This window comes from Carlito syrichta, unplaced genomic scaffold (genome assembly GCF_000164805.1).
Source record: "Carlito syrichta isolate Samal-C Ts95f unplaced genomic scaffold, Tarsius_syrichta-2.0.1 Scaffold316456, whole genome shotgun sequence".
NCBI lineage: Eukaryota > Metazoa > Chordata > Mammalia > Primates > Tarsiidae > Carlito > Carlito syrichta.
The window spans coordinates 280,292-338,198 of NW_007260552.1; the positions used below are offsets into that span (position 1 = coordinate 280,292).

The window sequence follows — 57,907 nt, forward strand, 5'->3', positions numbered from 1 at the left end:
GTAATGAGAAGTTGCAGCTGAAAATCATGAAAATAAAAATTTATTCCCTGTACTAGACTCAGGTGTATCCTTTAAAAATCAAACATAGGCTGGGCTCAGTGATTCAGCCTGTGATCCCAGCACTTCGGGAAGCCAAGGCAAGTGGATTGCCTGAGTACACAGGTTTGAGACCCACCCAGGCACCTTGACGAGACCTTGTCTCTAGAATAAATCAAAAACATTAACCGGGTGTGGTAGCATGCACCTGTAGTTTTGGCTACTTGAAAGGCTGAGGAGGAAGAATCACTGGAGCCCAGCAGGTTGAGACTGTGGTGGCCGGGTGCATGTCACTGCTCTCCAGTCTGGGTGACAGAGTGAGACTCCAACTCAAAACAAACAAACAAACAAAAAAACAATATAATAGAATGCTATGAATGTAAGCACAATGGCAAGTAAAAAAAAAATCACAGGTTTCCCCTCCTTCATACACATATGTACTTAAAAAATACTAGTCATAATACCTTTGTGAGAACTCAAAAAAGAGAAAGACGTTTCAGAATTCCCAGTGAGCACAGTGTTAAAAAGAGTTTCATGGAAGAGGAAGTGTGGTAATTTTGCACCATAATCTCTATTTCTTCACAATACAGCCTGATACAATCAGATGAACACTTTTAACTCTTGATTACTTCCTTAGGGAATAAGCAGAAGAGTGGAACAGGTGTCTACACTTCTACCCTTTGGGTGTTTGCCCAAAGACTGGTTTCTCTCTCAATTTACAGAGTGCTGAACAAGATGGTGGTATACTTTGGATAGCAGGTTGCATTTGTTGAGACTAAAGGAAAATTATACTTATAGCCCCAGACAGACTGCAGTATCATAGACCACATATATAGCAAGTAACAATGAGCTCTTCAGAAAAAATATGGTCAAATTTTTAACTGGAAGAGTACATGCATAATGCCAGAGAAGGCTGAGAACAGGTATGAGTACTCCCAGAATCTCTAAAACTCCTAAGAGAATTATCAACTTAATGATAATTTAATCTTTCTTCCCAATCATGTACTTTCATTACTTTTCATTTATTCTGGTCTTCAGGTTTCAAAAACATTTCATGCTACTTCCTCAATAATTTGATTTTTAAATGTTAAACTTTTTGTAAAAGTGTAACAATATCTTTCTAATCTATTAAAATTTATTGCATTTTAAAAAGCATTTAATACACACAAGCAATGTTTTGTGTTTATTCACTTTGTTGGAATGTCAAAAAGTACAAAAATAAAATGAAAATAAAAACAAGCCCTAGACTTACAAACTCTTACAAGTTTCCACCGAACAAATTGTTCATTATACAAAGTTAAAACAACATCACTGAAATTATTCAATGATATTCTTTAGTTGTGAAGAAAAATAAAATATACTTTAAAAAGTAACTAAGTACACACATTTTCATACTGCTTTCAAACACCATTCAACTACATTTTTAAAAATTCGTGAAATTTCTAAGTAGGCTAAATAGTGATCACCTTATGAACATAGCTTTGACAAGGCAAGTCAAAAAGAGGATGTCCAAAGGAAGATTCTGTACTGGAAGCCATTAGATATTAGTGGATGAAATTGAATGTGAAGCAGATAAAACTGATTTACTTTCAGATTTTAAATTATTTCTTTTGTTCCAACAATGTCTATTCCAACTTAAGCATACATTCACACACAAAAACTCAATTAACTCTTCTTTAGGTCTCATATTCATAGCAGTAGAGTGATAATTTTGTATATTTCATTCAGTGTAAATAATATATACCGGTATTCATGTGCACGGTAAGCTAAGAAAAGTACAATGTGTACATAACAGTATATAAGTTTTTACAATGGTCACAGTTCAGAAAGGTATGTCAAAATTATACTCCTGTATAATCTTCATTATAGTAATCATAATGAAGTATACCTAAATATATATATCTCTCCTATAAAAAAGGGATCAAGACAGACATTTTGCAAATTACTCAATAGTGTATGGTCATCATTTGCCTTCATTCGTAAGAGAATAGATTAAGACTAATGGCAGTATAACATTTTTATTGTGTGGAAAACAATTGTTAATGGTTTATGAAGAATTATATTTATTTAAACAAATTAAGTTTACATAGCCTGATAAACTTTCCAAAGGTTGCTGTATACTTGCTGGCAAAACAATTACAAACATTCAAGCATTTCTGTTCTTCTGAGAGTGTGATGCATGTGCAAACAGCTTTCTTTGTTCCCAAAACAAAATATAACATTTTACTAAACATAAACTTACAATATATGCATTTTAAGAGAGTAATTATCTTTGCTCTGATGTCTATGAAAATATTTATTTCTATTACATCAAATTACACTTATGGCTTGTAAGTACAGATACTATGAAGATGCATCAAGATATTATGGTCTGGCCTCATTTTCTCATTGTTATGTAAGTAGTAAGACAAATGATTTCTAAAACTCAATGATTGTCATTATTTCCATGGTATAATATGTCATCCTGAGCACTCACTTTATGCAGAACTTACAATAATGCTCAAGGTGAGCCACAAAAAACCTCTTCACTTTGGTCTTTTATTCTTTTTGAGTTGGAGTCTCACTCCATAGCCCAGAGTGGAGTGCAGTGGCATGCTCCTGGCCACCACAGTCTCGTCCTACTGGGCTCCAGTGATCCTTCCACCTCAGTCTTCCAAGTAGCCATAACTACAGGCATATACTACCACACCCAGCTAATTTTTTATTTATTGTAGAGATGAAGTCTCCCAAAGTTGCCTGGGCAGTTCTTGATCCCACGGGCTCAGGCATTCCACTCACCTCAGCCTCCCAAAGCACTGGGATTACAGGCTGAACCACTGAACCTGGCCCACTTCGATCTTTTAAAGGAGATTACATATCAGTGTTCTGCATCCTCCATGAAAAACCTCAGATGAGTGCTGGTGATCTACTACACAAGGAAATTTCATAGCTGTAATGTACCAACAACTGATCCCATGCTTTTACATAAACACTACGAATGAAGGCATAGCATCATGTGAGCTGAGTTAAATCAATAGGGTTTGCTTTTCAAAATATCCTCAAATTCTCTCACTGCACAACCAAAGCTATACAGGGAATACACTTATGCTTTCCTAAAAACATAAACAAAAAAAAAAAACCATCTTCTATTACCATTCAATGTCTTGTATTTATTTCAACTTGACTTTTCAGTAAATAACTTTCATAGAAATTGCATCTGTAACATTTTCAGTCTGCGTACTCTAGAGTTTCCAATGACATATGGTTTACACAAAGGTCATTCCACATTCTTAAAATTAGTAGATTCTCTACAATGAACAGTCTAATGTCAAATGAAGTTTTTGCTGGTTAATGTCCTTAGACATTTTTTACATTTATACATTCAAACAATCTGTGGTTTAAGTAAAGATAATGATACTCTTTACATCTGTAAATTTCTCACCCTATCTCTATGGTTTATAACTTGATATATAATTTTCCAGTCATTACACATGTGAAAATTTAGAGTATAAATTCTCTGATGTTGAGAAGGCTTGGAATAACAGTGAAAATGTTTACCCCATTCTGCCCATCTATAAGAAATTCCTAAATATAGATGCTCATACATCAACCAAGTATTGAATGAGAGCTAAACCCTTTATCACATTCCTCTCATTTATATAGTTTCATTTCAGTTTGGATTCTCACAAGTCATGCAAATTGTATATGAGAACCAAAAACTTACCATATTTTTCACATTTGTAGCGTTTCTCTCCAGTATAGATGATCATGTGTCCAGCAAATCCATTGTGAGAGTGAAGGGCTTTGCCACTTTCTTCGCATTTGTATGGTTTCTCTCCAGTATGGATGATCTTATGTTTAGTAAATACTTTATGGAGCAAAAGGCTTTGCCACATTCTTCACATTTGTAGTTTCTCTCCAGTATGGCTCCTCATATGTATAGCAAATTGTTTGAAAGCAAAAGGTTTTGCCACATTCATCACATTTGTAGGGTTTTTCTCTAGTATGGATCTTGACATGTCAAACAAGTAGTGAAAGAGAGTGAAAGTTTTCCACATATTTCACATTTGTAGGGTTTCTCTTCAGTATGAGTGGTCATGTGCCAAGCAAATCCACGGTGAAAGCAAAAGAATTTGCCGCATTCTTTTTTTTTTTTTTTTTGAGTTGGAGTCTCACTCTGTCGCCCAGACTGGAGTGCAGTGGCCGCTCCCGGCCACCACAATCTCGCCTGCTGGGCTCCGGCGATCCTTCCGCCTCAGCCTTCCAAGTAGCTGGAATTACAGGCATGCGCTACCACGCCCAGCTGATTTTTTGATTTATTGTAGAGATGAGGTCTCGCTGCCCAGGCGGGTCTCGAACCCGCGGGCTCAGGCAATCCACTCACCTCAGCCTCCCAAAGGCGCGGGATTACAGGCTGAGCCACCGAGCCCGGCTTGCATTCTTAACACTTCTAGAGTTTCTCCCTAGTATGAATGCTCTTATGTCCAGGAAATCCTTTATGAGAGTGAAAGGTTTTGTCACATTCTTCACATTTGCCACATTCACCACATTTCTTCACATTCTTCACATTCATATGTGAATTCTCATATGTGTAGCAAATCCTTTATGAGAGCAAAAAGCATTGCCACAGTTTTCACATTTGTAGGGTTTCTCAACAATTATGGATCTTGACATGTCAAGTAAGTAGTGAATAAAAGTGAAAGGCTTATTCAAATATTTCAAATTTGTAGAGTTTCTGTCCAGTATGGATACTCTGATGTACAATAAACTTTGAGTACCGAGTAAAACCTTAGCCACATTCTACACATTTGTAGGATTTCTCTTCAGGATGGATGGTCTTATGTCCAGCAAATCCTCCTTGAGAGAGAAAGGCTTTGCCACATTCTTCACATTTGTAGATCAAAAGATATGTTGAGTAAGGTGTGAATGAGTGTGAAATGCTTTGCCACATTCTTCACATTTGTAGGGTTTCACTCTAATATGATCAAAGTAAGTCAAGTAAGTTGTGAACAAGTGTGAAATGCTTTGCCACATTCTTCACACTTGTAGGGTTTCTCTCCATATGGATCATCATATGTTGAGCAATTTTTGAATGAACATAAAAGGCTTTGCCACATTCTTTATATTTGTAGGATTTCACTCCAGTATGGATCATTGTATGTTGAACAAGATGTGAATAAATGCGAAAGGCTTTGCCACATTCTTCACATTTGTAGGGTTTCTTTCTGGTATGAACCACCATATGTTGAGTAAGTTGTGAACAAAAGCAAAGGGCTTTGCCACATTCTGCACATTTGTAGGGTTTCTCTCCAGTATGAATGGTCTTATGTCCAATAAGTTCTCCTGGAGAGCAAAAAGGCTTTGTCACATTTTTCACTTTTGAAGGTTTTCTCTCCCCTATGGATTCTTTTACATTTATTTAGATAAGATCATTTCCTAAATGTTTTCCCATATATATTGTTTACATTTCCTCCACTATTATTTTTTTTTTTAAGTTGACTACATTTTGAGGACTGGTTAAATGTTTTGCCATATTCATGATTGAAAGTTATTTCAGAAATATGCATACTTTGGTGGATAACAAATTTGGAGTGTTGATGAAAGATTTTCACACACTTGTTACATATGTAATGGTTATTTTCAGCTGAGTACCCTATCTGCAGTTCACCCTCATGCATACTTTCACAAGTTTTTTTTAAGTGTAAGTTCTTAAGGTCAAATTTTCCATATTTTTCCATTGGCATATTTGTAAGTGAGTCTTCTATGCTCTTCTCTGGGAAAAGACCCTCAGTGTAATGAGAAGTCACAGCTGAAAATCATGAAAATGAAAATGTATTCAATCTAATAGACTCAGGTGAATATCATTTAAAAATCAAACATAATATTATACCATGCTAAGGACATAAATACCATAGTGAGTACAAATTCCAGATTTCCACTCTTTCATAAATATATGTATTTAAGAAAATACCACGTTGCCTATGTGAGAACTCAAAAAAACAACTAAGACTTTGCAGAATCCTCAGTGAGCATATTGTTAAAACGAGTTACATGGAAGAGGAAGTTTAAACTATAATCTCTCTTCCTTCACAATAAAGCATGATGCAATCAGGTGAACATTCTAACTCATTATTTCTTCCTCGGGGAATAAACAGAAGAGTGGAGCATGAGTTCACATCTGCCCTTTGGGTGTTTACCCAAAGGCTGGTTTCTGTCCCAACTTACAGAAAAGACACATCCTAAGAACAGGAATGAGAGGATCCTAGAATCTCTAACTTAGTGATTAGTGTCACATTAACCTAGACAAAGCAACTTTATAAACATTATGAGGTGTATATCTTTGAATTTCAAATACCCCAATTCAAAGAAAGTATGCCAAAGCATAGAAAGAATCAGGATAAATGACTCAATTAAAGGCACAACAATAATTTGTGGAGGTGCAAATTACAAAAAAGTCTGAGAAATTTTCAAATGAAATGAAGAAAAATAGAAAAACCAACTACTTTATTGAACTCAAACTAGGATAAACACAAACATACAGTGAGACAAGCTATTATCAAAGTTTTGTGCTAACTGTAATCCCAGTATTGAGGAGACTGAAGGGGAGTGATCACCTAAGACAAGAAGCTTAAGGCTGTAGTGAGTATTATATCAGCTGCCACACTTCTGCCTGGGTGACAGAGAACATGGCTAATAAAGCAAAAGCATAAAAGAATTTGGGAAACATCCTTGATATTGATATTGGTCTCAGTAATAATTTTTTTATGACTACAGGAATAAAATTAAATATAAAGAAGTTGGAGGCCAGGCTCGGTGGCACAGCCTGTAATCCCAGCACTTTGGGAGGTCGAGGTGAGTGGATTGCCTGGGCCCACAGGTTCAATACCTGCCTGGGCAACTTGGCGAGATCTCATCTATACAATAACTCAAAAATTAGCCAGTCATGGTACTGTGTGCCTGTAGTTCCAGTTACTTGGAAGGCTGAGATGGCAGGATCGCCAGAGCACAGCATGTCGAGGCTGTGGTGGCCGGGAGCATGCCACCGCATTCCAGTCGGGGTGACAGAGTGAGACTCCAACTCAAAATTTAAAAAAAAGAAGTTAGAGACATCAAACTGAAAAGCATCTGCATTGTAAAGGGAAATGGAAGAAGGTGAATAGGACAAGAGAAAACATCTGCAAACCATATACTAACTAGATGAAATGTTAATATCCAAAATATACAAGAAAATTATCCAAATCAGGAATACACAAGAAAAGGATAATCACTTGAATAAAATAAGCAGAACAACGAACAGTTATTTATCCAATGAGGACATACAAATTGCTAGCAGTTACCTGAAAAAGCGCTGGCCATCACCAAGAGAGCCAATTTCAAATAAACACAATGATGGTATATTATCTCACACCTGTTAGTATGGCTAATATCAACCAGAAGAGAACATTTGATAAGGATATAAAGAAAAAGAAATCCTGTATACTTTTGGTGAGTTTAAGATTGGTAGAGTCATATAAAAATTATTATCAACATTCTTTTAAAAATGAAACTAGGCCAGACTCAGTGGCTCAGTATGTAATCCCAGCACTTTGGAAGGCCAAGGTGTGTGGATTGTCTGAGCCCGCAGGTTCGAGACCCACCTGGGCAACTTTGCGAGACATCATCTCTACAATAAATCAAAAACTAGCCAGGCATGGTAGTGCATGCCTGTAGTTCTGGTTACTTGGAAGGTGGAGACAGAAGAATTGCCAGAGCCCAGCAAGTTGAGGCTGTGGTGGCCAGGAGCATGCCAAGGTTGACAACAAAAAATAACATATATATATATAAACATATATATATAAATAACATATATATATGAACATATATATATATATATATATATATATATATATATATATATGTATCATGCCAAAAAAAAAAAATTTAAAGAATTTCTGCTATTTTAATCTTATGGATGAAATTGTAAGACATTATGCTAACTGAAGTGAGCCAGGCACACACACACAAATACTGTGTGAGGATGGGTACAGTGGCTCAATTCTGCAATCCCAGAACATTGGAAGGCTGAGTTGCCTGAGCTCAGGGGTTCAAGAGCAGTCTGGGCACCTTCGTGAGACCTCGTATCTATGATAAATAAAAAAAATAAGCTTGACATGGCAGCTGGTGCCTGTAGTACCAGCTACTTGAAAGGCTAATATGGAAGAATTGCCTGAGCCCAGCAGTGAGGCTGTGGTGGTCATTAGCATGCCACTTCACTCGAGCCTGCATGACAGAGTGAGACTTCAACATGGGAAAAAAATCTAAGGTATAACTTAGTGACTTATAGTTAATAATGATGTCTTGCATACTTAGAAAGTTTGCTAAAATAGAAGACATCATGTGTTTTCCTTACAAAACATATAAATCTCAACTATATTAGATGATTGAAATGTTCATTAATATAATTTTAATCATTTCATAATGCATGGACACATCAAATTATTACATTACTCACAACATATGGCTATATATTTTAATTTATGTATGAATAAGCAGATGTTAATTACACATACATAAACACTCATATGTGCATGTTTGTATATATACATATAGGTAAGCTACTCCTAAGCTTCATACTACAGAAAAGAAAATTAGAAAATAAAGACTTGTTAAGACACAAGGTAGCGTGGGAGTTTAATACATGTTTACCAATCCTCTATGCAACATAGTATACTTAAACATTAGGATATATGGATAAATTACCAGTTTTAGATCATACTATAAAAGTAATATTGAAGTAAAGTAACAAGATTTCTTTTTTAAGAGAGAGAGCTTGAGTTCTGGTAGAAGTGTGGAGTATGAATTTAAATAAAATCATTGGAAATTTCCTAGTATAGAAAATCATAGAGTAGAAAATATGTAACATGTGTCTAGAGAGTTCTCAAAATTCCTCAGATAACAAAAACACTATTCTCACATACATTCAAACATGATGCAAAAAGAAAACATAAAAAATAGTTTCACATGGATTTCCAAATAAAAAAGCAGGTAGTTGCACATCTCCAAAGCATCAGAAAGATAGTAAGATCATACTGTCCCTAACAAACCATTAAGTGGACTTTGATTTCCTCTGTAAACTTGAAAGATAATTGAAGAAGCAAAGTTTTTGGAGAATTTCAGAACATGGAATAACAGATGTTCCTTTGAGATGCAAGAGAAAAAAATCCCAGGTTTCTCAGAAACCATTTCCACTGGAGCAGACCACCTTCCCAAACCACATTTCAAGCTCTGATTCCTCGACCTGTGTCATCTGCTTCATTCACTCCCACCTACCTGGAATTTGGGCTAACATGCTGTGTCTCTTCACATCCCGGGGCTCTTTCCTTTGCTCCAGACACATGATGAGGTCTGGCTTAGAGACAGCAAGTCCTGTTAAATTAGAAAAAGTAGCATGACTCTTGTTGGGGTTCTTCAATTATAAACCTAGTATTGTGATCAGTAGAGAACACATTATACAAGATTTTAGAAAATTAATCCCAAAATACAGTTTCCCAATAAAACCTTTAGAATATTAGGTAGAATTTTAAATTTGTGGGTTTCTTTTTTTATTTTGAGTTGGAGTCTCACACTGTTTCCCAGGCTGGAGTGCAGTGGAAAGTTCACGGCTACCCCAGCATTCACCTTTTGGGTTCAGGTGATTATTCTTCCTCAGTCTACCAAGTAGCCAGATCTACAGGTGTTCATTACCACTCCAGGCTAATTTTTTGATTTATTGTAGAGATGGGGTCTTGCCAAGTTGGCAAGTTCTTGAACCCATGGGCTCAGGCAATCCTCTCACCTCAGCCTCCCAAAGTGCTGGCATTACAGGGTTGAGCTACTGTGCCTGGCCATAAATTTGTGAGTTCTTAGTTCAGTACTAGTGAGTACTGAACTTATGGTAGCAACTGGAATGAGATGTGGGCAATGATACCTACGCCACTTAATTTCTGAACTTACCAACAATATAGCTAGAAGGACAATGGTCAATTCAAAATAGAGAAGGCTTCATGTCAAAATGAAACATTTTTATTTTTTTCTGTTAACAAAGCACCAACTTTTCTTTGATAGCAGGAATCTCAAACTCATTTGTGCAAAGCATAAATTCCCAGAAAACATTTTCCAAAGGACATAAAATCCTTAGTATGAAATAGGGATTGTGTGGAGTTTCCTCACCCAGTAAAACCAGATTTCTGTGGTTCTCTAACATCAAAGTCCTGTACAATATTCGCTCATGGGATCCAGGCATTCCCACTCCTGTGGAGAGAATTCTATGGCCACATCTTTGAATGTCAACAGACCCTGAATACAACAACACATATTTACCCAGTCACCATGGCCTCTGGGTAAAGCAACAGTGAAGAGAACAGGGTTCAGTTGACATGAAAACTATTATTATGCAATAAGAAAATTCATAACACAGAAATATCCTTTAATTCATTAAATGTAAGAAAAAAAGAAATAAAATACACTTGACCAGTGTAGACACTCTATTTTTGTGAGTGATATAGCATAAATTTGGACACCAACACAGGCATGTAAATTTTTATTGCTATGTTTACATCACACAGGATATGTTACATATACTGCTCAGATGGAAAACTCCTAGTAAGTTGGAAGGTATTCATCAAGTTTTAATTTGTACAGTAATGAATTGAATATCTTGTTAAAATGCAAATTCTGATTCAGAAGACATGGATTTAGTCTGAGGTTCTGCACTTTCTTTTTCAGTTGGTGTGTCGCATTCTTATCCATAGTAGGGTGCATTGGCATAACCACAGTTTATTTGAGCCTTGAACCCCTGGGCTGAAAGAATGTGTCCTCCATACCTGGGACAAATTGATATCAGATGCCAAGGCACACAGATGCAGCACAACATTCTTGCTGAGATCTTTTGGCCAAAATTTATAGTATTTTATTATTATTTTTTGAGTTGAAGTCTCACTCTTGTCACCCAGGCTGGAGTGCAGTGGCATGCTCACAGGCACTAGCAGCCTTGACCCACTGGGCTTAAGCAATCCTTCTGCTTCTGTCTTCCCAGTAGCTAGAGCTACAAGTGAATGCAAACCAAGCCTGGCTAGTTTTTCTAATTTACTGTAGAGTCAGGTCTCACCAAGTTGTCCAAACTGTTCTCAAAATGCAGGCTCAGGCTATTCTGTCTCCTCACTCTTCCAAAGTGCGGGGATTGCAGGTTTAGCCATCTCAACCAGCCAATATAGTAATATATACTCTAAATTTAATAACAAGGAGATGTGTTCGGCAGAAATCAACCTATAGGTATCTTCCATGGCATGTAATCTCTAAAAGTATATTTATATTGTTGTTTTTAGAATCCTAGTGAGCAAGTCTCTTCTAATTGTTCTTTATTCAGACTTTCCTGAGTTATTCTGGGCAATAACTACTATTCTGTTTATTTATTTATTTATTTATTTTTTGAGTTGGAGTCTCACTCTGTCACCCAGACTGGAGTGCAGTGGCCGCTCCCGACAACCGCAGCCTCGACCTGCTGGGCTCCGGGAATCCCTCCACTTCAGCCTTCCAAGTAACCGGAATTATAGGCATGCGCTACCACACCTGGCTGATTTTTTGATTTGTTGTAGAGATGAGGTCTCGCTGCCCAGGTGGGTCTCGAACCCGCGGGCTCAAGCAATCCACTCACCTCAGCCTCCCAAAGGCATGGGATTACAGGCTGAGCCGCCGAGCCCAGCTACTATTCTGTTTAAATGTACATTTTATTAACCCTGTTCTGCGTGGAGTTGATGGAGCATCTAGAAAGAACCTTAACAGAACATGCTCTGGCTAGGGGCAGAGGCTCAGTTTGGGAGGCTGAGATGAGAGAATTTCCTGAACCCACAGATGCAAGACTAGCCTGGGCACCTTGGCAAGACCTCAAATCTACAATAAATCAAAAAATTAACTGGGCTGTGGTGGCTGTGTGTGTGACACTGCACTTCAGCCTGGTCAACAGAGGGAGACTTTAACTCCAAAAAAAATTGTTTCTATCCTTCATTAGGATCTGAGGGTCTACCCAGTCTCCACTGGGATTCTTGGTTACTGTACATTTCCATAATCCCCAATCACAAGGGAACATTTTATTTTTATTTTTATTTATTTATTTATTTTTTGAGTTGGAGTCTCACTCGGTTGCCCAGACTGGAGTGCAGTAGCCACTCCCGGCCACCGCAGCCTCCACCTGCTGGACTTCAGCAATCCTTCCACCTCAGCCTTCTGAGTAGCCAAAATTACAGGCGTGCGCTACCACGCCCGGCTGATTTTTTTTTTATTTATTGTAGAGATGTGGTCTTGCTGCACAGGTGGGTCTCGAACCCACGGGCTCAGGCAATCCACTCACCTCAGCCTTCCAAAGGCGTGGGGTTACAGGCTGAGCCACTGAGCCCAGCTTACAAGGGAACATTTTTAATACTGTAGATAATACATTAGTGGTGAGAACAGTTCATGGCAACTAAGCAGTATGGATGAAGAGAACAGAAGAGGCTACGTAGGGAGCATTGTCCGACAGACCCATTGAATATTGCAGGAAGAACAAAAATATTTGAAACAAACTCATTAGGCAGGACCATCACAAGGACAACAGGATGGTTTGCATGTTTTACAGACATAACATTCCTTCTCACCCGGGACACATATACCTGAGTAGCAACCATTTTTTCCCTCTTCCTCCTACTTCTCTGGGATTTCTTCTCAGGTGAGATTATCTAATCAAGTCACAACTGGATGTTGAAAACATGCATTTATTTATTTCAAAATTAAACTTAATGTATTTATGCTTTTTTAGAGTCTTACCACACTCTTGGGAGTCCCTTGCTTGCTGTACTGTTTGCCTGAAGTTCTCTTTGATTTGTGGATTCTTCTACCATATCCCTGATTTGGGTCTACCTTGTCTTTCCAAGAAGTGTTGCTTCTTTACAAATGGAAAATAATCCACAGGACAGACATCATTTCTGCCTTTTCATCTCAAGAACAGTGATGTGTCTAAAAGTGCACAGAAATCAGTAGCCGAACTAAAGTAGATTTTTAAAAGTTACTATTTTAATACTATAAAACAGACACAGCCGGGCTTGGTGGCTCAACCTGTAATCCCACGCCTTTGGGAGGATGAGGAGAGTGGATTGCCTGAGCCTGTTAGTTCGAGACACACCTGGGGAACTTGGCGAGACCTCATCTCTACAAAAAATCAAAAAATGAGCCAGGCATGGTAGCGTGCACCTGTAGTTCCAGCTACTTGGAAGGCTGAGGCAGAAGAATCTCCGAAGCCTAGCATGTCGAGGCTGTGGTGGCCGGGAGTGGCCACTGCACTGAAGTCTGGGCGACTGAGACTCCAACTCAAAAAAAAAAGTTTGACCTAACTTCATTTTAAATGGGGGTGGGTGTGAAGGGGGGGCTCTGGCCTCTTTGTGTGTATGTATGTAGCTAAAATAATTGTGAAATGCTGACAAGAATAGGTTGGCACCAGTATGCACCTGTCCAGACTTACTCTGGGAAAGTGAAAATATGTGCACTCACTCTGTTTTGTTCAATAAAGGAACAAGGAGACTGTAATCCAAGGACAAAGAGAATTCACCACTTTCCAGGACTCCTTTCATCGCCCAGATATCTGCAAGTCAAAACCACCTCTTGATCTTAGCCCCTTTCCCACAGCCTGGATAAAAATTTTATTTTATTTTATTTTTTGAATGGGAGTTTCACTCCTTGATCCAGACTGGAGTGCAGTGGAACGCTCCCGGCTACCGCAGCTTCAACCTTCTGGGCTCTAGCAATCCTTCTGCCTCAGCCTTCCATGTAGCTGGAATTACAAGCATGCACTACCATGTCTGGCTAATTTTTTCCAGGAAAGGTCTTTAGGCCCCTCAATTCCTTGGTTTTAATGTCCCTATTAAATAAAGTAACAACCCTTACTCCACCTCCTTATGTTGACAAAACCGGGTTTGGACCAGGTGACTCAAACGGCCATGACCCTGATGAGAAGCCCTGGAGATTTCCACCTAAGCAATTCAGATAAGACCACTGCAGGGATGCCACCCAACAGCACCTGGCCATGTCTATCCTCCCCTTGCCTCTTCTCAAAGCCTTTCCTCCCAGGCCCTCCGGGATCCCCACTCCATGAGTCCTGACTGGAGTTTCTGGACTCACCACCCGCTGTTGGCCCAAAAGTCTTCCTTAACGCCGTGATGGAACCGCCGTTTAACTCTGGAGAGGAGAGAGGACCGGGGCAGGACTACAGTCTCCCCATCCCTTCACAGGTCCCCCTCCTTACAGGTCGTATTCTCCCCACGAACCTCCTGTGTCCTACACTTTTCAAGATGGGGAGCTGTATGGAGAGTTCTCAGCAGGGGACTTCGTTGCGGGATCAAGATCCTGGGGTCGCAGCTCAGCCCTACCTACACCGAGGGGAATGGGCCAAGTCGCCAATAGGGACGGGTCCAGGCTTGGACTTAACGGGGAGGACAGTCCCTACAGAGCCAGGTCATCCAGGTGCATCCACACTTCCAACCTCCCGCCTTGTGAGTATCTCAGTGTCCCTACAAATCTCCCAGGACCTGCAGGTAACATGAAACAGGCTGAAGCGAAGATAGGCGAGGCTGATGGAGAAGAAGACAGAGCAGTGGGCATGACCCAGCTTTGTGGGCTGGGGAGAGAATTCTGGTCAATAGCTGTGATTGAAGACACCCCATCCTTTGTGTTCTGCAAGAGCAGCTTGCTGCAAAGAAACCTCCCTCCCATTATGATTTCGGTGATGTTGCTCATTATCCCTATCTCAAAGCCAGTCACAGACACCACAATTTCCCATTTTCTGCCTCACAAAAAGTTGTATGAATACTTTTGTCTCCAGTGGTGGTAACAAAACACCTGTGAAACAAACATTTCTTTCCCCTGACCCCTCAATCCTGATCCACTGACAGCTTAAGCCAACACACACTTCTCTTTATGATCCTCCTAAAAGCACGCTCCCTTTGGGGTAAAACAAATTAGAAAAGCCATCTGCTGTTGCCACCTCCATTCTATCCTCCCCCACTCATCCCCTTTATGGTCTTCTTTGTTTCTCCACATGGAAGGAAGTACATTTCTGCCTAAATGTTGAGATGCTTGCAGGTCCTATACCTGGTGCTTTCACCATATTGTAATACATTATCATAATTTTTTTTGGCCCAAACACAAATTAATTTTTTTTGACAATATCTAGAAACAGTGTGAGGAAAATAAAAATTAAGCCTGCTGAAAAAATATTACATCCTTCATTTCCATCTGAAACCTGCCCATAAATCATTGTGGACCCATGACTTTCCATGACTCTGCAAGCTTTTCTCACCATCATGGGCTCCTTCCATGACTGCTGTAAACAGACAGGTGCTGCTTCTGGGGAGGCTGTCCTAAAAGAACTACTTGGATCTTTTTCAGGATAAACACTGACCACTGCTTGGAATCTCTGGCCCATGAATTTGCTTCCTGATTAAGGTTTGAAAGGACATAAGATGAGTCGATATAGCCAAAAAGCAGCCATTTTGACACTGCCTAGTTATGTCATGTTTTCTGATCAAAATTACCTTGACAGTCCTCTTATCATTAGGCAAAAACAACACCAGTAGCTAAGAGGTAGCTCTGGCTAATTGTCTTACAACCAACCCCTCACTAGCTTGTTTTGTGAATATTTGCCTCCCGTCATAATAAGTGAACTTAACTGGCACTTTATGAGCTTCCTGAAAGACTCTATCACCATGGCACCTCACTTGACCTGCCCTATGAAAGGAAAAGGCTTGAAAATTGCATGAAATGTTGACCTGATGCAGCCATTTGCTATTGCTTTTGTTAAGCTCTCACCAGACCATGTGTTCATTGAGCTATGGTGCCCATTGCTTTGCTAAGTTCTGATCTGGCTATGTGACTTATGTTTTCCTCATAAAATTTAGCAATAAACTGATATCCAGATTACACAATACAGAAGTTATCCACTGTCACAAATTATCCACTTTGCAAAGAGGAACTAGTGTTTTCATAAATCTACGTAATTCACCAATCTACTACACTTCTTGTGAAAATGTACTGATGCTCTACAGCTATAATGAGAGAAAAATGTCCCCTATTTTTATTGTGTGGTACTATTTGCAAAGAAATACCCTGGAATTCTGTTTGAAAGTACACTAAAATAGAACTGTCCTCAGAATCTTACAACATCCATTCTGTAAAATAAAAAAGGTAGATAATATTTTGTAAACAAATGAAATATCTAACAAAAAATTTTTTTTTTTTTAGTTGGAGTCTCACTGCATTGCCCAGGCTGGGGTACAGTGGCATGCTAATGGACACAGCAGCCTCAACCTGCTGGACTCAGGCAATCCTTCCACCTCAGCCTTTCAAGTAGCTGAAACTACTGGCATGCACCACCATGACTAGCTAATTTTTTTGATGTAGAATGGAGGTCTTCCCAAGTTGCCCGGGCCTGTCTTGAGCCCATGGGCTTCATCAATCTTCTCACCTCAGACTCCCTAAGTGCTGGGATTATAGGCATGAGCCACTGCACCCAGCCTTAGATATTTAATTTTTCCAAACATCTATCTATATCTTGCCTAAATTATTTTTTTTTTAATTTTCAACTGGGCTCAGTAGCTCAGCCTGTAATTCCAGCATTTTGGGAGGCCGAGGTGAGTGGATTGCCTGAGCCCGTAGGTTCAAGAACCACCTGGGCAACTTGGCGAGACCTCATCTCTACAATAAATCAAAAAATTAGTCGGGCGTGGTAACGCATGCCTGTAGTTCCAGCTACTTGGAAGGCTGAGGCAGAAGGATCACTGGAGCCCAGCAAGTCAAGGCTGCGGTGACTGGGAGTGGCCACTGCACTCCAGTCTGGGTGACAGAGTGAGACTCCAACTCAAAACCAACAAACAACAACAAAAAACTTTCAACTCATATTGATAAAATACATTTTACGGTGAACAACTGGAGCTGAAATAAGTGGATGCAGTTTTTGTTAAAGGGTATAAACCCAGGTAGGAGAGGCACTGACACACAAACAAGCCTGAATCAAGTGTCAAGTCACTCCATCCTATGACTTGAGATGTTCCCTTTTGAAGTCCTGCTAACTGAAGTTCCTGGTGATTACACTCTCAGGAGACACTGAACTTGCTCTCCCGTGTGCCTGACACGCTTCATGTGGGTTCTTACACCTTCTCACTGGGTAATATATTTTCTTTTTTTTTTTCTTTTTTGAGTTGGAGTCTCACTCTGTTGCCCAGACTGGAGTGCAGTGGCCACTCCCGGCCACTGCAGCCTCAAACTACTGGGCTCTGGTGATTCTTCCTCCTCAGCCTTCTGAGTAGCCAGAATTACAGGCATGCGTTACCATGCCCGGCTGATTTTTTTTATTATTATTATTGTATAGATGAGGTCTCACCAAGTTGCCCAGGTGGGTCTCGAACCCGCAGGCTCAGGCAATCCACTCTCCTCAGCTTCCCAAGGCACGGGGTTACAGGCTGAGCCTCCGAGCCCTGCTGAGATATTTTCTAATTTTGGATTTTTTTATTCCTTTCACAAGTGCACTTAATCCCGAATGAAAGTAGGGACTCCGAGAAACTTAGAATAAACTTAGTTCACATTTTGCCTCAGCATAACCATTTTTCTTTAGACTGACACACTTTGAATCAAGCACAGGTTAGACATAGTTAATTTCCAATAGACTGCTTTTAGGAGGCATTCAGACATTTTAAGATTACATTTTTCTACAGGCCAAGTGGTAGCCTACCTCATTCCAGTCAAGAAATCTCCATCAGATGCAAAACCAGGGCAACCCAACAACCCAACCTTTCAACTCAAAGTTTACATAGTAATCTCTAGGAAAGTTTCAGGTTCCTTGTCAAGGGGGAACCAAAGGTCACCTCTTGGCTGACTGAAAACATAGAAATTGTAATAAGACCACTTTTTGGTCAAGGAGTTTGTGGATTGCAACCATCTGACAAGTGTCTTGCAGGAAAACCTCTTCCCCTTGACTCCGCCCATCTAGCCCATCACCTGAGGGCATAAGAAGCTATTGTCTGGCAACCAACAAAATATAAAACTCATGTGGCTATAATCTACATCAAAGACCCATGGCCCTGGACAGTCCTGTGGGCTTAAACCCTCTTTCCGCAAAGGCCTTTAAAAACCCCAATTCTTGGCCCTTCCACGCCTCACTTGCCTATCTCTCATTCCTTTCCAATCTGTGAAAGGTGGTCAATAAACTTTACTTCTTTCTACTTTCTCCTTTGCTGCAATCTTGCACTATTCCCATAGCAACAGTCCACCTTGCCTCAGTTTACACTTTCACAGAGAACAGGAATCACTTCTGCCTTTTCCCTTCAAGACCAGCAATGTGTGTGAAAAATGCAAAGAAACCTCTCACTTAATCAACTTAAATGTATTTCCTATAAATTACTATCTTAGAAGAAGACAAAACTTCAACTAAAACAACAGCAAATGTAACAGTGAAATGTCAAAATAAGGCAGGGTAGCTAGCAAAGGTAAGACATCGATAGATAAGTTTCCTATAGGGTGGTTTTAGGAAGCATTCAGACATTTTAAAATTACATTTTGGCCAGGTTCAATGTCTCAGCCTGTAATCCCAGCACTTTGGGAGGCCAATGTGAGTGGATTGCCTGAGCTCCAGAACCACCCAGGCAATGTGGACAGACTTCGTCTCTACAGTAAATCAAAAAATTAGCTGGGCATGGTAGTGCATGCCTGTAGTTCCATCTACTTGGAAGACTGAGGCAGAAGGATCACCAGAGCCCAACAGATGGAGGTTGCGGTGGCCAGGAGTGTGGACTGCACTCCAGTCTGGGCAACAAAGTGAGACTATTGTAAAAAAAAATTACATTTTATTGCAGACCAAGTTGGCAGCCTTTCCCACCTTTTGACAAATCAAAAGAAAACCCCATAAGATGTAAAAATAGAACAACCCATAATAATAATCACTAAGAAACTTTCTGACTAGGTGCGGTGACACACACCCATGATCCCAGCATTTTGGGAGGTGGAGATGACAGGATTTCCTAAGCATACAGTTTCCAAACCATCTGAACCAACTTGGTGAGGAAGGATTGCCAGCAGGTTGAGGTGGTGGTTGCCACAATTGTGCCATTGCGCTACAGCCAGGGGAAAGAGTGAGACTCCTACTAGAAAAACTAAAAGCTGGTCTCGGTAACTCAAGCTGTAACACCAGTACTTTGTGAGGCCAAGTGGAGAGAATTGCCTGAGCCTGCAGGTTTAAGACCAGCCTAAGCAACTTGGCGAGACCTCGTTTCTACAATAAATCAAAAATTAGTTGCGTGTGGTAGCACATGTCTGTAGTTCACATAATGTAGGAGGTGGCCACAAAATTATTGATTAATACACTATGTGACAGAGTGAGATTCCGACTAAAAAACATATACATACTCAAGAGTTTTATCACATAAAGATCTCAGTACTACATGTATTCACTCATAAGCAGACCCTGAACAATAATCAGAATACTATAAGTGATTGGCAATAGTGGAACCCTGTCATGGTGTGTAGTATAACATAAATAAGAGTACCCAAATTTGGCCGGGTTCAGTAGCTCAGCCTGCAATCCCAGCGCTTTGGGAGGCCAAGGTGAGTGGATTGCCTGAGTCCGCGGGTTCAAGACCCGCCTGGGAAACTTGGCGAGACCTCATCTCTATAATAAATCAAAAGTTAGCTGGGAAGGGTAGCGCGCACCTGTAGCTCCAGCTACTTGGAAGGCTGAGGCAGAAGGATCGCTGGAGCCAGCAGGTCAAGGCTGCAGTGGCCGGGAGCTCCCTTTATGTCAGGGATGCTTAAGAGGTTCAGCATTTGGGAATCCATTAATATAATTAGTCACATTATTAAAATCAATGAGAAAGTCATATAATTTTGTTAATAGATTAAGGATATTCTGAAATTTACAAAAACTTTTACATTTAAAGATCAAACTATAAAGAAGAGTAAAATATTTCTGAAATACATGAAAAACAGTAGAAATAAACAATAATTAAAATATATGTTTGGGAAGAAAGATTAAATGGTATAATTCAGTCAGTAATCCTCTAATCAATTTATCAATTGAGATTGATACTGATATACATACTAACTGTTTGTGTTCTGAAGAAAAAAAATATTTGCAAACAATATTTAAATTGGAAATGCATAAAAAATTTGAAAAACGCTATCATATATAATAAGGACTTGAAAAGTAAAGCAGTGTGATAGTGACTATAAAAAGAAACTGAGAGTGGAATACTGTTGGGGGAGTATGGGGGATAACTCATCTCATCAACAAATAAGGGACATTTATATACATAGCCCTGAATTGTATCCCACATCTCAAAAATTAATAAAGATTGAAAAATGAAGGGAATACACAGTTTTAAAGTAGAATAAGACATATATGGAGGCTGGGCCTGGGGGTTCACGCCTATAATTCCAGCAATTTGGGAGGTCAAGGTGAGAGGATTGCCTAGATTCCAGACCAGCTTGGACAATTTGACAAGACTTCATATTTACAATAAACCAAAAAATTAGCCAAGCATGGTTTTGTGTGCTTGCAGTTCCAGCTACTTGAAAGGTTGAGGTGGAAGTATCACCTGAGCCTAGCAAGACTCCAACTTAAAAAAAAAAAACAACAGACAAGTAGCAGTTGAGGTTTGCACACTCTAAAATCATGACATTCCAGTAGAAAAAGAGACACATCCCTGATTTGGAGCACATTTACCTGAGAACCAGGTATTTTTGCATCATTCTCCTCCAGCATTTCTTTTCAGGTGATATTATCTAGACAAGTCACATCTACATGTTTAAGGTATGCCTATATTTTGAAAAAATTAAGTTAAATGTATTTTGAGTCTGAGTTTCACTCTGTAACCCGGGCAGGCGTGAAGTGTCTCCACACAGCTTATCACAATCTTGACCTCCTAAGCACAACAGATTCTTTCATATCAGGCTCCCAAGAATCTGAAACTACCGACTTGTGCGACCATTCTTGTCTAAGTTGTTTCAGCTTTATAGCTACATGGATGTGCTATGTTGTCCAGGTTAGCCTCAAATTTCTGGGCTCAAGCAATCCTCTCCCCTCTCTCCCACCACTGACCTGGATAAAACCAAAAAATACACACAGCCCAAGAAGGGTCTTTAGGATGCAGGTCCCTCATCTTTAGGTTTTAATGGTCCTCTAAGTAACGTCACAGTCCCTGTTCCAACTCCTGTCTTGATTTTGGCTGTCCCACCAGGTAGAACCAGGTTTGGACCTGATGACAAACTGCCAATGACCCTTATGCCTTGCCCTAGGGAATTCCACCTGGATATTCCAGATCACTCAACTGCAGGGCTGTCACCCACCAACATCTGCATGTGACCGGGTTCCCCTGCCCCTTCTCCAAGTCTTTACCCTTAGGCCCTCCGGGGACCCCACGCCATGATCCCTGGCTGGAGCTTCGAAATTCATGACCTGCTGTTGGCACAAGGGAACTCCTTAACACAGTGCTGGAGCATCCGTTTACTTTCTAGGAAGGGAGAGGGACAGCACCAGGACCCCAGACCCTTCCCCAAGGGACCCCCACCTGAGTCAGACCCCCCCATGAAACTCCTGGGCCCCGCACATCTGGATCACGGGATTGCCTGGACAGGCCTACAGTGGGGTGAGGTCGCCACGGGGACAGGACCCTGGTGAACGGACCATATCCACCCTATGTAGAGAGGACAGGGGCCAAGCCATCGGAGGCGAAAAGTCCAGGATCAGAACTGAGGGGGAGGCCAGTCTGCCACACCTGGGTCATCTGTGTCCATCCTGCCTCTCGTTCTCGCACCAACCCCCATACTCACCATCTCCCGGCTTCTGGGTGTCCCAGTGTCCTCCCTACGTCCTCCCCAGGCCTGCATTTCACAAGGCAAAAAGGGAGGTAGCAAAGATATGGGGCTTTCTCCAAGATGATCCAGCACTTCCGTAGGCCCAGAAAACAAAAAGGCCAGTCAGAGCCCAGAAGCCACCCCCTTACCCTGAGTTCCTTTCTGATTGGGCAATTTCTGAACTAGCATCCGTTGACTGGATAAGGCGACAGGCCACCACCCTTCTGATCTTTTTTTTTTTTGAGTTGGAGTCTCACTCTGTTGCCCAGACTGGAGTGCCGTGGCCACTTCTGGCCACCGCAGCCTCAACCTGCTGGGCTCCAGCGATCCTTCCGCCTCAGTTTTCCAAGTAGAATGACAACAGATGCGATCCAACGGGGCTGGAGGAGGCAATTGAGTTGCCTCCTTGCACCGGAATTTGGGGGGGAGGAGCAGCATGTGGTGCGCGTCACAGAGCATGCTGGGAACTGTAGCACAGGAATGACACCTGGTGGCTTGGTCGCTGGGCTTCAGGACCCCATCCCAGTCTGCGGAGGTTGCAAAACACTCCAACATACCCTATGAGTAATTTCAGGTTGAGTCCACATTTTTTTACCTTGCTGGGGAAATCTGCATCCACCAATGACATGTTGGACAAACTAGTCATCGCCACACCCAAGTACCAAAGAAATAAGTCCCCCTAAAGAAGAATAAAAAGTAAAAAGGAATAAATACATGAATAAAAAATAAATTAAAAAAATAGAAATGAATCCCCCACATGCTTCTGGATAAAAGAAGAGTGTAGGGCGAACTCTTTGGGTATTCTCCCACTGTGGGAGCTTTTCTATCTTCTCAACAAATCCTACTTTTATAAAAAGGGTGAGAGAGTGTAAGAGAAAAGAGAAATATACATAGATGGGAGGAGTCCAGGAATCCAGATGATCTCTTTATTAGAATATTAAATACTCTATGCCAGGCTTGGTGGCTCAGCCTGTAATCCCAGCACTTTGGGAGACTGAGGCGAGTGGATTGCCTGAGCCCGGGGGTTCAAAATCAGCCAGGGCAAATTGGCGAGACCTCATCTCTACAATAAAAAAAATTAATGGGGCGTGGTAGCGCATGCCTGTAGTTCCAGCTACTTGGAAGGTTGAGGCAGAAGGATTGCCTGAGCACAGAAGATCAAGGCTGCAGTGGCCAGGAGCGTGCCACTGTACTCCACACTGGGTGACACAGACTCCATACACAAACACACACACACAATTAAAGACTCATGTTATGTACTCAATGACCGTGGAGCAGATAAGCTTCTAAAACTGGCTCCCAATGAAATATTCTCTAGAACTCCCAAGGGACAATGTTGGTGATCTGGATGATACCATTACTGAGCCAAATCTATGAAATCATCTCCATCCATTAGGAGCAATCTGGACATTCACTATTGTAATAAATCATCTCAATAAGTTTGGAGAGGACTGAACACTCAATATTGTACAAATACAACACTGTGCTTGTCCGCAGAGCAGGCTGCAGAAGGGGCTGCTGAGTATTCATTTGATAGGATGATTTTCTTTTTCTTTTTCCTCCTGAAAGCAAAATGAGATAAGAAAAAGGAACTGGATGATTTTCAGTACCTGCAGACTCAACAAAAACTGGAGAATCCCACCAGAGCCCATAGGCGGGAGACCAGCCCAAGCAACTTGGAGAGACCTCATCTACACAAGAAAAAAATAAAAAATTAGCCAGGCCTCATAGCGTGCACCTGCAGTTCTGGCTACTTGGAAGGCTAAGGTGGAAGGATTGCTGGAGGCCAGCAGGTTGAAGCTGCGGTGGCTATGAGGGTGCCAATGCACTCCAGCCTGGATGATGAAATGAGACTCCAACACAAAAACAACAACAACAACAACAACAGCAGGGAGAATCCCCAGCAGCCAGATTAAAAGGGGAATATGGCCAGGCTCGGTGCCTCATCCTGTAATCCCAGCACTTTGGGAGGCCGAGGCAAGTGAATTGCCTGAGCCCACAGGTTCGAGCTCAGACTGGGCCACTTGGTGATACCTCGTCTCTACAAAAAAAAAAAAAAAAAGAAAAAATTAGCCAGACATGGTAGCATGTGCCAGTAGTTCCAGCTACTTAGAAGGCTGAATTGGAAGGATCAGTCCAGCAGATCGAGGCTGTGGTGGCTGTGAGTTTGCCACTGCACTCCAGGCTAGGCAACAGAATGAGACTCCAACTCAAAAAAAACAAAACAAAACCCTAAAGGAACAGACTACAGACTGGGATCCATCTATGGCCTATTGCTGCATAGCCAGGAACTCTTTTCCCTTATGCAGCTCTCCCCACCTTGGAGCATCCTTCCACAAAGTGAGGCCACATTTCCTATTTCAGACTATGATAGGAACCCACCAAGGATGGCAGACTTAGGGACCTGGCCTCTTGGGCCCTCACTTGTCCAATTTTCATCATTCCTATATTCTGGAGCAAGTATTGTACCCTGACATCGTGGTCCCAGTGCCATCTGCTTGACCTTAGACTTCTGCCTCATTGGTGGTCAGGCAATGGCCACTCAGTGCATGGCACTCAGTACAGCCATCATTGGCTCCTTGAGTGAATAAGGTTGATGACTGGTCTGTGGGTTTCTGTCCACCCTAGTCGAGGTGGCTGGTTGCTTTTCAAGTCTGGTGACATCTCTGGTTTGAACCGACTGGGCATGAGTGGGTCCCAGGTACCCACATACTATGCCAATGGTTCTCATCCTGTGAGAACACTTGGACCAAATTCTAGTTTTGGTCAGGGCCACATGTTTGCTGTTTGATCATCCTAGGTATCCCTCAGGCCCATCCTCTCCCAGAGGTCAGGTTGAGACCTCTCGAGTGTAAGACTTGTGCCATTTAATGGAGGCACTGTCACACAGATCAGATAGCATGAGGACAAAAACATACTGCTGACTGGATAAACCTTTGAGGATGCCTTACTCACCCTCTGGTTCAGAGGCCTTCAATTGTCCAACTTCCTTGCTGACATTGATTTCACAGGGCTGAGGAGTTATGGAATTTGGGGGCACTATGCTGGGTGCTACCTTGATTTTTCTGGGCCATGTGGGTCACTTTTTCTTAAGAAAGTTAATCTGCAGTTGTCACCATAAGGGAAAGGGGTATGTCAGCATTTACAGTGGACTAGGCAGGCCCTGGTGTTGGAGGCCCAGTGGGACAGCAGGGTGAGGCTGTCCTGTTGTCCTAATGTAACAGGGAACATATGGAACAAGACTGTCCCATGAAACAAGACTGGGTTCCTGTCTTTTCAATATTTCCTTTGAAGCAGTTTAAAATTTTGACCCGTGATTGTGGATGCTCAAATGGCTATGCCTCCAAGACTGGCTCCCAACACGTGACGTCTTTTTTCTGAACAAAAATGTGTAAAGTTTGCTGCACACCAGTCTCTAACACCAATTGTTTGTCCAACAATTCAATTCTGTCACCACCCAGAGTTAGCCCAAACATGCAAGTTCAGGCCTCAGTCCCAGAACATTGCAAACACTGTTGATGCCAGTTAGAAAACCCAGGGGGTCACCTTTACCCCTGAGCAACTCCCTATAAATCAGGTGCTGCCCAAGCCCCTCCTCCAGTCCAATAACTTGATGGAATACTCACAGAACTCGGTAAATAATTTCACTTATATTGTTCAGTTATTATAAAGGATACAACTCAGAAACAGCTAAGTGAAAGAAAGGTATACAGCTAGGGCCAGTGGCAGGAGATGTGGGTGGAGAGGGAATTCTGATAAAAAGCTGTGATTGAAGATGCCCCATCACTCATATTTTGCAAGAGCAGCTTGCGGCAAAGAATACCCCTTCTCATGAGGACTTATGTTATGTTTCTCTATCTCAAAATCACTTAGAGAGACACTGCAATTTCCCATTTTCTGCCTCATAAGCAATTAGATAAACACTTTTGTCTTCAGTGATCTGAACACAACTCATGCAAACCAAATTTTGCTTATGTTTCCCTCCTCCCAGACCCCCGAACTCTAACCCACCCTAAGCCTGAACCAACACACCCCTCTTCATGTCCTTCCTAAGACCAGGCTAACTTCAGAGTGAGACATTCTGTGACCTGGAATCTGCTGCTGCCACCCTCCATCCTGCCCTCCCCCATACCTCCTCCCCCCTCTTTCTGAGCTTTTTGACTCCCCAGGAAAGAAAACCCATTTGTACCTAAATTTTGAGACACCTGAAGATCTATCACGAGTGTTTCCACCCTACTGCAATACTCGCTTGTCTGAAGTTATTTTAATCCAAACTCAAATTTATTGTATGTGACAACCTATAGCAAAAGGCCCAGGACAGTGAGTGTGCAACTCCACTCCAACCTGGGTGAAGGATTGAGACTCTGACTCAAAACAAAAAAAAAGTAATCTTATGAACTTCAACAATTAATCTACCACATTTTCTGGTGGAAATGTATTTGATTTTCACAACCATAACAAGAGAAAAATTGTCCTTTAACGTATCAGAGCCTCTGTGTCACCTTGGCGAGGAGAGAGGGGTGGGAAAACTACAGTATAAATATATAATTATATATAATTATATTAGTATATAGTTGTACATTAATTATAATTAGTATATAATATATTAATATATCATATGATTCTATATACCCCTCACCCTAATTATAGATTAATTATAATTGCTATATAATATATTAATATATTTTATGATTCTATATCATCCTAACCCTAATTATAGATTAATTATAATTAACCACTAAACAATATATTAATATATGATTCTATATAACACTAACACTAATTATATATTAATAATAATTAATCACTTTATAATATATTAATATATGATTCTAAATAATCCTAATGCTAAATATATATTAATTATAATTAATCACTATATAATATATTAATATATTATATAATTCTATTTAACCCTAACCCTAATTATATATTAATTATAATTAATTACTATATAATATATTAATATATTATATGATTCTATATAGCCCTAACACTATTTATAACCTTAATTAATAATAAATATTAATATATTATATGATTACTATATCACATATGATTCATTTATAGCAATTATATTAAATATAATTATATGTAATAATTATATTACATATAATTAATATGCAATAATTATTAATATTCCATGGTATAGTATATATTGGTATAATAAATAGGATATATTATATATACATGGTATATAAGGGGAATATAGTAGTATAATATATAATCATATATAATCATATTAATATATAATTATATATTAATTATAATTGATCACTATATAATATATTAATATATTATATGATTACATATAACCCTAACGCTAATTATATTTTTATTCTAATTAATGACTATATAACGTATTAATATACAATTATATATTACCCTAACCCTAATTATATATTAATTGAAATTAATTAATAGATAATATATTAATATATCACAAGGTTATCATATATCATATATAATTATTATATAATGTATGATTAATATACAAAAATTATCAATATATTATATAGTATGATATATAATAGTATAATATATAGAATATACTATATATATAAATTATATAATATATACAATATATATAATCCCCAGTATGCTCACGATCTCCCGGCTTCCGGGTGTCCCGGTGTCCTCCCCATGGACTCCCGAGATTTGCAGGTCACAAGGCGGCAGAGGCTGGAGCGAAGACCCACGGGGCACGTGGATTCCGGAGGGCAGGACAAAGCTGAGAGGACGACCCAGCTCCGTGCGCAAGCGCAGGAGACGAAGGCCCGGTCAGCGGTTTAAATCCGCCCATTCTCTTCCGGCTTTCGTCTGATTGGCCACTTCAGATATCAGCTTCCGTTGATTGGACAAGACTCTTGACTGACAGGAGATGCAAAACGAAAGGAACTCCACAGGCAAAGACGCGTTTAGATTTCTCCTAGCCCCGGAGTCAGGGCTGAAGGTGGGGCCAGGAGGGTTGTGGGCCCGTAGCGGAGCATGATGGGAGTGTTCGTCGCTCTTGGTTGGTGGGTCGCTGGACTGTAGGTCTATTCCGCCTCTCCCGGGACACTCTGGAATAGTAGTCCTGCAGCTCCGCGACGCCCAACCAGGAGCCATGTAGACGCCAGTGTTCCCAGCAGGCCCTGCAGGGGGCCCACAATCCTACCCCTCCCCAAAACAGTTCCGGCGCTGGGAGGAATCTCCACGTTTTCTCGCCTCCTGCAGCCCGCATCTCCTGTCACTGAAGACCAGATGGACTGGAGTTTTATCTAATCCACGATCAATGGGGTCCGAACTGGCCAATCAGACAAGAGCCGGAGGTGAGGGGGCCGTTTCCGGTCCCTGACTGGGCTTTTTGTATTCTGCGACTGTGAGAGTGGTGGATCATCTCCTGGAGTATTGCCCATCTTCGCATCTTCCTCTGTCGTCCTGTGTCCTGCTTGTCCTGGGAATCCGTGGGGAGGACGTCGGGACGCCCGGAAGCCGGGAGATGGTGAGTGTAGGGCGGGTGTCTCGAGAGAGGGAAGGGATGGACACAGATGACCCAGCTGCGGCAGGACCGGCCTCCCCATCAGCTCCCAGACTGGGCCCGCCCCCGCCGGCGACTCGGCCCGGTCTCCTCTTAGTAGGTGGGGTTGGGCCTGGTCCCCGCGTGCTGTCCTGTCCCGCCTCCAAACCCACTTCCCACAGACCCCCGCTCCGGATGTGCGGGACTCCGGAGGTTCGTGAGGAAGATCCGACCCGCGTGGGTACCCGTTTGTGGGGAGGGGGCTATGGTTCTGGCCCCGTCCCACCCTCCTCCCTGTGGTTAAATGGAGACTCCGTCACAGCGTTAAGGAGTTTACTTGGGCCAACAGCGGATCTGCGTCTCGAACCCCGGTCAGGGGTCTTGGTGAGGGGTCCCCGGAGGGCCTGGAGGGAAAGGCTTGCAGAAGGGGCAGGGGGAGCGCTGTCTCTCTGGGCTGGGCTTCCTTGGCATCTCCCCTTTCCCTGTACACTTCTCTCCCCACCTCCCCCTCCCTCTCTCTCCTCCCCGTGTCCCCCTCGCTCCTCCCCGTGTCCCCCTCGCTCCTCCTCCCATCCCCATCTTCTCTCCCCTCCCCACCCCCTCTCCCTTCCTGGCTACATACCCCCTTCCATGCCACCTCCTCCCCATTTTCCCTTCCCTTCCCACTCCCCTCCGCCTCCTTCCCCTCTCCCCCTCCCCTTCTCACCTCCCCACCCTACTCTTCCCTACTCCTCCACCCTTCCCTACCCCACTCTCCCCTCCTCCTTCCCTTCTCATCTCCCTCTCCTGTCCCACTTCTTTCCTCCCCATCCCCTCTCTCCTCTCCCTGTCTCTTCCCCTTCCCCCTCTTTCTCTTCTCTCCCAACCCATCTACCCTCCCCATCATCCCTGTCCCCTCCTTGTCTTCCTTTCTTCCCACCCTACTCTCCTGCCCCTCCTTCCCTTCCCGTCCCCTGTTCCCATTCCTCTCCTCCTCCAATTCCCCCTCCCCATCCTCCCTCCCTTCCTTCCCCTCTCCCCCTCCCCTACTCCCTTACCCACCCACTTACCCCTCCTCCTTCCCTTCCCATTCCCCTTCATCCATTCCCCTCTCCTCTTCCCTCCCTACCCCATATGTCCTCCCCGTCACTCCTCTCCCCTCCCCTCCCCCTTCTCCCATTTCCCTCTACTCTCCCCACCCCCTCCATATCCCCTTTCTGCCCTCCTCTCCTCTTTCCATCCCTCTCTTCCCTCTCCCTTTAGCTGAGTGTGGCTTCTTAGCCCCCTGAGTCCCAGCATAAATCCTCATAGCCAGACAGCCAGTAAGTCGAGAGATGAAGTTGGAACAAAAACAGGTTGTGACTTGATTTAGGAGAGACATTACAATGAGGGTCCGGTGTCCTAAAGACCCATGTTAGGTTGAGTTTGCTGTCTTGGGCTTTTATCATGGCTAGAGGAACAGAGGGGACTGAGATCAAGACGTGGCAATGGGAGAAAAGTTTGAGAAGGGGCAGGTGAAAATCAGCCATGGGCAGGTGCTGGTGGGTGACAGCCCCACAGTCACCTGATCTGGAATATCCAGTTAGAAAATCCCAGGACAAGTCATCAGGGTCATTGGCACTTTGTGTCACCAGGTCCAAAATGTCAGGGTATGTCAAGTGAGCGTGGATGGGTAGATATGGTTGGGTGCACACCAGCAACAGGTCCAAGTAATGCAAATATTTGCAACACACAAAGAGTGAAAGAAGAAAAGATTTATTTAAGAAAGAGATCAATTCTCACAGCCCCTTAGTCCCCTGAGCCCCAGCTTAAATCCTCATAGTCAGACAACCAGTAAGTCTACAGATGAAGTTGGAACAAAGGCTATGACTTTATTTAGGAGGGACATTACAATGAGGGACTGGCATTCTAAACACCTAGCAGGTTGACCTTGGGGTGGCTGTGAGTATGTCACTGCTATCCAGCCTGGATGGAGTGAGACTCTGCCTTGAAAAACAATAATAATAAATAAATAAATAAATATACTTTGAGAGATTACGTGCTGTGGTAGATACCTGTAGACTGATTGCTGCCTAAAACGCTTTTCTTTGTCATTAAATTGACATTTTAAATTACTATATTGGCTGGACGCAGTGGCACTTTGGGAGGCTGAGACGAGAGGATGAGAGTTTTCCATCTGAGCAGTATATACAACTTATTCTGTGTGAAGTAAATATCTCACTGAAAAATGTACATGCCTAAGTTGTCCAAGTTTATGTTGCATCATTCACAAAAACAGAGTGTCTACACTGTGTGAGTGAATTTTGTTTCATCCTTTTATCTCAGACTTAATGCATTAGAGAAATTTTCTGTTACAAATTACCTTATTGCATAATTCTGGTTGTCATATCAGCTGGACCCCGTTCTCTTCACTCTTTACCTAGACACATGTTCACTTGGTAAATATGTGTTATTTTTGTTGTTTTCAGGGGCTGTTGACTTTCAAGGATGTGGCTGTAGAATTCTCTCCAGAGGAGTGGGAATTCCTGGACCCAACTCATCTGATATTATACCATAACGTTATGTTAGATAACCACAGAAACTTGGTTCTTCTAGGTGAGCACTGTCTTAACACACAATCCCTATTTTATACAAAGGATTTTATATCCTTCCTTTGTAGAATGTTTTCTGGGAATTTCTGCTTTGTGCAAATGAGTTCACATTCTGCTATCAAAGAAAAGTTTTTGATTTATTAACCAAAAAAAAATTAAAGATGTTTCATTTTGAAATGAGGCATGATCTATTTTGAATAGATATGTGTCCTTTTATCTATATTAGTAAGTCCAGAAATTTAGTCGAATAGAATATCATTACCCACACTTCAATCCAAATGCTACCATAAGTTTTTCATTCACTTCTACTGAGCTAATAACCAACAAATTTAAGGCTGTGCACAGTGGCTCCAGTCTGTAATCTCAGCACGTTGGGAGGTCAAGGTGAGAGAATTGCCTGAGCTCATGGGCTTGAGAAAAGCCTAGGCCACTTGGCAAGTCCTCATCTCTATAATAAATCAATAAATTAGGTGGGTGTGGTAGCATGCACTTATAGTTCTGGCTACTTGAAAGGCTGAGGGAGAATTGCCTGAGCCCAGCATTTCAACACTAGGGTGGCCATGAGAGTGCCACTGCACTCTAACCTGTTTGACAGAGTGAGATTCCAACTCAAAAAAAAAAAAGTAAGTAACCCACAAATTTAAAATTCTATCTAAATGTTCTATTGTTTCTATTGGGAAACAGTATTTTGGGATTAATTTTCTAGAATTTTATATAATGTGTTCTCTACTTAACACAACACTAGGTTTGCAATTGAGGAACCCCAGCAAGAGTCAAGTTGCTTTGTTCTAATTAAACAGGACTCGCTGTCTCTAAGCCAGACCTGATCAAGTGTCTGGAGCAAAGGAAAGAGCACTGGGATATGAAGAGAAACAGCATGCTAGTCAAACCTCCAGGTTGGGGTGAGTGAATGAAGTTGATGACAGAGGTCAAGATGTCCACAAAGGGACATCTGTTATTCCATGTTCTGAAATTCTCCAAAAGCTCTGCTGCTTCTTCAGTGATCTCCTTTCAAGGTTACAGAGAAAATCAGTCCACTTAATGGTTTGTTAGGAAGTGCATGATCTGACTACCTTTCTGATGCTTTTGGAGACGTGCAAATATCTGCTTATTTATTTAGAAAATCTATGTCAAAGTATTTTTTAAGTTTTCTTTTCACATCATGTTGGAAATAAGTGAGAGAAGTGGTTTTGATATTTGAGAAATTTTAAGAACTAAAGACAGATGTCATATGCTTTCAACTTAATGAGATTCTATCCTAGGGAAGTTTCCAATGTGATTTTGTATAACTTCATACTCCATAATTCTACCAGAACACCATTAATCTCTCTTGATAGAAGATATATTGTTAATTTATTTTTCTTTTTTCTGTTTTTAATGTACTGAGATAGGTAATTTATTTCTATATATTCAAATTATTTGGTATATCGTGTTGAGTATTGGTAAACATATTAAACTCCTAAATGTTACCTTACTGCTTAATAACTCTTATTTTATAATTTTGTTGTCTTTAATGTGATGGAATAGTTTATATATGTACCCCCATGTACATGTGCTTAAGTATGGGTCTTTAACATCTGATTTTATATACATAGATAAGAAATGTATAACTATATATTGGGTATAATGTGAAAATTTGATATGACTATACATTGTGAAACAATGATTCCAAATATGCTAATGAATATACCAATAACATTTCATAGTTGCCATTTCTATCTTGTGTAAGGAGAACACATAATGTTGTAAGTCACTATGTTATATGTTAGTTCCCTAAAACTCAGTGATAATTGAAATTTTGTCACCATTAGAAAACATCTGCCATTTTGTCAACTTGCAGTTGCTGGTGACCACCACTGTATTTTCTTCCTTTATGAGTGCAATCTTTTGATTCCACACATGAGTGAGGTCATGCAGCAATTCCCCCCCCCAGTTGAAGTCTCACTCCATTACCCAGGCTGGAGTGCAGTGGCATGCTAATGGCCACTACTGCCACAATCTGTTGTGCTCAGGAGATCCTTCTGCCTCAACCTTTCAAGTAGCTGGAAATACAGGCAGGAGCTACCACACCCAGCTAATTTTTTTGATTTATTGTAGAGATGAGATCTCGCCAAGTTGCCCAGGTGGGTCTCAAACCCATGGGCTCAGTAAATCCACTCACCTCAGCCTGCCCAATCATGGGATTACAGGCTGAGCCACCAGTCTGGCTTTTTTTTTTTTTTTAGTTGGAGTCTCATTCTGTTGCCTAGACTGTAGTGTGGTGGCACACTCCTGGCAACTGTAGCCTTGAAATGTTGGGCTCCAATGATCCTTCTGCCTCAGCCTTCCAAGTATTCAGAGCCACATGTGCTTGCTACTACACTGAGCTAATTTTTTATTAATTGTAGAGATGAGGTCTTGCCAAGTTGCCTGGGTTGGTCTCAAAACCAGGGGCTCAGGCAATCCACCTGCCTGGGGCTCCCAAAGAGCTGGGATTACAGGCTGAGCCACTAAGCCCGGCCTTGGGCTATATTGTAATTCAAGTCATTATCATTTTCTCATTTTTGCCTTTGATTTGTATATTTTGGATATTAACATCTCTCCAGCTATAATGTTTGCAGATATTTTCTTTTGTCCTGTAAACCTTCTTCCTGTTCCCCTTATTGCCCAGAAGCATTTTAGTTTGATGTTTTCAACTAATTGATATTTACATTTATTGCATAGTAATAAAGACATTATTACTAAGACCAATATCAATATCAAGGGTGTTTTCCAAATTCTTGCTAAGGTTTTGTTTTATGAGTCATGGTCCCTGTCACTCAGACAGGAGTATCATGTCTCAAGTAAGGCTCACTACAGCATTGAGCTCCTTAGCTTAGGTGATCAGTCCATCTCAACATCCTGAGTACTGGGATGAGTTAGCCAAAAATATTGATAATAGCTTATATGACTGTATGTTTGTGCTTATGCTAGTTTGAGTTCAGTATACTTGTTGATTTTCCGATTTTTCTTCATTGAATTTGAAAATTTCTCAGAATTTTTTGCAATTTTTGTCTCCCCAAATTCTGATTTGTAATAGTTTTTTAATTGCTTTGTTGGTTTCCTGGTTTAGTTCGATTATCTGTATTCTTTATAGCTCATTACATCACATGAAGTTGGTTATTTTGAATTTTTTGTCAAGGCATGTATATGACTCCAATTATTTGGAGTTGAATTCTGGATTTTTGTTGTTCTATCCTTAGTCGATTCATTTATCCTGATTCTTTTTTTGCTTTGGGATACGTTGCTGGAACTTGGGTATTTGAATAAAAGATACCTGTCATAATGTTTATGAAGTTGCTTTGTCGAGAGAAGTGTAACATCAGTCAAAAGTTAGATCATCTGGGAGTTTGTAATACCTGTTCTTAGGATGTGTCTTCTCTGGAATTATGCATGTACTCTTTCTGTTAAATAGTTAGACCACATTTCTTCTGCAGGACTCATTGTTATTTGCTACATCTGTGATCAATCTCTGGTACTGAAGTCTGTCTGGTCCTGTAAGAAAAATGTTCCTTTAGTCTCAACAGCTGCAACCTGTTATCCAAAGTATACCACCATCTTCTTCATCACTCTGTAAGTTGGGACAGAAACCAGCCTTGGGTAAACCCCCAAAGGGCAGAAATGTGGACTCATGCTCCACTTTTCTGTTTATTCTCTGAGGAAGAAATCAAGAGTTTCATGTGATTGCATCTTGCTGTATTGTAAAGGGACATTGTGGTGACAAAATTCCTAAACATCATCCATGTAAATCTTTTTAACATTGTGCTTACTGGGGATTGTGCAAAGCTTTAGCTGTTTTTTGAGTTCTCACAAAGGCAATGTGGCAAGTATTTTCTTTCTTTTTTTTATATTGTGGGGTACAGTTAAGGGTTAGGTATAAGTATTTTCTTAAGTACATATATTTATGAAGGAATGGAAATGTGATTTTTACTTCCCATCATGCTAATGCCTTTAACATGGGGTAATATTATGTTTGATTTTTAAAGGTTATTCACTTGAGTCTAATATGAGGAATAAATTTTATTTTCACTATTTTTACCTCTGATTTCTCACTACACTGAATGTCTTTTGTCAGAGAAGAACATAGAAGTGTCACTTGCAAAGGCACCAGTGGGAAGATATGGAAGATTTGGTCTTATGAACTTACAGTTAAAAAAATCTTGGGAAAGTATCTTGAGGGTGACGGGCAGATAGGATGTTCTATTGCATATAACCATTACAAATGTAACAAATGTGAGAAAGTCTTTCATCAACACTCCCAATTTATTATCCACCAGAATATCCATATTTCTGAAATGGCTTCCAAACATGAATATGGGAAAACATATAACCAGTTCTCAAAATGTAGCCAACATCAAAAGAATATTAGAGGAATTGCACACAGTGTAGATGGGAAAGTGTTTAGGAAATCATCTTGTCTAAATAGACATGAAAAAATCCATATTGCAGAGAGAGCCTTTAAAAGTGAAGAATGTGGCAAAACCTTTCGCTCTCATTCAGAACTTACTCGACATAAAATGATCCATACTAGAGAGAAACCCTACAAATGTGAAGAATGTGACAAAGCCTTTCACATTCGTTCATGCCTTATTCAGCATTCACTGATACATGCTGCAGAGAAACGCTACAAATGTGAAGAATGTGGCAAAGCCTTTCATACTCGTTCATACCTTACTCAACATATGGTGATCCATAGTGGAGAGAAACCCTACAAATGTTAAGAATGTGGCAAAACCTTTTATCCATACTCAAGACTTATAGAACATCAGAGAATTTATACTGGTGAAAAACCCTACCAATGTGAATAATGTGGCAAGGCCTTTCACTCTCGTGGAGGATTTACTGGACATAAGGCCATTCATGGTGAAGAGAAATGCTACAAATGTGAAGAATGTGGCAGAACCTTTAATTGGTACTTGGGCCTTATAGAAGATCAGAGAACCTATACTGGAGAAAAACCCTACAAATCTGAAGAATGTGGCAAGTCTTTTCACTCTCAGAAAGGATTTGCTGAACAAAAGAACATCCATACTGGAGAGAAACACACAAATGTGAAGAATGTGGCATAGCCTTTTGCTCCCAGAGTAGATTTGCTGTTCATATGACCATTCATACTGGAGAGAAATGCTACAAATGTGAGGAATGTGGCAAAGCCATTCATGCATACTTTAAGCTTTTAGAACATCAGAGAATCAATCCAGGAGAAAAACCCTACAAGTAGGAAGAATGTGGCAAGGCCTTTTGCTGTCAGAATGGATTTGCTGGACATAAGACCATATTTGAGAAAAATACTACAAATGTGAAGAATGTGGCAAAGTTCTTCTCTCTCATTCACACCTTACTCGACATATGGTGATCCATACTGGGGAGAAGCCTTACAAATGTGCAGAATGTGGCAAACCCTTTTCCTGTAAAAAAGCAGTTGGTAGACATATGAAGATCTATACAAGAGAGAAACCTTACAAATGTGAAGAATGTGGCAAGGCCTTTTGCTTTCCTAGACAATTATCAGGACATAAGACCATCCATACGAGAGAGAAAGGCTACAAATGTGAACCATGTGGCAAAACCTTTTGCTCTAAGACTGAATTTGCTGGTCATGTGATCATTCATACTGGAGAGAAATGCCACAAATGTGAAGAATGTGGCAAGCTCTTTTATTCCCATTTAAACTTGCTCGACATATCAAGGTGCATACTGGGGAGAAGTCCTGCAAATGTGAAGAATGTGGTAAAACCTTTTGCTCTCATTTTAGACTTGCTGGACATAAGAGAATTCATACTGAGGAGAAGTCATACAAATGAGAAGAATGTGACAAAGCCTTTAGCACTTATTCAATACTTGGTTGACATATGAGCATCTATATATATATAGAAACTTTATAGATGGGAAGAATGGAGCATAGTTTTTCATTGTTTTTCCATGTTTTCTCAACATCAGAAAATTCATATACTCTAAATTTCCTGTGTGTATAAACTCTAGACCATGGTGAGAAGTTTACAGATATAAAGAGTACCATTAACTTTACTTAAGCCAGAGATCTTTTGAATGTACAAATGTTGAAAATGATTAAGCCTTTAACCAGCTAAAAGTTTGTTTGAAGTTAGATTGTGCACATGGGACAGAATTTATAAATTTAAAGAATGTTAACCAAACTTTGTTCAAAATATATGCCATAGGAAACACTTATTAAAAAGTATTCAGAAGCTGGGCTCGATGACTCTGCCTGTAATTCCATGCTTTGGGAAACTGAGGTGAGAGGATTGCCTGAGACTGTGGGTTCGACGTGCACCTGGACAACTTGGCAAGACCTCATCTCTGCAATAAATCAAAAAAGTAGCCTGGCAGGGTTATGCGCCTGTTGTTCCAGCTATTTGGAAGGCTGAGGCAGAAGGATCAATGGAACCCAGCAGGTCGAGGCTGTGGTGGCTGGGAACATGCCATTGCACTCCAGCCTGTCGACAACATGAGACTCTAACTCAAAAAAAGAAGAAGGAGAAGGAGAAAGTGAAGGTGAAGGAGAAGGAGAAGGAAGAGAAGGAGAAGGAGGAAAGAAATGCTAAAAAGATGAGGAATAAGTATGCAGGTGTACAGACTAACTCTGGGAAAGGGGAAGTAGGTGCACTAACTCCATTTTGTTAAACTAAAACAACAACAAAAAAAGGAGACCGTGAACCAAAGACAGATTTCATGATTTTCCAGGCGACTCCCCCAGATGCCCAAGTGTCATCAGGTCTAAAGCACAGTGTGCTCTCGAACGCTTTGTCCACCTGGAAAAAAAACAAAATAATGCTGACACAACCCAATTGGGGTCATCATTGGTCCTTCATCTTCTCTGTTTGAATGTCCCTCCTAAATGAAGTCACAGCCCCTGCTCTATGTCTATGTCTTACAGACTGTCCCACTGAGCAGAACTGGGTTTGGATCTGGTGACAAAAGCTGCCAATGATTCTGATAACATATCCTGGGAATTTCCACCTGGATATTCCAAATCAGGCGACTTTGGGGCTGTCACCCACCAGCACCTGCCCATGGCCAGTTTCCCCCTGCCCCTTCCCTTTGTTTTGTATTTTTTGGGTCACAGACTCACTCTGTTGCCTAAACTGGAGTGCAGTAGCATGCTCAAAACCACTGCAGCCTCAACCTACCTGGCTGAAGTGATCCTTCGAACTCAGCCTTCAAGTACCTGGAACTACATGTACTCATCACCATGCCCAGCTAAATTTTAGATTTACTTTAGAGATGACGTCTCACCAAGTTGCCCAAACTGGTCTCGGACACCTGGACTGAGGCAATCCTCTTGCCTCTGCCTCCCAAAGTTCTGGGATGGGAGGGGTGAGTCACCGCTACTGGCAGAATCATATATTTTAAAAGACTTTCTTTTTTTAAAATTTTATTTCTTTAGATTTTTTTGTCTTAACTCAGATTCTCACTTTGTTGCCCAGGCTGGAGTGCAGTGGCATGCTCACACCCATTGCAGCCTTTTCCTGCTGGGCTCAGGCAATATTTCTGCCTCAGCTGGAATCCTAGGCACATGCCACCACATTCGGCTAACTTTTTGATGCATTGTAGAGACGAGGCCTCACCCAGTTTCCCAGGCTGGTCTTGAACCCGTGGGATCAGGCAATCCTTATGCCTCAGCCTTCCAAAGTACAGGGATTAAAGCCTTGAGCCACCTCGCCTGGCCTTTTGTTTTTTTAAGTTGAAGTCTTATTCTGTTGCCTAGGCTGTAGGTCAGTGACACACACTCATGACCCCCCCATCATTGACCTGCTGGGCTCATGCGATCATTCTGCATTAGCCTTCCAAGTAGCTCGAACTACAGGTATGTACAACCATGCCAAGCTAACTTTTTGATTTATTGTAGAGACGATGTCTTGCCAAGTTGCCCGGGTTGGTGGTTCAGGCAATCAACTTGCCTCAACCTCCCAAAGTGTTGAGATTACTGGCTGAGGCACCAATTCCAGGCTAAGATTATTTTTTATAGAGATGAGGTCTAAACTATGTTGCCCAGGCTGGTCTTGACCTCCTACCAAAAAATACTCATTAACAAAATTGACTCTAGGCTGGGTACCTCGGCCTCCCACAGTGCTGGGATGAAAACAGAAATTATAATTTTAAAACTAAATAATAAAAATCCAACCCTGCCTGAGCCCGCGGGTTCGAGACCCGCCTGGGCAGCGAGACCTCATCTTTACAATAAATCAAAAAATCAGCCGGGCGTGGTAGCGCATGCCTGTAGTTCCGGCTACTTGGAAGGCTGAGGCAGAAGGATCACCGAAGCCCAGCAGGTTGAGGCTGTGGTGGCTGGGAGCGGCCACTGCACTCCAGTCTGGGCGACAGAGTGAGACTCCAACTCAAAAAAAAAAAAAAAAAATCCAACCCCATATAATTTTACTAAGTTTTCTACATGGTAATCTAAAAGGAAATAGCACCATTTTACTCTATATTATCCCAAAAGTAGCAGAGGAGTAGACAGTTTCCAATAGTTTTTGGAACTTGGTAGTCTCTTCAAACACAATCAAAGAAAGGCAGAATGACAAAAGAAACTGCAAAAACCTGTTTAATGTTGATTTGGAAATTACTAAAATATTAAACAACCACATCTCTTAATCCATGGGTGAATTTCTACTAGGAACCATAAAGTCTTGGGGTAGTCAAAAGAAATTATTAAGAATTATAGTTGTATTCAGGCTTGGTTGCTCAGCCTGTAATTCCAGCACTTTGGGAGGCTAAGGTGAGTGGATTGGTTAAGCCTGCAGATTTGAGACCACGGGTAACTTGGTGAGACCCCATTTCCCCAATAAATGAATAAATAATTAGCCAGGCATGGTAGCTCGTGCCTGTAGTTTGGGCTACTTGGAAGGCAGAAGTGAAAGGATCACCAGAGCCCAGCAGGTCAACACAGGGATGACCCATGAGCATGCCCTGCACTCCAGTCTGGATGACAGAATGAGACTCCGACCACCCACCCCCCAAAAAACACACTGAGATACTACTTAACTCCAATCAGCATGGCCATGATCACTAACAAAAAATACTGGACAGAATGTGGGAAAAAGGAAATACTTCAACACTGTTGGTGGGAATGTAACTAGTACAACCTCTGTGGAAAACTGTTTGGTGATTTCTGAAAGGTCTAAAAATCAACCTTCCATATGACCCTGTACTCCCTCTGTAGGAGCATACCCAGAGTTCAAATCACTCTGAAAAATCATACGTGCACATGCATGCTTATTGCAGCATTCTTCACAACAGCAAAAACACAGAATCAACTGTGCTGCCCATTGAAAGATGACTATAAAAATTATGGTACATATGCATGGTGGAATATTACACAGCCATAAAAAAGGACAAAATTTTGAACTCCACAGCAATTTGGATGGATTTTTTAATTTATTTTTTAATTTTTTGAGTTGGAGTCTCACTCTGTCATCCAGACTGGAGTGCAGTGGAATGCTCCCAGATACTGCAGCCTCGACCTGCTAGTCTCCAGTGATCATTCCACCTCAGCCTTCCAAGTATCCGGAACTACACTTGGATGCTACGACACCTAGCAAAGTTTTTATTTATTGTAGAGATAAGATCTCACCTATTTGCCCGAGCGGGTTTTGAACCCGTGGGCTCAGGGAATCCACTTGCCTCAGCCTCCTAAACTGCTGGAATTACAGGTTGAGCCACCGAACCTAGCCCTTGGATGGACTTAGAGTCAATAATACTGAGTGATCTATATCAGAAACAAAGAACTGAGTATCACATATTCTCATTCATAAGTGAACTAACAATTATTGTAATACGGATTGTCGGTAGTGGGAAATTTCCAGGGGTGGCAGGATTGGTAGTAGTATGATTCTGTCATGGAAGGGGGCACACCTCATAAATAGTGGTCCTGGCATAAGGAACATGTGTATACTTAACCTTGAATTGTACCCCACATCTTTAAAATAAAAAAAACATAGTTGTAGGTACTGATCTTCATTACGTTGAATTTTTATTCTATCTAACCATCTATGGAGCCACCATTAAATTCTATGATCTATGTCAGAGGGAGCCTATGGCTGAATAGAAAAGGATATGGCTGGGTGCCTAAAGCCTATAACCCCAGCACTTTGGGAGGCTGAGATGAGAGGATTGCCTGAGCCCGCGGGTTTGAGACCAGCCCAGGCTACTTGGCATGATCTCACCTCTACAATAAATTGAAATAAAAAATCAGCCAGGTGTGGTAGCATACACCTGCAGTTCCGGTTACTTGGAAGTCTGAGTTGGAAGGATTGCCTGAGCCCAGGAAGTTGAGGCTGCGGTTGCCGTGAGTGTGCCACTGCACTCCAGTCTGAGTGACAGAGTGAGACTCCAACTCAAAATAAGTTAAAAAAAAGAAAAAGATACAACAGCATTTTTCTATTGTCTCTTAAGTCTAATCAATAGTCCCTGGAGTTAGAATTGATAAAGATAGAATAAAGTCATGCCTTTTTGTACAAGTAGGGTAGAAGCAATTGCAGTATTTAAATTTCAATTTCTATGAATATACTGATATGTTAGAACTACTTACTACTTTGTATGCATTTCTGTCAGAATACAAAGATGGATAACATTTAATCTAGTTTTCTCATAAGTGTGCTTATCCAATGACAATATCCTGGTGAACTAAAAAATAATTCTCACAAAATAAATATTAAAAACGTGAAATATTGACAAAAGGAAAGAAAGGCAAGTTGAGCAGTTAGATATTAGTGTAGAAAATTACGTACAAGGATCTTACTGCAGCATTTTTTTCATAATCGTGAAACTAAAAATAATCCAAATTTCTATCAAGGAATGAACAGTTAAACAAGTAATAGAATAGAATGCACTCATTCTTTTAAAATAGTCAGTAGAATCATGTGCACTGATATGAAAATATATCAACAATACATAACCAGAGAAAGAGCACAATTTAAAGAAAATGCAGTATGGTCTGATTTATGTCTAAAATACCTTATATGTATTTATAAATCTATAAAAATATTCAGAAAAATAAACAAAAACCTGCAAAAAAATAATTCTTTCTAAGAAGAAAATGAGTTTGGAGGGAATGGATGCCAGAAAAGGTTTTCGTTTCAAGGAGATCTGTATGACTGGGCTTTTGTTTAGAGCATGCATCTTATAAAATTGGGGGAAAAAAGAATGTTGTGCCTTTTGATAGGAGGACAATAATTTTACTTTTATCAACATTTGCATTGTGTTTCAGTGTAGTACACAAACTTGTAAGAGAAAGCTGAGAGGAATAATTGAGACAAAGTACAGCTACAAAATCGATTACACATAACAAATGTTCCAGGTGAGTAGGCATCCAGATTTATGACTGCTCAAGGTCACTCAGAAAACCTAACCTCAGATAAGTGTATGACAGAGGAAAGGAAAGGCCAGGGGTCAGCTAGTTCCCTTCCCCACCTATTTGTGCCATTTTTCAACCATCAAGTAGAAAATGGACCTAGAATGAGACATTTACTCTTGAGATGTGGTCAGAGTCAAAGAAGAATATGCCATAAGCATACACAATTTAGAGGAAGACTTCACGGTTAAGTTTTGAAATACATAAAAAAAAAATTGTGTGACATTAATGAAGCAACTCAACCTGTCCAAGTAACCACTTTCCTCACCTGTAAAATAAAGATCACAGGCCTACTTTATCAAGGGGTGGGAAGAGTTAAATTCACTGACATATTTAAAAGTGCTTGTTACTGCAAGTGTCCATATATATTTTGAGTTGGAGTCTCACTCTTTTGCCCAGGCTGGAGTACAGGAGCACACTCACAGCCAACACAGCCTTGACCTGCTGGGCTCAGGCAATGCTTATGCCTCAACCTTCCAAGAAGCTGGAACTACAGGCACACATTACAATACCTGGCTAATTTTTTGATTTATTGTAGAGATGAGGTCTCATCAATTTGCCCAGGCTAGTCTCAAAACCCTGAGCTCAGGCAGTCGTCTCACCTGAGTCTCCCAAAATGCTGGGATTACAGGCTTGAGCCACCACACCAGGCTGTGTCCATATTATTAACAAAATAGTATCAGACTTTAAATGACACAAAAGAAATAATGTAGGCCGGGTTCGATAGCTCAGCCTGTAATCCCGCGCTTTGGGAGGCTGAGGTGAGTGGATTGCCTGAGCCTTCGGGTTTGAGACCTGCCTGGGCAACTTGACGAGACCTCATTTCTACAATAAATCAAAAAATTAGCTGGGCGTGGTAGCACATGTCTGTAGTTCCAGTTACTTGGAAGGCTGAGCAGGAAGGATCTCCGGAGCCCAGCAGGTCGAGGCTGCGGTGGCTGGGAGCAGCCACTGCACTCCAGTCTGGGCGACAGAGTGAGACTCCAACTCAAAAAAACAAAACAAAAAAAAGAAATAATGTATTTGAGATCAACCGTCCAACAACAATGCATCTGAACAGAGATCAAAGGCTCTCTAACTTTAAGATGTGCCCTCATGTTACAACACCCTTATTCAAGACCCGTGGGCAAGTGTCATCAGATTCTCTCAACTAAAGACAAAACAGGAGTAGTAGGATGAGAATACTGAGGGGTGGAGGAGAGAAGTATGCACTTGACTCACAGACTGTCCTCACAGGACCTATTTAATATGGAAAAAGCCCTAGTGTGCTGTGCTTTCCCTGTAACTCTTCATTTTGCCATGTTCATAGATGCCATAATTTTTTCCTCTTTTCTACAAAGGTGCTGATGGCCTCACATGTAATACATGTATTAAATCCTGAAGGAGTAAATTCTTCACAAATGATAGTAATAGGGTCTCATTTCCATGACCGTGTTTTTAAGTTAGTTGACAGTATCGCATATTTTCGTATCACAAAACTCATTGGAACATGTAATATTTTTATGTAGATTTACACACTGGTTTTATACATTACACGTAACGACTTGAAAGCTCATTCATTGAAATCAAAAGACTTGTCTCTGAGGTCATAGGTATTCAGCAACATCAATTTTAGGAGGATAGTTGAAAGCAGAAATGCTCCCAGAGCTTTCTGCTTTCTAGTTGAAGTCTGTCACTCAGAATGGAATGCAGTGGCATGATAATGGCCACTGCAGCCACGACCTGCCGGACGCAAACAATCCTTCCATCTCAACCTAGTTCCAAGTTCTAAGTATCTGGAACCACAGGCGCACGCTCACACACCCAGCTTTTTTTTTTTTTTTGTTTACCGTAGGTACGAGGTCTTACCAACCTGCACATGCTGGTCTTGAATCCCTGAGCTCAGGCAGTCCTATCACCTTGGCCTCCCAAATTGCTTGGATTACAGACTTCAGCCACTGTGCCTGTCGTCATGCAACACTTTTTTTTTTTTGAGTTGGAGTTTTACTCCATTGCCCAGGCTGGAGTGTAGTGGAACACTCCGGGCCACCCCAGCGTCAACCTGCTGGGCTCCGGCATTCCTTCTGCCTCAGCCTTCTAAGTAGCTGGAACGACAGGCACTCACAACCACACCCGGCTTATTTTTTTTAATTTGTTGTAGTGATGAGGTCTCACCAAGTTGCCCAGGCGGGTCTCAAACCCGTGGGCTCAAGCTATCCACTTGTCTCAGCCTCCCAAAGTCCTGGGATTATAGACTGAGCTGCTGATCCCGGCCACTCAGTATTCTTGTGTGTGCCTGACTCACTTCACTTAGCATAATGTCTTACAGTTTCAATCATAAGGTTGAAATTGCTGAATTCTTTATTTTTTTTTGGCTGAATAATATGCTTGTGCATATATATATGACATTTTATTAATCAACACAGAATCCACAAATATTAGGTTGTCTTCAAGCTTGGCCATTTTGACAAATGTTGCAATGGATATAGTGGTGGAGATAACTTCTTTTTGATACTGATTTTATTTTCTTTGGTTGTATACCCAGAAAAGGGATTTCTGTGCTCCATGTGAGTGTATTTTTAGTTTTAGAAGAATATTGAGCTGCGCTCGGTAGCTCAGCCTATAATCTCACGCTTTGGGAGGCTGACGTGATTGGATTGCCTGAGCCCGCGGGTTCGAGACCCACTTGGGCAACTTAGTGAGACCTCATCTCTACAATAAATTACAATTTTTTTTTTTTTGAGCTGGAGTCAATCTGTCGCCCACACTGGAGTGCAGTGGCCGCTCCCGGCCACCGCAGCCTCGCCTGCTGGGCTCCGGAGATCCTTCCGCCTCAGCCTTCCAAGTAGCCAGAACTACAGATGTGCGCTACCATGCCTGGCTGATTTTTTTATTTATTGTAGAGATGAGGTGTCGCTGCCCAGGCAGGTCTCGAACTCGCGGGCTCAGGCAACCTACTCACCTCAGCCTCCCAAAGGCACGGGATTACAGGCTGAGCCACCAAGCCCGGCAATAAATTATAATTTTAAAAAATGTGCTGAGCATGGTAGCACGCACCTGTAGTTCTGGATACTTGGAAACCTGAGGAGGAAGGATCACTGGAACCCAGCAGGTTGAGGTGTGTGGGCAATAGAGTGAGACTTCAACTCAAAAAAAAAGAATGTTGATAATGATTTTTATAATGATTCTGCCAATTTTACACTCACCAACAGAATTTCTTTTTCTTCACATATTTCTCATCAGTTCTCCCTCTTCTGTTTAATATTAGCCATTCTAACAGGTGTTGAGATAGTGAATCATCAATGTGTTCATTTGAAATTGCCTCTATTGGTGACATTGAGCACCATTTCATATACCCGTTGGCAATTTGTATGTCCTCACTGGATAAAAAATTACTCATTTTGGAGCTATGCTTTAATCAAATGATTATCAATTTCTTGTGTTTGCCTTTGACTTGTATAATTTTGTTGTATAATTTGGATATTAACAACTCATCAGATTTATTGTTTGCAAATATTTTCTCTTTTCCTGTAAGTCTTCTTCCTGTTCCCTTTACTGTGCAGAAATGTTTTAGGTAATGTCTCAAATTTTTTATATATACTTTTTGTTCCTGTAGTCATAAAAAATATCATTAATGAGACCAATATCATTATCGAGAACGTTTTCCAAATCCTTGTTAAGGTTTTGTTTTGTTTTGTGAGTTGTGGTCTCTTTCTGTCACCCGGAAGGGAGTTTGGTGGCTCATGTAAAGTCTCACTACAGTCTTCGGGTCCTTGGCTTATGTGATCATTCCAGCTCAGTCTCCTGAGTACTGGGATTACAGATTAGTGCCTTCATGCCTGGCTCATTTTTTTTAAAGGTACAACTTCTTGGCATACTGTATTGTGTAGGCAGGTTTTTTTTTTTTTTTTGAGTTAGAGTCTCACTCTGTTGCCCAGATTGGAGTGCAGTGGCCGCTCCCGGCCACCAGTCTCTACCTGCTGAGCTCTGGCGATCCTTCCTCCTCAGCCTTCCAAGTAGCTGGAACTACAGGTGCACACTACCACACCCAGCTAATTTTTTGATTTATTGTAGAGATGAGGTCTCGCCAAGTTGCCCAGGTGGGTCTCGAACCCATGGGCTCAAGCAATCCACTCAGCCTCCCAAAGTGCGGGATTACAGGCTGAGCCACTGAGCCCAGCTTTAGGCAGGTTTTGAACTGCTCAACTCAGGTACTGGGATTACAGACATGAGCAACCACATCCACCTGATACTGTCTTATTTACGTTAACATAATGTTGACAAGATTTATCGTTACCATAACAGATGACAAGATTTGGTTTTTTTAAGAATGTCACATTTTTTCTGTCCATTCATTCTTTTAAGAACATTTAGGTTACTTACTCCTTTTGGCATTTGTAAATAATGCTGCTATAAACATGGATGTACGTATATCTTTTGTAAGTTCTGCTTGATATCTTTGGATAGAAACCCAGAAGTGGGAATGCCAGTCACAGGATAATTTCATTTTTAATTTCTGGAGGGATTTTCATATTACTTTTTATAGTTGAAGGAAACAAGAATGTAAGCTGACAAGGTCCTTATGTCCTAAAAAATACACAAGCTTGACCAGGTCCTTGTGCTTCTGGCCTGGCTCCAAGAAGAACTTGACCAGTGTTTGCTTATTTCGGTGCTTGCCCCTGGGAACGTTGTTTTACTAGAATTCAGGTGTGACCTCTAGTCTGCACAGGCTGGATGTAGCTTGCTCGATAGTAACTTTACTCAGAACTTCAAAGAACACAGATGTTAATGGTTTTGCTTAGACTCACAAAAAATGGAGATGTTAGTGCTATAGTAAGCTTGCCAAGAAATTCACAAGCATTAACCTTTTTCTCAGTTGATGCCAGCATTAAGATATTTCTTTTTTATGTAGTTTTGCCCAATATAGAAAACATGCTGTGAGAATAAACTTGCACTCACCTGTCGAGTTGAGAGGCTTCCCAATCCTGCTGTTCTTTGTCTTTCTTTTCTCATTCCCTCCCCCACCTCAGGCCCTGCTCTACGGAGGCTGGAGCTCCACAAGTGGTGCCCGAACAGGGACTGTGGTCATCTTTGGCTGGAGAGGAACCCTCAAGGAGGCCACCTTTTCTTGTGCAGCACTCTGATTCATTAAGTAACCGAGTAATGGGATTAATGACTGGGAGTAAAACATGGGACATTTACATTCTAAGGAACGCACTCTCTTTCTGCAGATGTTAAAATATATGCTGAAAGCTAAAGGAACTAAGGTTACAGATAGGCAATTAGATAGAATTTTGCAGTTTATAGAGGAAGTATGTCCTTGGCTTCCTGAGGCCGGGACGGTTAACCTGAATACTTGGGAAAAGGTGGGCAATCGTTTGAAGGATCATTATCAAGTGCATGGTCCTGAAGCTATACCCGTAGATGCCTTTTTTCTGTGGAATCTGGTAAGGGATTGCTTAGACCCCTCTCATGAGTTTCATAGAGCGAAGCAGATTCTTTCTTCATTGCGGCGTTGGAGCAGATTCTTCCTTCATTGTGGCGTTCCCCCTCAGTTTCTGCTTTATGTGCCCGTGATGATCAGGAGGGCCACCTTCCTGAAGATTTTCAACAGGCGCAGGATGAGGCTGCTGCTCGGCATCACTATGATAAGATATGTGTGGCCACTAGAGCCTCTGTGACCGAGTTTTCTGAGCCTCCTGGCCTACCTACAGAAGAGGTCGAGCACTCTACTCCTCCTTTATCTATTGATACTTTTGCTCAACTTATGGATTTGCTTACTGTTCTAGCTAAAAAATGTTCAGTTTCAAAAGAGGAGGCATGGATGTGTCACACTTTGATTTCAAAAGAGGAAGTGCCTTTATCTTGCACTTTGAATTCAAAGAAGGAAATACCGGTATGTTACACCCCAGTTTCTAAGGAGGAGATCTCTTTCAGAAATGGCAAGGGCCCCCCTTAAGTCCCAGCACCCCTCAAGTGGCGCCGACTAGAGTCTTGTTTGTGGATCACGGATCCATGCCCTCCCCCTTCTTGGCTCCCATCCAAACTCAGCCTCCCAATCTTAGGAGGCGTCTGGTGTGTCTCTCCCCTCTACAGAAGGCTGTTCACTCCACCTTGCTGCGGGAAGTTGATTTAGAAGGGTTTCACACCTATCTGGTAAATGCTAACGGTTTTCATGAACATGGAAGGGAGATCCGAGAGTATCAGACTTTGTCTCTTAAGTCCCTGAAAGACCTTAAAACTGCTGTGGCACAATGTGGAGCTACAGCAATGTTCACATTGGTTGTGCTGGAAACCATGTCACAAGAAGACTTGACTCCCTCTGATTGGCATGTGGTTGCAAAGGCATGGTTTTCGGTTGGGAAATATCTGTTATGGAAGACAAATTTCTGGGATAGATGCAAAGAGCAAGCTCAAAGAAGTAGAGGAGGTGATCTGGATATGGTTCATTTGGATATGCTTTTGGGCTAAGGAGAATACTCCTCCCAAGAGGCGCAAGTCCTATATCCCTGACCTGCGTATGGTCAGATCAATGGAGCAGCGTCTGGAGCATGGCGCCAACTACCGTTGGCTGGAGTTAAGACTGAGCAGCTTTCCAAAATATGTCAGGGACCTAATGAGCCTTACCAAGATTTTGCATCTAGACTGTTGCAGGCTGTTGGTTGATGCAAAGGCAGGGACTCTTTTGGTAAAACATTTATTGGCTTATGAGAATGCTAATTCTGTCTGCCAAGCGGCAATTCACCCCTATCGGAAGATAGGAGACTCGTCAGATTACATTCGCCTGTGTGCAGATATCATGCCTGCCTGCATGCAGGGCATGGCCATGGCTGCTGCCTTGCAAGGGACTCCACCACATAAAATTTTTAATGTAATGAGATCAGGAGGCACCCACGAAAATCCAGGGGCCTGTTTCAACTGCAGGCATTGGGGCATTTCAGTAGGGAATGTCCTGCTTGAAATTCTAACGCTAATGCTGGGGAAAGAAGAGGTCGTCCTCCCTCCCTCTGTCCAAGATGTAAGCGAGGAAGTCACTGGGAGAATGAATGCCACTCCACGACAGATGCCAAAGGCAATCTATTGTCGGGAAACTTCTGATGGGGCCAGGCCCAACCCCTCAAACAATCGGGACAATGTCAATCTACCCTCCTCAGCCCATGCCCAATTTGCTTCCCCGGGCAATTCCCCTCTCAGCAGGTCAGCGACCTCTACCGCGCAACCCCAGGGAGTGCCGGATTGGACCTCAGATCCTCCTCCCACCTCGTATTAACTCTTGAGATGGGACCTCAAGCAATACCCACAGGGGTCTATGGTCCCCTCCCTGACAACACTGTGGGACTGTTGTTAGGATGCAGTAGCTTGTCTCTGAAGGGTTTTTAACTTCCTGGAGTTATAGATTCAGATTATACTGCAGAAATTAAGGTTATGGGGAATGTTCCTCAGAACATCATCACCCTAACAGCAGGTATGAAAATTGCCCAGTTGGTATTACTCGCGTTAAAGAAAACTGGCCAAATAATGACCCCTCGTACTTGGGGGACCAATGCTTTTGGTTCCTCTGATCATGCTTAATGGGTACCAGCTATCGGAGAGAAATGCCCTGAGTACTCTTTACAGATAGAAGTAAAGACACTCCGAGGGTTGTTGGACACTGGAGCTGATGTTTCTGTTATCAGCCAAGCCCACTGGCCAACTTCTTGACCTCTACAGGAGGCTATGACTTCTTTGTAAGGCGTTGCCAATCCAAATCTCCTCTACAGAGCAGTCAGCCTTTGAAATGGAAGGATGATGAGGGTCATGAGATTGTTTTTCAGCCCTATGTACTTTCCTTTTCACCTCTTAATCTCTGGAGAAGAGATGTCCTCCAAGCTATGGGGGTATTACTTTATAGCCCCAGTCCTCAAGTCACTTCCCAGATGCTTGAACAGGGTTACTTCCCAAATCAAGGATTCGGAAAGTTTAATCAAGAAATGCAGTCTCCACTAACCTCACCGCAAAAGAACGGGAGGTTTGGCTTAGGTCATCCTGAGGCTTTTCACTAATGGCCACTGCTTCTCCTGAACCCCATCAGAAGACTGCAGACCCTATTACCTGGATGTCTGAGGACCCTGTATGGGTGGAGTAGTGGCCACTTTCTGAGGAAAAGCTTACAGTGGCCACTGCGCTTGTTCAGGAGCAGCTTGCAGCCGGTCACATTGAGCATTCAAACAGTCCTTGGAATACTCCTATTTTTGTGATTAAGAAACAAATCAGGGAATTGACATTTACTACAAGATTTGAGGGCAGTAAATCGTTCTATGGAAATGATGGGATCACTGCAACCTGGTCTGCCCTCTCCTGTAGATATTCCAGATGAGTATTCTCCTTTTATTATTGACCTTAAAGATTGCTTTATTACTATTCCACTTTTTTACAAGGATTGAAAGTACTTTGCTTTCTCATTGCCGGCTGTTAATTTTCAGGAGCCGGCCCAAAGATTTCAATGGAAGGTTCTGTCTCAAGACACAGCCAATAGCCCCACCTTGTGTCAAACTTTTGTGGCCAGAGTCTTGCAACCTGTTCAATCATATTTCTCCAAGGCTTATATTATCCATTACATGGATGATATTCTTGTTGCTCATCCTGATAAAGAGCAATTGCAGGAGGTATATTTATTTTTATTTATTTTTGATACTTTATTATTCAAACTTTTTTCTTCAAAACATATTTTTTAATTATAAAATTGGGTACAGCTAAGGGTTAGGTATACAAATGTGCATCGTTCAGGTACCCTTGTTAATAAGGAGTGTCTCCCCATCCCCCAACAGATATTGACTACCGTTAGTTCCACCTTCCTTCCCCTCTCTACCTTCCCCCAATAGTTTCCCACCACTGTCAGTCCTTTTTTTATAGTATTATGGTAGATGTTCAAGGTCCATTATATGAGTGAGAACATGTGATACTCAGATTTTTGTTTCTGTGAGAGATCATCTCAGACTCTAGTTCCATCCAGGTTGCTGCGAAATTCATGATTTTGTTCTTTTTTATCGCTGTGTAGTATTCCATCGTGTATATGTACCACATTTTTATTTTTTTTATTTTTTATTTTTTTCATTAATCAGTAGTTTTTATTATGGTTTTGTGGGGTACAGTTAAGGGTAGGTGTACAAAGACGTTTCATTCAGGCACCCTGTAGATAAGAAGTGTTTTCCCATCCCCCGACAGATATTTGCTACTGTTAATCCCATCCCCCTCCCCCCCATAGTTTCCCAGTACCATCAGTCATTTTCCCATAGTATTGCATTGGATGTTCAAGGTCCATTATATGAGTGAGAACATGTGATATTCGGATTTTTGTTTTTGTGAGACGTCACTCAGTATTATAGACTCTAGTTCCATCCAGGTTGCAGCGAAATTCATGATTTTGTTCTTTTTTATGGCTGCGTAGTATTCCATCGTGTATATGTACCACATTTTTTTAATCCAGTCCTCTTTTGATGGGCAGCATGGTTGTTTCCAGGTTCTTGCTATTGTGAACAATGCTGCGATAAACATTCGTGTACAGGTATCTTTTTGTTAGAGTGATTTGAGTTCTTCAGGTTATATTCCCAGTAGGGGGATTGCAGGGTCATATGGAAGGTCAATATTTAGGGCTTTTAGGAATCACCACACTGCTTTCCACAGAGGTTGTACTAGTTGCACTACCACCAACAGTGTAGAAGTGTTCCCTTTTCCCCACACCCTCTCCAGCAACTGTTATTTTTTGTTATTGATAATGGCCATTCTGACTGGAGTTAGGTGGTAACTCAGTGGAGTTTTAATTTGCATCTCCTTGATGATTAGTGAGGTTGAACATTTCTTCATGTGTCTGTTGGCTGCTAGGATGTCTTCCTTTGAGAAATGTCTGTTCATATCTTTTGCTCACTTTATAATGGGGTTGTTTGTTTTTTTCCTCTCAGCACGTTTGAGTTCCTTGCATATCCAAGATGTTAAGCCTTTGTCGGACCTGGAGTTTGCAAATACTTTTTCCCAGTCTGTGGGCTGTCTCCCTGCTCTCTTGATGGTTTCTTTGGCTTTGCAGAAGCTTGTCAGTTTAATGAGGTCCCACTTGTCTATCTTATCTCTTATGGGTTTTGGGTTTTGTTCAGAAATTGCGTGCCAGTTCCAATTTCCATAAGGGTATGTCCTGCATTTTCTAAGGTTCTTATGGTTTGAGGTTTTATATTTAGGTCTCTGATCCATTTAGAGTTAGTTTTTGTGTATGGGGACAGATAGGGGTCTTGCTTGAGTCTTCTGCATGTGGTCAGCCAGTTTTCCCAGCACCATTTACTGAATAGGTTCTCCTCTCCCCATTGGTAGGTGGTGGATGTTTTGTCGAAGATGAGTTGGTTGAGAAATTGAGGTTTAGCTTCTGGAATCTCAGTTCTATTCCATTGGTCTATATGTCTGTTTTTGTACGAATACCAAGCAGTGTTGATTATTGTAGCTTTATAGTAATGTTTGAAGTCTGGTAATGCGATACCGTCTGATTTTTTTTTTTTTCTGAGGATTTTTCTGGCTATTCTTGGTTGTTTGTGTTTCCATATGAATTCCTGCATTGTATTTTCTAGGTCTGAGAAGAATGTTACTGGTAATTTGATGGGTATTGCATTAAATCTGTAGATTGCCTTAGGTAGGATGGACATCTTCACAATGTTGATTCTTCCAGTTCGTGAGCATGGGATATTTTTCCTCTTGTTTGTGTCATCTTTGATTTTTTTGAGCAGTGTTTTGTAGTTTTCATTGTAAAGGTATTTCACGTCTCTGGTTAGGAAGATGCCAAGGTATTTCAATTTTTTTGTGGCTATTGTGAATGGAATTGTGCTTTTTATTTGGGTGTGTGTTTATTATTGGTGTAAAGAATTGTGATTGTCTTTTGTACATTTATTTTATATCCTGAGACTTTGCCAAAGTCCTTTATCAGTCTAAGTACGTTGCAGGAGGTATTTTTAAAACTACAAAATGCACCTTCTCTGGAGCAACGATGAGACCAGCATAGTGGATGGCTCCCTATGAATTTCTTGGGAGAATTTTATACAGACGCAAAGTCCAGATGCAGAAACTCCAAATCAGAATTGATTCTTTAACCACCTTGAATGATTTCCAAAGGTTGTTAGGTGACATTAATTGGTTGCGCCCCTCTCTTAGCATTACCACTGTGCAACTTATGCTGCTATTTGATGTCTTAAAAGAGATCCTGTCCCTCAATCTCCGTGGCAATTTATCCCTCAAGCCCAGACTTCATTACAATTAGTACAGATAGCAATCTCTGCACAGCAGGCCTCTCACATCTCTGGTACTGAACCTTGGTCATTGCTAATATTGCCTACATCTTACCCACAGAAGTTTTTTGGCAACAAGGACCTGTGGAATGGCTACATTTGGCAGTCTCCCGATGACACATGGCTGCCCCATACTATGAGTCCGTTGCCCTCCTTATCACCAGAGGTCGGCGCTGGGTTCGGGAACTCTTTGCCCAGGGGCCTGCTTTAACTGTGGTTCCCTATACAGCCCCCAGATGTCATGGCTCTGGGAGTCATGTTCTGCATGGCAGCTGGCCATGGTTCCCACTTCTCTGGACAGCTGGATTCTCACTATCCACCCTCTTGTCTTCTTACATTTGCAAAAAAAAAATCCTTTTATTTTTCCTCAGGTTACAAGCACCCAACCTATACAGGATGCGAAATTGCTTTTTGCCAATGGATCTTCCTCGTGAACAGCAACAGCTGTCATCCCACTTCCAAACAGGCTACTACTCTGCTCAATGAGTGGTCTGCCAGGTTTTTCTACAACTACCTGACATATGTTTTCATTTGTTTACAAATAGTCGCAATATTACCATTGTTTTGTCTCATTTGGAAACTGCTAGTTTGCCTGTCACTGTTTCTTCTTCTCACAAAGTACCTTCACTTTTACAGGAAGTTCAGATTCAAATTCATGCTCAGACTGCCTCTTTTTATGTTGCACATATTCGTGCTCATGGTGTGCTGCCTGGGACTTTATCTGAGGGTAATGCTTTGGCTGATGCGGCGACACGCTTTTTTGCTTTCCCATTGTTACCCCCTGTTCTGTGGCCGCTGCTTCTCAAGGTTTTCATCATCAGAATGTTCAAAGTTTGCATCGCCAATTTGCACTTTCCAGGGAAGCCGCAGGTCAAAGAGTTAAGGATTGTCCCATTTGTCAACAGTTTCAGTACTCTTCTTCCAGAGGTGTGAATCCTAGGGGCCTCTTGCCAGGACACCTATGGTAAATGGATGTGACACATGTTCCCTCTTTTGGAAAGTTGACTTATGTTTATGTTACAATAGACACCTGTTCTGGTTTTCTTTTTGCCTCAGCCTGTTCAGGTGAGACTGCTTGTTATGTGACAGTTCATTTCTTCGCAGCTTTTGCTGTCAAGTGTATTCCTAAATCTATTAAGACTGCCAATGGCCCTGCCTATACTGCCAAGGCTATTGCTAATTTTTGTGCCACTTTTCAGATTTCCCATTCCACCGGAATTCCCTACAATCCTCAAGGACAAGGTATTGTTGAAAGGGCTAACAGAATGTTGAAAGTATAATTGCAAAAATTAAAAAGGGGGGAGTATGGACATTCTTCCCCACATACTTTGTTGGCACATGCTTTATTAATTATCAAATTTTTTCAACTTAGACCATGATGGAATGTCAGCGGCAGGGCACTTCTGGTACCCATCACCTAAGGTGGAGGATTTGGTTCACTGGAAAGATCCAATGACAGGGTCGTGGCAGGGACCTGATCCTGTATTCATTTTGGGATGAGACAGTGCTTGTATTTTTCCTAGGAATGTGGAAGGTCCCCAATGGCTCCCAGCCTGGCTCATCTGCTTCTAATCCAGTCCCCCGTTCCTGCGAGCAGGTGGGGATACTGATTCCACCATTCAGGAGGAGGACCAATGTCCCACCAGGAGCGGTTCCAGTTCAACGAACCCCTTGCTCCAGGACGACACGACAGAGTAGGACCCCAGTGTGGGGAAAACTGAAAGCACTGACCTCTCAAGCTGTACGTCTGGTACAGGAGCATGGCGGGAATGCTTTTGATCCTGCTACGCTGTCCCCGGATATGATGACTGTGGTCACCTGCCAGGTGTGTGTGATGGCAGGGGACGGATCCCCGTATTGGGCCTATATGCCTGATCCCTCCTTTTAAGTACCTGTATATGTTAGCAATTCTTCTTTCCTTGGTTACCTTTCTACTGACTCTATTATTCCACAATGGGTAGATGAATTTTCCTATGAAGGACGCTCTTTATGAGCTCCCATTTGTTTTTCTCATTTATGACACCCCACTACCGCCAGAAACCTAGGATATGTTTCCATTACTTTCATTTCTAAATATACTCATGGGTTTGTCCTCCATGGAAGAAAACATCAGCCGTGGTTGGAACGGGAGTGGTTCATGTCCCTCATTGGGCCTCCACGTTCTTGCACATCTTCTATTGAAACCCCTCCCTCTGGGATCCCATCCTGCTCTGTGGCTGAAAAGTTTTTGTTCTCCTATTTTCCTTCATGGTGGTGGTGCCATTATTCTGTAGCTATTTGGCACCGTACTCCCCATACTAGGGAAGGGGTTATGGATTGGGCTACCCCTAATCCCTTAGCAAAGAAAGAACTACACCACGTTGAGACCTCTGGCGGGCAGGTGGAGACTATCCTCTCCACCTCTGCAGGATGGCCTCAGTTAGATATTTGGAAACTTATGGCTGCCCTGGAACCAGTCCTCCTATCCCACTCATCTGAACTCAATCACCCCACTTACAGTAGCTCTCATAAAATATTTGCTTGTGTGCCCCCTCCTTTTGTACTATTAGCCGGACCATGGGAAATCAATGAAATATTCTTACTTTTCACTGAATTGTACCTATTATAATCTTACTAACTGTATATCTCCTGAGAACGGAGGACAACAAATTGTGGTGTTACATCCACCTTCTTCTTTTTTTTTTTTTTTAATTGAGTTGGAGTCTCACTCTGTCACCCAGACTGGAGTGCAGTGGATGCTCCCGGCCACTGCAGCCTCAACCTGCTGGTCTCCAGCAATCCTTCCGCCTTAGCCTTCCAAGTAGCTGGAAATACAGGGATGCGCTACCACACCTGGCTAATTTTTTGATATATTATAGAGATGAGCTCTTGCCAAGTTGCCCAGGTGGGTATCAAATCCACGTGCTCAGGTAATTCACTCACCTCAGCCTCCCAGAGCATAGGATTGCAGGCTGAGCCACTTAGCCCAGCTGGAAATCACTATGAAATCTTACTTTTCACTGAAATGTATCTCTTCTAATCTTAATAACTGTATATCTCCTGAGAATGGAGGACAACAAATTGTGGTGTTATATTCACCTTCTTTTCTTATGATGCCTGTAAATATCTCTGGACCATGGTATCCAGATTCTAGTTGGCATGCTTTGCCTCAATTGTCTATTCCCCTTGGATTGTTAGTAGCAGGTATTATTGCTTTAGTAACATTGATTGCTTCAACTACTATTTCAGCAATAGCATTGACTCAGGAGATCCACACAGCCCATTATGTGAATTACTTGGCAAAGAATATTTCCACAGCACTGTCTCATTAAGAAGCCATTGACATGAAATTGGAAGCCAGACTCAGTGCCCTCAAGGAGGCAGTACTAGTCATTGGAAACCAACCTATAGTTTTAAAAACCCGAGTGTCATTAAGATGTCATGCCGAGTTTCAATGGATCTGTGTTCCTTTGAAGCCATACAATGACTGTGAATGGGACTGGGACTTGGTTAAAAATCATTTGCTTGGGATATGGTCTGCAAATAATATTTTCTTGGATGTTGTCCAACTCCACCAGGATATTGTGGGAATCTCCACCTCTGGGTCTTTGCTGCCTGTCAGTAGCGTCGCTACAAATATCATGGATAACATTATGCATTTGGTATCTACTCATAGTTTGTGGTCTACTATATATTCTATGATAGCACTTGGAATTTTAATTTTGGTTTCAGTGTTTTGTTTTCCAGTCTCCATCCAAGCAGGAGGATGGACCATCCAATAACTCAGAATAGAGGTTCACAAACTATGCTTAAAAGAAAAAGAAAAGGGGAGATGAAGGAAACAAAGACATAAGCTGACAAGGTCCTTATGTCCTAAATATACACAAGCTTGACCAGGTCCTTGTGTTTCTGGCCTGGCTCCAACAAGGGCTTGCCCCTGGGAATGTTGTTTTACTAGAATTCAGGTGGTATGACCTCTAGTCGGCATAGGCTGGATATAGCTTGCTTCAATAGTAACTTTACTCAGAATTTCAAAGAACACAGATGTGAATGGTTTTGCTTAGACTCACAAAAAACAAAGATGTTAGTACTATAGTAAGCTTGCCAAGAAAGTCACAAACATTAACATTTTTCCCAGCTGCTGCTGACATTAAGATATTTCTTGTTTATGTAGTTTTGCCCTATATAAAAAACACACTGTGAGAATAAACTTGCTCTCACCTACTGAGGTGAGAGACCTCCCAATCCCACTGTTCTTTGTCTTTCTTTCTTTCTTTTTTTTTTTTTTTTTTTT

The 57,907-nt window shown here is 41.5% G+C and overlaps 1 long non-coding RNA gene across 1 annotated transcript; it reads left to right on the forward strand.

Moving 5' to 3' along the window:
• The first annotated feature begins 28,195 nt into the window (after window positions 1-28,195).
• On the forward strand, window positions 28,196-32,374 carry LOC103277000. Its single transcript, XR_505405.1, has 3 exons — window positions 28,196-28,381; window positions 30,844-30,970; window positions 31,767-32,374. It is a non-coding gene; the product is annotated as an uncharacterized LOC103277000 (long non-coding RNA).
• Window positions 32,375-57,907: the final 25,533 nt, after the last annotated feature.